The sequence below is a fragment of the Urtica dioica genome, chromosome 4, assembly GCF_054948205.1.
Source record: "Urtica dioica subsp. dioica isolate 48M chromosome 4, U.dioica_male_clone48M_v1_H2, whole genome shotgun sequence".
Taxonomy (NCBI): Eukaryota; Viridiplantae; Streptophyta; class Magnoliopsida; order Rosales; family Urticaceae; genus Urtica; species Urtica dioica.
The window spans coordinates 22,949,529-23,020,549 of NC_142759.1; the positions used below are offsets into that span (position 1 = coordinate 22,949,529).

A 71,021-nucleotide genomic window follows, 5' to 3' on the forward strand; every position below is an offset into this window, starting at 1 on the left:
ACATAGCATATCCTCGCTTGGGTTTGATCCCCAGCCATGACGCCGATCCCCTCCTCGGTGGGGAATTTCACCAGCAGGTGATATGTGGATGTGATGGCCCTTAGTCTGTTCAACGTGGGTCGCCCAATGATAACATTGTAGGGCGACTCCTGGTTGACCACAAGAAAGGGGACCATGTGAACGACTTCGATACCTCCGGTAGTTCCGAAGGTGACTGGCAAATCAATGATTCCTTCAGTCATGACCTTTTCTCCCGTGAACCCAAACAGAGGGGTTTGAGTCGGGACAGGGCGGAGCCCCCCGAGCTTCATGCGCTCTAGGGTGGTCTTAAAAATTATATCGGCTGCGCTCCCGTTATCAATAAGAACTCTTTTTACCAAGTTGTTGGCCACCTGGGCCTTAAGGACTATAGCGTCATTGTGCGGGTGCACAACTCGCTTGGCCTCTTCATTGGTGAATTGTATCATCTCGTGAGGTACGGACGGAGGTTCCTCATAGGTGAGGTTAACTTGCCCGGCAAGGCCTTCTTGAGAGGCAGCTCTGAGGAGCTTTTTCCTTTGCCGGGTCGAGTCCCCGTCTTGCAAGCCACCTAGGATGGTGGTTACGACGTGGAGTTGCGCATCGGCCGTAGCCGCGACCGCGGTGCGGTCGTTGTTGGTTGTGGCCCTTCCACCTTTCTCAGGCTGTGGCCTGTTGTCGGTGGGGTCTGCAGCTCCTCCCATGCGAAGGACAAACTCTTTGAGCTCTCCCTTCTGGATTAATGTCTCAAGGATTTGGGCAGTGAAGGGCGAGGAATGTTCTTCTACGACCCCGTATGCATCACCGGCCAAGCCGCCTTCACGCAAGTCACGTACTTCGTTACAAAGATTGTGAATCATGGTGACGACATCGAGGCCAGTGTTAGGGGTCACTCCTTGTTCAGGAGGAGTCACCTGGCGCCTTTCATTCGACCCCTGAGCCGTGCGAGGGTCCCCATTGATTGGGGCCGCAGGGTTGTGACCCTTGCGAGCACTTAGCCTCTCCCGTAGGTCTTCGCCACGGTCGTTCCGTTGGGCGGTAAGTCGATCTCTAAGATCCGGCCCGGCGGTATGGGGGCATGAGCTTCGAGCCACACGCCTCACTCGCTGAGTTGTTGGAACTTCCCTGACATTGCCTCTTTGACCGAGTCTGTCATGGGTTGAACGTCGGGAGGTCTCTTCTTGAGAGGAGATCGGTATTGCCTTTGATTTAGGCGACGGGATTGACGGACCGGCTTCGATCTCAACAGGGAGTTCCCCGTCCTTGGTGAGAGAAGTCTCGACGTCCGCTGAAATTTCCAAGCCTTCATAGTCGGGGTCATAGTCATGTCCCTCGTCCATGAGGTCCTCAGATTCCCCGTGGGGGGTGCCTTGCGCAGGTGCCTTGCCCGCCAGTTGGCGGTGGTACCTTGCGTTAGCTATCTTTAGTTGGCGGATTTTCTCCTCCATCTCGAGGATGTGGTCGTCCCGACTGTCCTAAGGTGGAGGGGGCGAAGGAGTGTGACTCTCGTCGTTGAGAGACTCCTCGTCGCCTTGTGCTCGGGAGCGTAGGAAGTATTTCTTCACCCCGATTGCGTTTTCGGGGTTATTCACGCCCTCAGAACGAGCGGGTGGTTGACCACTCATGTCTTTCTCGAGTCGAGAAGAAATGGGTCGAGCTGTAGTAGGGATTTCGGGCTGTGTAAGTCGGGAAGTCCCCTCCTTCTAACGCCAAAATGTTGTCGCACGAAAATGAACAACGATTAAATACCTCGGGCGGTTCGATCCAAGGCCGGACCAAGTGACCGCGCCCAGGCCTAAAATGGGAGCTCGTAGACCGAGATGCACCCTCGACCCTGAGGTGTGTTTTGGGAGGTGTGACAGTGCCAAAGGTTGGCTGCCTACGTACCCTTTAGTCGGGATCATGTCAGAACGTAGTTGAATTTGTATGTTGAGGGCTATCTTGGGCTCGGAGGCTTGAGAATCCAAGGCTTTAGAGTAGGACCCAGCTCGTAGCTTCTAGTGAAGACTTTAGAGGGGTCGCTTGCCTCGTAGCTCGGAGTTCTAGCTCAATTGCCCAGAAGCAGGAGAGCAGTGTGTACTGCAGAAGCTCGGGTCGCAGAAAAGGAGCGCCCTCCCTCTCGTGGAGGGGGATCCTTGTATTTTTGAGCCAAGGGAGGAGGAGCGCGTGCTCTTGGATTGTCACAAGAGCATTGGAGAAGAGAGGATTCTCGAGTGGGAGAGAAGAGTTTTGTGAATTTCCCAATGAGAAAGTGTGTGTCTTTCCCTCCCCTTAGGGGGGGGGTATTTATAGTGTTGGGAGGAGGCCTTGGGCCGGCCCCTTGAGGGCCACCGGGTGGCCGGGAGCGGGGTGCGCGAGGCACAACGCCCAGGAGGGCGCAGGGCGTGTCGTCTGGATCGGCGCGGGGCGCGAGACTTGGCAGGGCGCGACGTGCCCAGCAGCGGGTGTGCCCGGCCGAGGCAGTGGGATCGCTCCGCCGAGGCAGCAGGAGTGCTCGGCCGGGGCAGCAGGGATGCCCGACCGAGGCAGCAGAGGCGCTCGGCCGGGGCGGCAGGGGCTCCCGGCCGAGGCGGCAGGAGCACCCGGTCGAGGCAGCAGGGGCGCTCGGTCGGGGCAGCAGGGGCGCTCGGCCGGGGCAGCAGGGGCAACCGGCCGAGGCGGCAGGAGCACCCGGCCGAGGCAGCAGGGGCGCTCGGCCGGGGCAGCAGGAGCGCCCGGCCGAGGCAGCAGAGGCGCTCGGCCGGGGCGCTGGGGCGTGTGCAGGCCGGGACGCCCGGGGCGCGGGAGCGCGCGAGGGCCGGGGCGCCCGGGAGCGAGGGAGTGCGCGCGGGCCGGGACGGCCGGGGCGCGGGAGCGTGCGCGGGCCGGGACGCCCAGGGAGCGGGAGCGCGCGCGGGCCGGGACGGCCGGGAGGGCCGGGGCGCGCGAGGGCCGGGGCGCGCGAGGGCCGGGGCGCGCGAGCACGCGCGGGCCAGGCGCGCTAGGGCGCGCTAAGGCCCACTGGGCCGGGGGTGCAGGTGCGCGCGCGCCGGCCCTGTTGGGCCGTGGGTGCGTCAGGGCGCTCGGGCCTGGTGGGCCGGGGCCCGTTGGGCTTCCGGCCGGCGAAGCTCGGCCGGTCTTGAATTGTTTTTGAATTTCCGGTGTCCCGAAAACGACCGGTAACAGTAGTCTTTACTTATGTACATTCGATGTGATAAAGTCTCACGTAGAGTCTTGCTTGCAACTGCTGAATCATTAATAAAAGTTGAAACGTTCTTTCATTCTCCCATGTCTGTTTGAAGCTTTATGATAAAACCTTAGTCTTTTAGTCCATAAACAAAGTTAACAACTTACGAAAAGACAAATGTAGATTTTGCATGAACAAACTCTTCGTAGTTTGCTTAAAACGATATATTCGCAATCTAAGGGTCAAAGGGCTATTGACCTTCGTACGATTGTTAGGAGAATCTATGGTGTCTCGTTATGGGACATTGAGAGCTGGAGACTCTATAGCTCTTCTAGGTATCTTCTAAAGGTACTGAATTGACCAGTGCACTTCTAGAGACAAAATAAGAGCAAACCATTTAACCTCTTATGTCTCGAAGTCACTACATATGAATTGCATCATGCTTACCTAAATCCTGAAATGAGACATGCCATTTGAGAAACTCAGAGTTCGGACTCACTATGTGATTCCGAACAGGACCTATTGGTGAAGTACTAAGTTATGATGATGTCGTGAGTAACTTTGTGAAGTTCTCATAGATATGGAATTCATGTATAAGATTGCTCAAATGCAATGTATATCTCCTCATGCTTTGTCCCGGCCCGCGCGCGCCCCCGGGCATCCCAGCCAGCGCGCGCTCCCGCGCCCCCCTGCGTCCAGGCCCGCGCGCGCACTGCGCCCCCTCGGCCGAGCGCCTTACTGCCTCGGCCGAGAACTCCTTTTGCCCCGGACGAGCGCCCCTGCTGCCCCGGCCGAGTGCTTCTGCTGCCTCGGCCGGGTACGCCTGCAGCCCCGGCCGAGTGCGCCTGCTGCCTCGGCCGGGCGCCTCTGCTGCCCCGGCCGAGCACTCCAGCTACCTCGGCCGGGTGTCCCTGCTGCCCCGGCCGAGCGCCCCTGCTCCCTCGGCCGGGTGCTCCTGCTGCCTCGGCCGGGCACCCCGCGCCCGTCCAAGCATCTCGCCCTGCGTCCGTCCAGGCACCACGCTCTGTGCGCCCTGTGCCCGTTCGGGCACTGTGCCTCGCGCGCCCCGCGCCCGTCCATCCGGCGGGCCTTGAGCGGGCCGGCCCAAGGCCTCCTCCAAAACTATAAATACCCCCCCTTGGGGGAGGTAAAGACATCTCATTTTTGGCATAGCAAGAGCAATCCAAAAATCATCCTATTCTCTCTCTCTCGAACTCTCTCATCTCCCGCGCTCTTGTGACATTCCAAGAGCGCGCACTCCTCCTCCCTCGGCTCAGAACTTCAAGGACCCCCTGAACGAGAGGGAGCGTGCTCCACTTTTGTGATCCGTCTGCAGTGTACACACTGTTCTCTCGCTTCTCGGCCCTTGAGCTAGAACTCCGAGCTACGAGGTAAGCGACCCATCTAAAGTCTTCACTAGAAGCTACGAGCCGGTTCCTACTCTAAAGCCTTGGATTCTCAACCTTCGAGCCCAAGATAGCCCTCCACACTCAACTTGAACTACGTTCTGACCTGATCCCAATTAACGGGTACGTAGGCAGCCATCCTTTGGCACGGTCACACCCTCCAAAACACACCTCAGGGTCTGGAGGGTGCAACTCGGTCCACGAGTTCACATTTTTGGCCCGGGTGCGATCACTTTGTCCGGCCTTGGATCGAACCGCCCGAGGTAATTAATCGTTGTTCATTTTCGTGCGACAAAATTTTGGCGCTAGATGGAGGGTACTTCCCGACTTATACAGCCCGAAATCCCTTTTACAGCTCGACCCCTTCTTCCTCGACTTGAGAAAGACATGAGTGGTCAACCACCCGTTCGTTCTGAGGGCGTGAATAACCCCGAAAATGCAAGTGGAGTGAAGAAATACTTCTTGCGCTCCCGAGCGCAAGGCGATGAGGAGTCTCTCAACGACGAGAGCCACACTCCCTCGCCCCCTCCACCTCAGGACAGTCGGGACGACCGCATCCTCGAGATGGAGGAGAAAATCCGCCAACTAAAGATAGCCAATGTAAAGTACCATCGCCAACTGGCGGGCAAGACGCGTATGCAAGGCGTCCCCCACGGGGAATCCGAGGACCTCATAGACAAGGGACATGACTATGACCCCGAATATGAAGGCTTGGAGATTTCGGCGGATGTCAAGACTTCTCTCACCAAAGACGGGAAACTCCCCATTGAGATCGAAGTCGGTCCGTCAAACCCACCACCTAAGACAAAGGCAATACCAATCTCCTCTCAAGAGGAAACCTCCCGACGATCAGCCCATGACCGACTCGGTCAAAGAGGTAATGTCAGGAAAGGTCCAACGACTCGGTGAGTGAGGCGTGTGGCTCGAAGCTCACGCCCCTATACCATCGAGCCGGATCTTAGAGATCGGCTTACCGCCCAACGGAACGACCGTGGCGAGGACCTCCGAGAGAGGCTAAGTGCTCGCAAGGGTCACAACCCTGCGGCCCCAATCAATGGTGGAATGAAAGACGCCAGGTGACTCCTCCTGAATAGGGAGTGACCCCCAACACTGGCCTCAATGTCGTCACCATGATTCACAACCTTCGTAACAAAGTGCATGATCTACGTGATAAGGCGGTTTGGCCGGTGACACATACGGGGTCGTAGAAGAACATTCCTCGCCCTTCACTGCCCAAATCCTTGCTAAGGTGTGCACGGGAAACTTCAAACTCCCAAATCTCCCTCCCTACAATGGAAAAACCGATCCTACGTATCACATCCAACATTACGAAACTTGGATGACAATGCAGGGCGTCTCACCTGGGGCTTTGTGCCAGGCTTTTAGTCTTACCCTCACCGAACCCGATTTTGAGTGGTTTAAGAATTTAAGACCAGGGAGCATCCAATCGTTCAAAGACCTAAAGGACATGTTCCTAGCACGATTTGCTACAGCGATGGTCCAAAAGAAGACCAAGATGTACTTATGGTCAATCAGGCAAGAGAATAACGAGTCCTTGAGACAGTACCTCACCCGATTCACCGCGGAATCGAACAAGGTTGACTGCTTTGACGACAGTGACGCAATTACAGCCATCATTGAGGGCTTGCGCACTGGGGACTTCCTAAAGTCCGTCGTCGGCAGAGTCCCTTCCACGATGGCCGAGTTAATGAACCGAGCCAAAACCTTCATGGGAATAGAAGATTACCTCGACGGCCGCAGGAGCAACAACAAAAGCTCCCGCCGTCGGGATGAGTCCGGCAACGAGCCAGGCAACCCATGCAAAAGAGTGAATAAGGGAGGTCAAGCTTCCGAAAGCCGACCCCCTACGTCTCAAAAGCCGTGTCTTGCGAGCAACTTCAGAGACTACTCACATTACACCCCTTTGAACGCCCTGGTAGAGCAAATCTACGCTGTGGCGCGTGACAAGTTCACTGCTCCAACTCCAATGAAGGGCGGCCCCGCATCTCGCGACCGGTCCCGTTATTGCGAGTTCCACCAGGAATACGGTCACATGACCGCTCAATGCTTCCATCTTAAGAGGCAAATTGAGACATTAATCCAAAAGGGCAAACTCAAAGAGTTTGTCCTTCGCATGATAGGTGCTGCGGTCCTGGCCAACAACAGGCCACAGCTTGAGAAAGGTGGAGGAACCAACACTAACACCGACCGCACCGCAGTCGCGACTACGGCCGATGCGCAACTCCACGTCGTCACCACCATACTAGGTGGGTTGCAAGACGGGGATTCAGCCCGGCAAAGAAAAAAGCTTCTCAGGGCTGCCTCTCAAGAAGGCCTTGCCGGGCAGGTTAACCTCACCTATGAGGAACCTCCGTCCGTACGACACGATATGATATAGTTCACCAATGAAGAGGCCAAGCGAGTTGTGCACCTGCATAATGGCGCTATAGTCCTTAAAGCCCAGGTGGCCAACAACCTGGTGAAGAGAGTTCTTATCGATAACGGCAGCGCAACCGATATAATCTTTAAGACCACCCTAGAGTTCATGAAGCTCGGGGGGCTCTGCCCCATCCCAACCGAGACACCTCTGTTTGGGTTCATGGGAGAAAAGGTCATGACCGAAGGAATCATTGATTTACCGGTCACCTTCGGAACTACCGGAGGTATCGAAGTCGTTCACATGGTCCCATTTCTTGTGGTCGACCAGGAGTCGCCCTACAATGTAATCATTGGGCGACCCACATTGAACAGACTAAGGGCCATCACATCCACATATCACCTACTGGTGAAATTCCCTACCGAGGAGGGAATTGGCGTCATGGCTGGCGATCAAACCCAAGCAAGGATATGCTACGTCCAGGGCGTGGATGGCGAGCCCGCTGAAAAAAAGGTTAACACGATCTACCAGCTAGAAGACGACTACCTGTGTGATCAAAAGGACGCACGGCAGCTCGGGGAACTAGACCCCCGTGACGAAATCGAGAGGTTGAAAGTGGACACCCCCGAGGATCTCACTTCGATCGTTCTCGACGAAGCTAAGCCTGACCAGGTTGTGAAGATCGGTGCACAACTCCCTCTCGCCATCAAAACTCAACTCGCGTCCTTCCTTCGGGAGTTTAAGGGTGTCTTTGCGTGGACACATGCAGACATGCCTGGTATAGACGCCGATGTGATTGTGCACCGATTAAATGACGATAAAAACATCATTGAGAAGGTACAAGCTAGACGCGTTCAACCCTGAACGATACCTAGCGATAAATGAAGATGTCAAAAAGCTTCTCTCCGCTGGCTTCATCCGAGAAGCCAAGTACCCCAAGTGGGTGGCCAACGTGGTCATGGTTAAAAAGCCTAATGGGAAGTGGCGCATTTGTATACATATATTTGGTAATTAGCTGATCTTTAATGCAATAAGACAAAATTATCCTTATTTTTTTCTCCTCATTCTTTGTAAAAAATAAATTAATTGAAAAATAATTTATCTATACCTAAATACTCTCTCTCTCTCTATCTCTATCTCTTCATTACATTTTTAACTATGACGGAAGTAAAAAAAACAACAGCATCGTAGTTAATAGTCGGTAATAATTGATAATAGCTTTCTGGTAGAAAATTATTAACAGTTATTACCGACTATTAGTTAAAGCAAAAACCTATTAACGATTATTATTTGTGCTTTTAATGTTTTTGATCTTTATCCATAGCTAAAAAAATGTGACGATACTAGGACAAAAATCGTCATCCGGTGCGAAGTATGTCGTACCAGATACATAAAATGTCGCACCTAAAAGTTTATTAGGTGCGACTAAGTCGCACCTAAAGGCCCGTCGCTAAAGGCATTAGGTGCGACATGTCGCACCTATTAATCATACCTTTAGGTGCGACACTTTTAGGTGTGACATGTCGCACCAAATGTTCAAGCTATTTTTCTGCCAAATTTAATGAAATTGACGGGTAAACTCATATCGGGTGCGACATTGTCGCACCTAATAACGTTCCCGCCATTATATTGTCGCACCGAATATGTTTTTTTAATTAAAAAAAATTACAAAATTAGAAAATTAAATCAAAATTCATTTAGAATTAAATAAAAATTAATTAACAAAATTCTAAATTAATTAGAAATAATATTCTGAAAATAGAATTCTTAATTAAAAATACAAATTCATTCTAAAAAAGCGAAAAAATTAATTCCTAATTTTTTTTCCTATAAGACTTATCGATAGTAGAATTCCCTCTACCGAATAAGTTGCCATAACTTTGGGAACCGCTTCCGCGTCCTCGTCCACCCTGCCTGACGCGCTGCCGCTCGCTCCGCCGCTTCCGTAAGGACGGTCTCGCAAGAAATCCATAGAACTAGGCGTAGAACCCGGCGTGGAACCTGGCGTCTGCTGATCAGTCCCACCTGGTTGCGATGCAGACAGAGGTTGGGGAGTCGTGGGAGGCTGGTTGTGCATATGGCTGAGGAAGGCGATCTGTTGCGCATCTCCTGCAGCTCGGCTTATTGGGCATCCATTTGGGCAACACCCAGCGATGACCTTGGGATCGAAGGCCCTAAACCGACTTCCCAGTCTCTGCATACTCCCAAAACGTCGCGCATCGCGTACATCTCTACATCTTCTTGGGAGATCACGGTGTTTTGCTCCGCCGCTTGCGGCAAAATATCTAACGTTTGGGCGGTGATTTGATCCTTAAAAAAAACCACAAAAAACTTATCAGATAAGAATAATTTAAGTAATTGCGACTTCGCGAAGTCCGTCATCCATGATCCCTTAGCGTCATGGTGTTTTTCTGACCATATCACTAAAGCCGAGCCTATAGTCCCATCTTCCCTTCGCTGTAATTTTTCAACATTAAAATATGAATCACATATATATTGCATATTAATATTAAGCGACTTACGTTCCTCGAGCGATGACCAAAAAAACTAAGCGACCCTTATCTCGCCTCCGTCTTCTTCTTCTTCTTCTTCGAATTTTCCCGGTTGCGGACAGACTTTGCCTGCGAGACATAAATTTGTTAAGTTCAATATTAAGAAATTCAAATAACCATCGGAAGTTCAACTCATACCTTATGCTCCGGCGAGTCGAACGTCTCTATTGCTTTCAACCAGGCTTCCTAGTTATAGCCTTCGGGAGTTTCGTTTTTAGCGAGATCCTTACTCCCGCAAAATGTCTTGAAGAAGAGTTGCGACTGTTGGGAATATTGCCCGCTTGAAGATAATGAATAAATGATTACTAAATTCGATAATAAAATTACTTTATTAGCATTATATGATTAGTGGGTTGAGTTATAAACAATTAGAATCAATAAAAACTATTTTCCATAGCCTCCGTATTAAACTGAGTCACGTGCTGGGCACCTGAGTTCGGGCGGTGAGCTAAAACGAGGTCGATGACTGATATACGCCTGGAAAGCTATATCTAAAGTCATATATGTGGAACACATAGGTGAAGGCTGATCACTATGTGTGAGCATTCTACACTTGTGGTAAGTGTACGACTTGGACATGCCTTGGTTGTAGATGTGTCGTTTAAGGACCGTTACGACACACTAACGGAGGCCACTATGATGGTCACGGTGAGACTTGATCTAAATCATGAAGTGATGATGGACACTAGGTTATGTTACTGAGCTCTTTGACTCATTCGCTAAAAGGCTATTCATGCTAATCACAGCTTATGTCTTGGGAGTTTTCTCGGAGCATAATTCGAGTGGGAAATGATTTACAGATACGGAATCCAGCCTTCCTGAAAGAAGGTTAATGTTCTCTCACCTAAGGGTTGATTCCAGAACCGATAGATTGCTAGCACTTTCGAAGTAAGTAACGTCGAAAGAATCTTTCGTTGGGGAAGCAACAATGCTTAGGGCTGATATGTATCAAGAGAAGTATAACGGAAAAATTGACTTCTCTTGACACGGGTTGAACCTGGAGGATCTTGATCACGAACTGACTATATCAGTGGACACTCGTCACGATGAGTAAATATAATTCTAGTATAAAGGAGAGTTCAGTCTTGGCTTACAAGGTGGAGTATTTGACCAAGATTAGACGAATCGATGGAAAAATAGAAATGACTATTTCGTCTTTATCATCGGATTTGTTAAGCTTCTATTACTAGGTCCATAGTCCTCGATTCGGCTCTGATAAAGGCGGATAAGAACTTTCGTATAATAATGTTTATCATTATTAATCTCACTTGTTGTAATTGTGATTGACAGCATTAATTCTGGAAAACGGGTATTCGCATAATTAAATAAATATTTATGGTAGAATTGTTTATTTATTGTTTGATCAAGTAAATAAACAATTATTAATTATTTGTTTATTGTTGGACCAAGTAAATAAATGATTAATTGGGTTTTAAGCAATTGGGCCTTGCACAAAATATGAAAATCGGATTTGGGAATTTTGGCATGGGAGTTGCGCAAATTCCCATTGGTCGTGTGCCTAAAAACCGATTTTTATAATATTGGTATTTACCAATATTTTCTCCTTAGTTATTTAAAGGAAAGTATTTAGGAGAATATATGAGAATATATTTAAAAGGGAAATAATATATTCTCCTTTATTCTCTCACTAAATAAAATATTCTCTATTTAAATAGAGAATAATATCCCATAGATATTGATCTGATGGATGAGAGAAAAAATAGGATTCACTTGTTGAGATCCAAGGGCCTAGATTTAATCCACCAGTGTGAACACAATAAAAGGAAATAAAATATTCTGGAAGATTCCATGAATATCTCCTTTTACTACTATAAATAGGGGTTCATGAGAAGGCAAGAAAAAGCAATTTTTTTAGAAAAATTTCGTGCACTCTAGCCTACCTTGGCCGTGCACTTCTGCCTCTCCTTCCCCTCGGAAATTCGTTTCCATTCTTAGTAAAATAAGAGAGAGATCTCGAAACACCTAGTTTCGTGATCTAGTGAGATAAAGACTGTGCCCACTCATCTTTCTTATTCGTCTCGGAGATTACGTTTCGGAAGACTAAGGTGTCATCCTCGAGTCCTTCATCAAGACGACGCAAGGAGTACGCGATTGGTTTAGGAGCGTTCTGTAGCTGAACTGAAAATCAATGTAAGTATTCGTTTTTCGCTCAAATCGGTTGCTTGATAAATATGCTCTCGTGAATTAAATTAATTAAACATAACTAGATCTTGTTAATTATAACCATAATTTAATTAGCTTATGATCAGCGTAATTAATTATTTTTCCGCATTAATATGGTTATATGGTAGAATCATCTCCAACGTGTCGCATCAGAGCAATTGTTCGTGTCTGATGTGAGCTTGATTCACCAACAGCGACAACCTCGACTTCTGGCCACGGCGCATCCTCTTTGCATCGCGAATGATAGCCATATCAATCTCGTTGTAAATAGGATCTACAGGCACAAGCTCGCCAGTGTCGGGATGAGCGTAAACGAAGCGGTACTCGTTATGAATCGAGTTCATAAGAGCCGCCACACTTTGCGCAGGCACATGATTCCAGTCTGGGAGGTCGACTGGAATGGTACTCTTGATCAGGTTTCCTAATCGGTTTTGGAACGTCCCGATCAACGTATTTTGCTCCCTGACGTCTTGGTAGAACGCCTGATGTGTCTGATCGTAGCGAACTATGTTCGCCCCAGGGGTCCCAACACCAGCTCTCGCAGAATCGAGGCCAGTCGTTGGTCCCTGCTTCTTCCTCGGCATCTGCGGGGGATCACGCTCTCCTCCTGATGGGTCCTAAAGGTGAGAGAGAGAGAGAGAGAGAGAGACGTACCGGGGCGGCGGGGTTCGACGCGGGACAGCGGGGTGGCAGGGCGGTGGGGCAGCGGGGCGGCGAGGCGGCAGGGATTGACGAGGGGCGGGCAGGGCAGCGGCGCTGGTGGCGGGGCAGCGGGGCGGCGGGCTGGTCCCGGGCTGCGGCAAGTCGGTGTCGACAAGCGGGCTGTTCACGGGCGGCGAGCGGGGCTGGTCGTTGGGAGCGGGACGAACCTGCAGAGAGACAGAGTGAGATGGGGATAAAGGTGAGAGAGAGAGAGAGACGTACCGGGGCGGCGGGGCTGGACGCGGGGCATCAGGGTGGCGGGGCGGTGGGGCAGCGGGGCGGCAGGGATTGACGAGGGGCGGCCAGGGCAGCGGCGCTGGTGGCGGGGCGGTGGGGCAGCGGGGCGGCGGGCTGGTCACGGCGCCGGAGTGGGGGTCGCAGGCGGCGGGGCGGGACAAACTGGTCGGAGATGGAGAGAGAGCTGAGTGAGATTGAAAGAGAGATGGGGAGAGAGAGAGAGAGAGACGTACCTTGGAGGAGGACGGCGAGGTTGGACGCGGCGGGCAAAGGAAGGACGACGGGTGGTGGGGCAGCGAGGTGTCGGAGGACGCAACTTCGGCAAAGGAGGGTCGGCAAAACTTGAAGAAAATTTCGATCAAGGAAGAAGAAGAAGGCGTTTGGGGTTTTTAAACCCCTAAAACTATTAGATGCGACGATGTCGCACCTAATAATAATATCCGGTACGACATGTCGCACCAACTGTCGCATCGGATATGAAATCCCAAACCCGAAAAATTTAGGGGGAATATGCCTGGCAACTTTAAATTTTAAAACTATTAGGTGTGACATTAGTCGCACCTAATGGTATTTGGTGCGACTTTGTCGCACCTAAAAGTAATAGGAGCGACAAAAACACATCAGGTGCGACAATGTCGCACCGGATACCACTAAACATTAGCGAAATTTTTAGTCATCTGACGGAGTATCCGGTGCGACATGTCGCATCTAATATTGGCTTAGGTGCGAATATTAGATGCGATATGTCGCACCTAATACCCTTCCGCACTAGAAATGTGAATTTGTAGTAGTGCGAGAGAGAGAGAGAGAGAGAGAGAGAGAGAGTAAACGTGAAAGTAGAGAGAGAGAGAGATAACTGAGATCCTAATAATTAAGGATTTTGAATAATAAATTAGATTTTATTAATTACGAAAATAAATTATATTAACTAATCAATAAGGGTAAAAATGGTATAAATAATGTGCCACATAAGTAGATTGACTAAAAATAAAAATAAAAATCTGCAACGACAAAATAAAATTCTTAAACTTGAATAGGCTTAGCCAGTTGCAAATTCCAATAGAAAATCTATTGGACTTCACGTTAACATTATGCCGTAGTGTATCTTGATCAGTATGCTTAATTAACAAAACTTAATTCCATATACCAATGTAATTAACCCACACACTAGGCCACAAACAAAATTTTAAACTCTTCAAAACCATTTTGCGTATCGGCCAACAAGCGTAGGCTCGGCCAGTGGCTCGGGATTGGGCAGCTTGTCCGCGACAACAACGTAGAAAAGAGACATAACTCCGGTGTGTTCTCGGCTGCTATTATATCGAGCCTCGAGAAGTAGAGACTCCCCGTCGAGAATCTTCACCGACCCCAGTTCTGGATAACACACTGACATCCCCACGATGTAGCCCTCTTCGTCACCGGCTTCATTTCCCCGCCCGTAAATCGGGTTCGACTCGCACAACACCCTCCCATCCTGAAACCCCAATTACAATGTATAACCATCATGTCAAAAGAGCTTCATTATGAAATGCCATTTCGATTTTTCAAACAACTAAAATAAGATAAATGAATAAGAGCTTGCCTCTCCGTATAAGGTAGAGCCGATTCCGCCAGTGTGTTGGTGAGAAACGGCGTATACAACGTGTCCGCCTCTCGGGATCTTCACCGTGTTCCTCCTTGTGTCGACACAGTTGTTACTTGCGTCGCAAGATTCCGCAACTTCATACTCGACCTGATGCGACAAAATGAGAATATTAACCGTCGAAGAATAAATCACAAAACATGCCCCATAAAAATATATGTTCTGTTTTTATAAATAAAATACAAACATAAGCTAACAAGTTTACTAGAAGTGACTGGTTTGCTATAATAATATTTATCTAACAAAACTATCAGGAAGTTGTTCACATCGATTCGATAGGAGATGTATCATTTGTTTCTTTAAAGAGGTCATGACTAACTCTTCGAATTTGCCAATTTCGTGACATTTTTAACAAAAATTAATGCTTAAATAAATCAGACCAAAAGAGAACTCAAAACAAATTTGAAAACAAGATTTTGATGTTTTCGTTGGTTTCTGATCTGTTTACATCTTTGTTACACAATAATATTGAGAGTAATTTTTATACCAAAGGTAAATGTTTTCTAAGAACAGACAGAGTAGTCAATTTAGGGGTTTTTTTTTTTTTTTTTTTTTAAAAAAAACGAAACCATATTTTTCAAGAACAAGTAAAGCCAAACATCCCTATCGAATCAGAACTTACATGGCATTTATGATGGGCGTGAGCTCCATTCTTATGGTCATCATTGGTGTCAGTAACGTCCAAAATATAGATCTCGACAGGCAAAACAGAGTTTGACCAGTCAACCCAAGTGACGGTGTACCGGAGAAACAGGGTTCTCTTCCCGTCACGGCCATGACCGCCTTCTCTGAGCCTGCACCGAGACCGGTCTTTGCAACAAAACAAGCCTCCCTTATAACCCGCCTTCAAACCCACCGTCACGTTGTACAGGTCGCACCGACACTCCGTGCACCCAAGCTTGTCCTCGGCGCCGCGCGTGTCGATCGCGTGCACGTTCAGCATCCACCGCTCGTCCTCAAACTTCCCGGCCTCGGTCACGTACGGCCCGGGTAGGCGCGTGGGCGTCTTCCGCGTCTCGGAGCCGAGCCCGAAGTACTGCCGGAGGAAGTTGCCCTGGCACACGCCCGAGTTTTGAACGAACGAGAGTCCCGCCCCATTGACGACGCGCTTTGTTGGCGCGTGGTAGGGCTCGATGAGCCAGTGGTGGAGGTAGGTCTCGTGGAGAGGGACGGGGTTTCCAGACTCGTCGACCACCTCGGCGTCGAAGCTCTTCACGCCGATGTGGCCTCGAGGGAACTCGACGTCGATGAAGTATTTGTTGACCACCGAACCCGGTTCGAGCTCGAATTTCGGGGAAAGAAACACCGCCGATTTGGTGGATTCCGATGCGGACGCCGACAACGGTATTAACCCCGTTATGCTCAGCAGTGACGTCACTACTTGTATCACCAGCCAGTAATTCCTGCGTTCCATCTTTTGTTATTTGATTTTGGATATTGCTGAATTGAATCTCTTTTTCGCAATTTTATGAAATCTTTGTCTATAGGAAGGAAAGTGTTTTATAACGTTATGTACTTATTTATTATTTTATAGGACTAACTCAACTCAATGCATACCACAAAATTAATGCACGGATACATCTTTAGAATAGGACAGATGAGATGACCTCACTGCTTGTATCATTACCCTATTTCACAAATTTAATCCATAAAAATTAGTATGGTTTTTTTTTCGCTGAAAACAAAAATAGTATGGTAAGAGTGTATATCTTGACTAACTCAACTCATACACGTGTGGAAGAGCCAAGACGAGATCTACGGTGTGTATTCGTGTACGGGTGTGAAGTGTGAACGCGTGTTCGCATGAAAAGATATTAATTGTTCTGAGCAAAAAATAAATAAAAGATATTTATTGGCCGAGAAATTGGCTGAAAAGTTACTTAATACGGAAACGTGCGGTAGTAGCCTAGTAGGTAGGTAACCAAAAGCTTACGGTTTCTTCGTTTGTTTGAGAAAAATAATTATTATTCTTAAATGTATTTGTAATTTTAAATTATATTATCTTAATATTTTCTTATTACTTCGACTCCTTTTTTTTTTTCATATTTTTGTAACATAGAAAAACAATAGTCATTAAACATCCTTGCGCCTCTGTCAAAAAAAAAAAAAACATCCTTGCGCCGCTCTCCTCCTGGGTTGACCCTAAGCTTGCCCTCAGACGAGCTCATCGTTCGACCTGGGAGGGGGGTTTACAAATATTAGTTTCAAAGGAGTTGAGATTAAAGTTTAATTTTGCTTCGTCACCGTCGTTAATGGTGACCGAAAGCTTTTTTTTCTCTACCATTCCTTTTGGATTTTTTCTCGATGTCGGAAGTTCTCGGATTTGCCTTCTCCCCAAAAGAGTCGACGCCCCTTTAAATGCGGCTATGGGTGGTGGTTTGCGGCTTTAGGTGGTGCTCGTCGCCATGGGTGGAGCTCTACGGCTCCATATGGAGATTGTTGATACGTTCGAGTTGGCGTTATTTTTTAGTGCAAGTCGTTGAAGAAAGATGTCGGTCTTTATGCCTTAGCATTTGTCGAGACATCATTTTTCTTGTGCGCAGACTGTTTTTCTGATAAGTTTCCTGCTTTGCCAGATTGCTTCGCAGAAGTTTTCCTTGGTGATCTTCTCGCGTGTATGGGTAAGGAAACCGTAGATTTACTTCCAGAGATGTATGACTGCTATAATAGCCGTGCACTCCCCCCATTAGCAGTCTTGACACTTTAAACAAAAAAAAATTAGAGTTCCTAGACGTGCACGATTGGCGGATTGGGAAACTAATTGTTTTTTGTTTAAGAGCGGTGTTATTCTTCAAATACTATTCCAGAAAATTGAGTGTTTGTGAGATTTGGGTTTTTTCTTTACGTGATTGAAGTTTCACGTGCGTTGAAGACTGAAGTTCACCGAGCATAGGGGAGTGCTCGAAGAGTGGAATTGAGAGATGTCTCAAATTCAGGGGGAGTCTCTGGTCTTGGTAATCACTCGTGGTAATAGTTTCTAGGTCATTGATATTTGTTGTATTCATATAAGTCCTATTTGTACTATTGACTACATTATAGTGAAATCATTTCAACTGGCTGTGAGCCCCCAGACGTAGGTGACGTTGCACCGAACTGAGTAACCAATTTGTGTGTCTCTTACTCTTTCATACTCTTTGTTATCTATTCATTACTTGTGTTGAAACAAGTTGTCGGACACATTGTCTCAACATTGTGAACGACATCTTGCTTTCCTGAGCAACCAGAATTACAGAGATCAATGGCATGGTGGAGTTTGTTGGCTTGGTGGAACCGATGTCACTCGGTGGTGTCGGTCTTCAACGTTGTCGGCTCCATTTCGTCCAGATTTGAGGACAATAAGGGGGTCTCTGTTTTTTATTTTTTTGTGTTTGGATTTTTTTTTTCTCCATTTCAGTTGTGGGATTGTTTTATGTTGGTGTTGAACTTGTTTTATTTTGGATTGGAGATGGTTTTACCGGCTTCCACCATCCCGGTTGCGGTTTCCTGTTAGATTATTGTCTATACATGCTGAAAATTCATCTTGTTCATGGTTACCAGACCACGGTTTTTTGGATTTTTCCATCAACCATTGTGAGTTTTTCGAAAGAGCCAATTAAAAGCTTGATTTTAAATGTGCTCGATATTCTTCCTTATGTCGGAAGTATGCACAAGACGAGCGAACACCTGTACTTAGTGTTAGATTCATTCTGACCTAAGTCCGTGTCGTGTTTAAAATGTTATTTTCTTGTGTCAATAGGTATTTTCTATTAGAAGAATTTCTCAAATATTATTGAAAGGAAGTAATGTATTTATATACCAGTACATGGGAATATAAGTAAAATACAAAATACACAATCAGGTAACTAAACAATAATATGCCCCCCTCAAGATGGTGTACGTGAAGAGACACCAATCTTGTCACAAATGTCAAGGAGACGAGGGCGCGGAAGAGACTTCGTGAGAGCATCTGCTAATGTTCTTTTGCAGGGACGTGTACAACCTGAAGCGAGGAAGACTGAACTAGATCGCGAAAAAAGTGATAATCAATTGTTAAATGCTTCATGCAAGAGTGGAACACCGAATCGGCACAAAGATACGTAGCATCAAGGTTGTTCGAGTAAAGCGTCGGTGTCGAGGACATAGGAACACGCAAATCACCTAACAAATTGTTGATCCATTGTAGTTCAGCGAAAGTAGAGACGATCGCCCGATATTCGGCTTTGGTGGAGGATCGAGCAACTGTACGTTCCACCAAGATATCGGATATGCATCAAGAAACATGACATACGCACCCGTAGAAGTTCGTGTTAGGAATATTGCCCGCTAGAAGATGATGATTACTAAATAAGATAAGAAGTTACTTTATTAGCATCATATGATTAGTGGGTTGAGGTCTGATAACATTCAAAATCAATAACAACTATCATCCATAGTCTCCGTATCAAACTGAATCGCATGTTGGGCATCGAGATCGAGCGGTGAACTAAAACTTGGTCGATGATTGATATGTGCCTAGAAAGCCTTATCTAAAGTCATATATGTGGAACACAAGTGAAAATTGTTCACTTAGTGGGAGCATTCTGCACTTGTGGTAAGTGTACGACCCGGACAGACCTTGTCTGTAGATATATCATTTAAGAACCGTTACGACACACTAGCCAGAGTCACAAATGATGGTCACAGTGACGCATGATCTAATATCCTGAAGTGATCATGGACTTCTATGTCGTGTTACTGGGTTCTTTGATTCATCACGTTAAAGGTCAATGAAGGTTGAATAAATGGATGTTTTGGAAACTCGGGACATGATCATAGAAGGGAAGTGTTTTACAGATACGGAATCTAGCCTTCCTGAAAGAAGGTTAATGTTCTCTCACGTAACGGTTGATTCCAGAACCGATTGATTGTGCACACTTCCGAAGTTGGCTTACGTTCGGTTGAATCTTTCGCTGGGGAAGCAACGATGTTTAGGGCTTATATGTAACGAGAAAGATATAACGGAACAAATTGACCTATCTCGATACGGGCAGAACCCGGAGGGTCATGATCACGTACTGACTAAATCAATGGACACTCGTTACGATGAGTAAATATAATTCTAGTATCAAAGTTGGGTTCAGTCCTGGATTACATGGTGGAATATTGAAATGGACTAGACAATTCGATTAGAAAAGAAAAATGAATATTTTATCTTTTATTGAGATTGTTAAGCTTCTCCTACTAGGTCAATCATCCCCGATTTGGCTTCGATAAATGCGGATAAGAACGTTAATATAATAGTATGTATTATTATTATAATCTCACTTGCTGTAATAGTGATTGACAACATTAAATTCCAAAAAGGGTTTGGGAATTAAATAAATATTTTTAGTAAAGCTGTTTATTTATTGTTAGATCAAGTAAATAAACTTATTATTTAATGTTGGACAAGTAAATAAGTGTTTAATGGGCTTAAATCTATTGGGCCTTGAAAAAGCAAAAAATCGCCTACCCCTACGGTGTTGGACGTTTTTTGCACTGGTGTGGTAACCAGTATTTTTTCTGTTTTTCTGTTCCTAAAATATAGGAGAATAAATATGAGATATATTTTCCTATATTCTCTCCTAATATTTAGGCTAAATATTAGGAGGATATTTAGGAGAAAATATTTTATACTGTTGTATAAAATAAAATCCTAGATATTGATCTGATGGATGAGAGGAAAAATAGGATTCACTTGTTGAGATCGAAGGGCTGAGATTTAATCCACTAGTGTGAACACAATAAAAGGAAATAATATCTTTTAGAATATTCTGGAATATTCTATAAAGATACATTTTGAACTGCTATAAACAAGAGCTGATGTGAATCAAAATTTAACCTAATTTGCCAAGGAATTTTGTGGGCTCTCTCTCTCCTTGAGTTGGCCGACTCTTCCTCATCTTATTCCCCTAGGAATTACTTCAATTCCATTCTTAGAAATAAGAGAAAAAGATCGGAAACACTCCGTTTCCAGATCTAGTGAGATATAACGAAGCCCACTCTTTTGTCTTATCTTCCTCGGAGATTACGTTTCGGAAGACTTTGGTGTCATCACATCGAGTCCTTGAAGGAGGAGTTCCAGATCTGATCATGTGAACGCTTGTACGTTCAAGATGAAGAGGGATTGTGAAAGCTTTCAGTTCGTGAGCCTAAAACTGTAAGTTTTCTTAAACTCGTCTTTTATCTGATATGGTTGCTTGATGAAGTTTCTTATGATTAATTAATTAAGTAATCTAGATCTTGTTTAATAACCATGTTAATAATTAGCTATTGTTAGCGTAATTATTCTTTTCCGCATTTAATTGGTTATTTAAGGTGCATTAATCACCAACAAGTGGTATAAGAGCTAGTTGATTACTTAATTAATCGATTCGTTCTAGTAATTAATTTTAATATGGTTTTTATGAATTTATATTATGATATGTTATTCATTCAATTCAGTATGATATGATATGTGAATTGTGATTCGTTGTTGATCATAGATTTTTTATTCTCGCTTTTCTAGAATTATTGTTAAATCCAAAATTCAAATGATATAGGATTTTTGTAATTTTATTTTAAATACTTGCTTTAATCCGATCATCGTGAAATTTGGAGGGCTGACTACCCCACTGCGAGATGAGATGACTGTCAGAAGCACAACCCCATCGGAGTTCCAGAGATCCACCTTTGACGAAGAAGACGAATTTTGTGACATCCTTGTCACAAAATTCCGCCTACCTTTTAGATAGGAGTCTCGGATTTTTTTCTTGTTAAAAAGAAAATTTTTATTTTCCGCCGCTTGCTAGAAGCGTTAAATTTTTTCTTAACCCTAGATCAATTTCAACAGTTAGCAAAGGGTCAGATAGTGATGAAATGGATGGTGCGCTATCGAGATAGGGAAACTCGGTTTCCACGAAACAAACATGGTGAGAGACTATGATTTTGTTGGAAGAGAGATTGAAACAAAGGAACGCACTTTGAGTAAGCAAGTATCGAGTTTGTGTTTTGCATGTAGACGAAGCCACGGGAAACATAGACATCCAAATACACGTAATTTCACAGTGTTGGGTTTGATGTCGAAAAGACGCTTATAAATTTGTTTGAAGGTTCACTTTGGGCATGCGGTTTATGAAATACACCACGGTGGAAAAGGCATAGGACCAAAATTTTGTGGGAAGTGAGGCATGATGTAAAAGGCCAAGTCTTGTCTCGACAATGTGACGGTTCCAACGTTCAACACACCCTTTATGTTCGGGAATGTGGGTAGATGTGTGAAGGTGGGTGATGCCATGGGTAGAGAGGTAAGGTATTAGGACTAGGTACTCACTACTTATATAAAAAATTAATTAATTTACTAATTAAACTAACACATATATTAGCTAAATTATTAATTAAACTAATTTACCAAACTAACTAATTAATAATATTTACTAACCTGTTTGGCTTCGAGGAGGTGCACAATGACGACGAGGACGAGGCTATGAGGGACGGAGGCTGTAGCTTGGGGCTCAGTGACGACGAAAGACCAGGCTTGGGCTTAACGACGATGGGTTCGGAGGCTATGTACGTCTCGGACCCTCTGTGGCTCGGGGATCTAGTCTTCAGCTCACCACAATCAACGACGGTCTTTGGCTCAGACTCAGACGGTCTTCGGCTTGGCGCTGGTAAGGAAAAAGAGCACCACATGATGCGATGAGGAAGAAGAGCACCACGCCGCTGCTCTGGGCGGCGGTCTGATCGACACTGTGATGTTGTGACGCGCTCTGTGAGAGGTTGAGACAGAGAGAGACAATACTGATACAGAGATCGGCCGGCTAGAGACTGTGGTAGTGGTGGTCGGAGTGTCTGAGAAGAGAGATATTGAGTAGAGAAGAGAGAGGCTGATAGTGGTGCGTAGTGGATCTCTGGGTATTGGCCGGCAATCGAGGAGAGGCGAAGAACTGATCGTCGGAGAGGTGAGAGACGAAGAACCGATCGTCGGAGTGGTGTGCTAGGTTGGAGAAGAGAGAGGATGTGGTGGCGGTGGATCTGTGGGTTATGGCCAAGACAAAATGAAGAAGACGAAGAAGAGAAGCTGGGTTTTATTAAAAAAAAACCTAATATTTGGATGCGACAAAGTCGCATCCGAAAGTCTGTCGAATGCTATTAGTCGCTTCCAAAAGTCAAATGGAAGCAACAAGTCTCATTCGAAAGTGTAAAAACAATAAAATTTAAACACAATAGCACGTCATTAAATGAACAAAAAAATTTTGGGGGGGGGGGGCGTAATTCCGCTTCAAATTTTGACTTTAGGATGCGACAAGTCGCACATGATACTCAATATGCCCACTAAAATGAGCGAGATTTTTTTGGCCTTCTGGTGACTCTATCGGATGCGACTAGTCGCATCCAAAAGTTAATTTGATGCGACTTTTGGATGCTATTAGTCGCATCCGAAAGTCATCTACAACTAAAAGGTATATTTGTCTTAGTGAATGTTTTTAAAGGTGACAAAAGTGGTGTAAACGTCAGTTTTCTAAACAATGGATAAAACCATATATATTTAGGGAAATTATCTACAAATATAATATATTATTTGAAACCGTCTAAAGAGTAAACTGGGGAGATCCATACGTCTGAATAAATTATTTCAAAGGGGAAACAATACAGGAATTTGAAAAAGGCAACTTATGATTTTTATTGATATGGCATGAAGTACAAGAAAAAACTACTTAATTGAGAATGCGTAAATGGAACTTTAAGCAAGGATAATTGTTGACTAATGATTTTTTTTTGAAGGGTGACCTAGACGACTATGCCACATGGAAAGCGAGCTAGCAAGAGATTTGGAAGTGGCGAGGACGGAGAATTGAGTGGGAATTGTAGTTGTGGTTTGTTTCGGCCAATGGTAAATCCCGTCCTTAAGATGCCCCGTGACCATAATTCCCCTTGTGCGACAATTCTGCACCTGAAAACAATCATCAAAAAACACGAACGAGATGGCATTAGTCGTACAAAGCGTCGAGACCGATATTAGAATCAATGATATCATGAGAATATGAAGAACATTGGTAAGTTGCATATTGCTACGCGTCGGGAGGCGTACAGAGCTCGTATTTACAATGTAAGACGCGTACCATTGCCGGTGATAACACTATCACTCTCAGTGTACGGTTGATGCATAAAAAAAATTAATCAAATCAGAAGTGACGTGATGGGATGCACTAGAATCCATTACCCAATAGGCGTTAGAGAATGGGGCATGGTAGTGTGTGGCGCTGTTGACTCTAGGAGATGGACGAGGACAGCACGGCGGGCCTGGAATAGAGTCCCAAGCATGAGATGGTTCAGCATTGCCGAGCAGTGTGCCTGGTAACACCACGTACTTGGAAACGGCCTTGGTAACCTCGGGCGCTAGAAGGTGATGGCGAAAAATTCGATGGCCAAGAGCTTCATGATGATTTTGGCTGATGTGGGGATGGACTGTTGTGGTAACTGATTCGTGTGTCAAGTGCGGTTTGATCGATTGTTGTTGTTGGATTTGATATACCCACAAGATGTTGGGGCAACAAAAGCACATGCCGGTTGGTTTAAAGGGAGCTTTGGTGGAAGTTTGAGGTGCGCTTCAACATGAAGAAGTTTCTCAAAGAGCTCATCAAATTCAATCGGTGTTTCTCGAAGCACTCTGTGCATGAGAAAAGAGCGAAAACCTGACTTGGTGGTATTTTATGTAACTCTGGGTGTGATTAGCTATGCATATAGTGCTCCTCTTTCCCGATTTTTCTCTCATTTGATGACAGAAGCGATGTCGGTCTTCCGAAGATTGAATGAAGCTTTCACTGATGATCTCACCAAGGTCATATTCCCACCGGATTGTGAAGTGATCGCTAATCTCATTAAGGAAGGCAATTCCTATAAATAGCATCGGCATTATTTTACCGGATTTTTTATTTTTTTTTTTGCTATCTCTTTGGATGTTGATTTAAGTTGGAACAATTTTCTCCCTCTTTATTTATATAAGCGGGCTTTAGCCGATATGCCTAATAAAATTTAGAGCTGGGTATGATTTTTGTTTTAAAAAAAAATCAATCTACGTTTTTATTTATTTATTTTTCTCTTTATTTATTTTTTGTTTCTTTTATTCATGGTATACTTGATTTTTGAATAAATATATATAATAGATAACCTATTTGCCATTGGAAACTTGCTAGTGTACGATACATGTCACTGAGAGTATGTATCAACTTTTTTAGTGTATGATACATTAAATATTAATAATATTTAGTTTATCTTAATATTAATATATATATATATATATATATATATATATATTTAGATAGTTTCTTACTGAAAACACTGAATTTATCTATTTAATAACGGTAAACTCATCTGTGTATGAGTCATGTAATTTGATATTTTATAGCTTTGATAAGAATGACACATATTTAGGATTGAATATTTTTAGTATTTAGGATTGATTAGACTCGCAAGTTATCTATACGTGTCAGCAGTTGTGTGCCAGTTATTCACCAAGCCACACTTTTATTAAGCTGGTATTTGTGTCACAAGCTAAGAAAAGAGTCAAAAGACACGTTGCTAGCCAAAAAAAAAAAAAAAAAAAAAAAACACGTAATCTACACATATTTTGTTAGAGAAAATGACGGCAAAACCCAATGTTTACGGGTTATAATACTTAAGTATCAATTGTTTAAATGTAGTGGGAAAAGTACCCAAAGTAAAAAATTTGTCCCTCCGTTACAACCTCTGCTGTTAAATTGGATGTTAAGACAGGTGTCAACATCTGATGATTTTTCTAAAATTAAATAAATAAATAATTTTAAGAATAAATTGTATATTTGCCCCCTGATTTATGGCTTCACCGACAGAAGATGACTTATGATATAAAATTGAGGTTATTGGACCTCAATATCACGATCGACAAAATGTATGGGTCTTCCGTGTATTATAAGCCCACTCCGTCAGTTAAATGACCACGTGGTAGTCACATGGTACCAGAGTTAAACGAGTTTACGAGAATGCCCTTGGACGATGTATGAAGTAAAATAAAAATACAAGAATCAAATAATATCTCCCCTCTCTCTCTCTCTCTCTCTCTCTCTCTCTCTCTCTCCTTCATCTTTGCTAGAAGCAAACATGGTACAGACCGAGCTCTCTGGAAGCAAATATAAGCGTACGAATCTCAACCACGAAGATGAACCAGAACCCCGTTTGGATGGATTGTTTCACCTCCAGACCAATTTTAATTTATAAACTTCAGAGCTGGTCTCTGGCTAAAAAAAAGCCCCAAACGAGCTTCAATGGCGAATCCCCTTTGCCAATATATATATATATATATCCAACATTGGTTTCAACATTGGTTCGACAGATCTCCTCCTGGAATTGGCACCGCACCTCGGGAGCGGAGAACTCGACGGCGACGATCCACAACTCAATGACGCTGCACGCCACGTACATCCGCGGATCCGTCGTCGACGCGCTCTCGGTCCTCCATGATCTCCTCTTCTGTCCGCCGCAGTGTCCTTCCCCGCCTCCATCCACCGCGTCATCTACACCATCGTCATGGTTTGGCAATGTGGATGTCGTTGAGCACAGCTGGAACCAGCACGGCCTCGACAAATTTAGACGGTGCGATCGATTTCTTATTCGCACTTGCTTTCCCTATCGACTTCGACCGAGAAGATGCCACAAACCTTCGCCACTGTCATTGCTTCCCTCTCGCCACTGTCACCGCCCACGACGTGCCGTTCCTTAGCCGCAACTCGTTCCTGTCCGCGTGAGCGACCCAACCGTGATCGTCGCCGTGTGCATGCCATGAATGTTGATGTTGAGATAGGTGGAGATGTTCTCGATGCACGTTCAAAGAAAATGATGTTAATCAAAGCCATTGTTGACCTGTAATCGCATAAGAAAGCCTTAGATTTTGGATTCTTGCTCTTCTTCATCGATTTCGGATTCGCCGTTGTCGCCATTGCTCTTGTGTTAGTCGTACGGTCTCAGTGAGCTTTTCTCAAACTCACGTTTTTTTGTTCTTTTCTTCAGGTTTTTTTTGTCAACGTATGGAGTGGAGAGAGAGAGAGAGAGAGAGAGAGAGAGAGAGAGAGAGAGAGAGTTTATTTTTAATATTTAAATACAATAAAATTAATAAAATTTTTTCAAAATTATAAGATGTTAGACACCTTTTTAACATCCAATTTAACAGCGGAGGTTGTAATGGAGGGACAATTTTTTCCACAACTTTTAAAGAATGGTGATGTTGCTAAATAGTCAATTTAAAATTATGAATTTGCAAATTAGTTAAGGTTTGTCATAATTTAGTGGAATAGCCAAAATGTGCAGTTATCTGGTTTCAAAATTTTTTTGACCCCAAAATTAATTTTTTCGAAAGTGATAAATTGTTTATAATAATCGACAAAAATTTTAATTTTAGCCGTCAAAAAAATTTTGAATACGTAAAAGTTGAAACTTTAGATATTTTGCTAATCAATCAATTTTAAATGGTTATTTTGTACAATTTTTTCTTTAAAAAATAGGTACTTAATTGGTACAACTCGTAAAAATTGATTTTTTTTTTCATTAATTTGTTTTTTAAATAAAGAGTACAAAACAAATACTTCGCGACTAAAAAATATGAGCAATGCTATTTGTCCCGAATCGTAAACCGTGACGATCCACTCACGTTCTGACACGTGGCAGGTCGTTGCCACGTGTCAGCACGTGAGTGGATCGTCACGGTTTACGATTCGGGACAAAAATCATTTTCCAAAAAATATACTTTGCGGACAACGAAAACTCGTTTCTTCTAACAATTTCATAAATAAATCAAATATATAAGACAAAATTCTCGTTCCATAGTCAAACACTGACATAAGAAAGAGCACATCGCTTAAAAGTTACAACAACCTATCGCTATCACACAAAGAAAGAAATAGAGAAAGAAATCGTATTATAATTATTAAGAGTGTTCGTCAAGTAAATCTAGGTGGGAAATTTTGCAAGGGTGTGGAATGACTTTCCGATTTCGACGACGAATCAGTGAAATAATTTCCCGACGAATATTGTTGACTCTGTTGATCTGTCGACGACGAGTAAAACGAAGACCCGAAATCCAACGAAGGCGCGAAATACATCGGCCTGGGCAACTTAGGAGGAAGATTCGGCAATGGAGCTTCGAAATTCAGAACGCTCACAACCTGTTTGATAGAAGGTCTGAAAGAAGGATCGGGATGGCAACACCAAAGCCCAACCACCATCAAGCTCTCCATCTCTCTCTCCTCGAATTCCATGCCCAGCCTCGCATCGGCACCTTCTAGAACTTTCCCTTTTCCGTACAGATCCCAAACCCACTCAACCAGACTCACCTTTCTCGGCTCAACGTTTTGCTCGACTGGTCTTCTTCCGCAGCAGATTTCCAGCGCCACCACGCCGAAGCTGTACACGTCAGACTCTTTGCTGGCTTTCCCGGTCGTGACGCTCTCCGGCGCCATATAACCCATCGTTCCGGCCAAGACCGTCGTTTGTAGACCCGACTCGTGGTCGGCGAACCGCGCGAGCCCGAAATCGCCGAGCTTGGCGGTGAAATTCGAGTCCAACATGACGTTGCTGGACTTGATATCTCTGTGCACGACGCACTGTTCCCATTCCTCATGGAGGTAGAGGAGAGAGGAGGCTATTCCGTGGGCTATCTTGTTCCTTACGTCCCAAGTCAAGCTCTTTTTCTTGCCGAAGAGATGTGTATCGAGGCTTCCGTTTGGGAGGTATTCATAGACGAGGAGAAACTCGCCTTTGGTGTGGCACCACCCAATGAGCTGGACCAGATTCCGGTGCCTGAGCCGGCTTATGATCTTCACCTCCGACACGTATTCCTTCTTCCCCTGGCTTGACCCTTTTGAGATTCTCTTCACCGCCACTTCGGTTTCGGAATTGCTCAGTAAGCCTTTGTAGACACCTCCGAACCCGCCTTGCCCAAGCTTCCCTAGCTCGGAAAAATCGTCCGTGGCACGGTTCAGCTCGCGGTAGGTGAACCTCTTCGGCCCCGTCTCTCCGAACTCCCCGTCGATCGACTCGTCGTAACCCTCGTCGTCGTCGTCTTCTGATCTGGTGACTGCTCTTCTTTTCCAGACCATGAACCCTCCAAACCCGAGCAAGCAAGCTAAGACGGCGAACCCGACTCCTAATCCGATCCCGAGCCCCGAGTCACCCTTGTTGGCGCTCCTGATCTCGTCCAAGCTCGAAGTGAAGACCCACGAGAGAATGTCGTGGGTCTCGAACGAATCTCCCGTGGCTGCGGAAAATCCAATCTGGACAATCCGCGGAAGGTGATCCTTCCAGTTGATCGGGAATGAGAGGACAGATTGGCCGTTGAACTCGGGATCCACAGCGTAAGTCAGATATACAGTGAGTAAATTACTGGCGGAGATATAGCTCACCCAAGCGTTCGCGACCCGTCCGTCTTTGATACTGCTGTTCCACGACACGTTCCGGACTGAGACGATCGAGTTCACGTTGATCCCGACGTGGTCCGAGCTCGGGTCCCACGGGTCTTTGTTGCTGTCGAACTCGACCGCCACGATGGAGTTGTTTCCGGTGGAGTTTGTGGCTGATTCAGGGCTGAACAGAGCGAGATATCCGGCGGTGGAGTTGGCGGGAATTTCGGACTCCACTGAGGCAATGAAGAAAGAGATTCCGTCGCCGTAGGCTCGCTCGGTGTCGTTGGCTTTGATCCGGAATGAGAATTGGGCGGTGAAATCTGCCGGATCTCCAGTGGTGGCGTCCCAGAGCTGGACCGGCTGAGAGAATGAGGCTCGGCCTGCGCTGTTCTTGAGAGGAAACCCGGTTTGAGGGTCGACTTTTGTGAGCCGGAGAGTCCCATTGGACTCTGTAGCGTCTCCTCGGAAGGTTAACTTCTCGGCTACGGTGTCGGCGGAGAAGCTGGTGAAGTTGAAGAGAACGGAATCGCAGTTTGTAAGCACAGACAAAAAGAAGGTTATAATAATTGTTATTAATATGGGATTGGATTGGAGAGCCATTCTTGTTGGGAGTGAAATGAGACAAGTTTTGGAGAAGAGAGGGTAAGAATGGACTAATTAAAAATAGATGAGGAAAAGTTATGATTTTGGTTCACCGAATACAATTAACTTTGATTGTCTGATTGATAAGTTTGCTTAATCAAATGTATTTTTAATGCTGAATTGTTCTTAGTCAATTGTTGAAAAGCGCGCGCAATCAACTTATTGTCGGAGACAAATTGGATACATGAATATGAAAACTATTTAAGATTTGAAATGTTCAAACATCCACAAAACGTATCCTATTTCACTCCGAAGTGTAGCCTCGGAGGGTTATCTTCTCGGCCACGGTACAAGCCGAGAAACCGGTGAAGTTGAAGAGAACTGAATCTCCATTTGTATGGAGAGACAAAAAGAACTAAAGAAGGTTATATAAATTGTTATGATGATGAGATTGGATTGGAGAGCCATTGTTGTTGGGAGTGAAATAACATAAATTTGAAGAAGAGGGTTAAGAACGGGCTAAATGAAAGTAGACCAAGAAAACTTGTGCTTTTGGCTCAACTAATACAATTAATTTGGTTTGTTTAATTGATAAGTCTACTTAATCAAATTAATTATTTCTGCTGAATCGTTCTTAGTCAATTGTTGAAAAGTGCGCACAAACAAATTGACAAATTCTATAAAAAAAAAAATTAAACAAAAAAATAAAATAAGAAATTATTTGAGACTCGAAATGCTCAAAACGCTCTCTTTCTCACAAAGGTGGTGGTTGTTGTTTTTTTTTTTTTTTTTTTTTCCCTCCAAAGGTGTTATAAATCCATCAAAGGGGCGCGAAGGGGCACAGGGAGTTAGAGATAGACCACAAAAGAGTAGCTTCGAACAGTGTCAGAATAACCGACCCTTCGAGGGGTCGGGGTGCCTTTCCCATAGAATTATCTCCTTGAGGACTCGAAAACCGAAGATTGTGTCATCGAATAGATCAGACCGGCTCACGGGACACTTTCCAACTGAAGATTGTCTCATCGAGGCCACAAGAAATTTTCTTGATCACGTGACATCGAGTCGGACAACAGGGAATCCCCTACATATTGGCAGGTGATAAACTCCTCCCTTGGCTAGTCCGGCAAAAGGCTTTTAAGCATGTCTTCCGACTTGAGTTGTTTAAAGTTCAAACTCTCGTGGAGAGAATCTTAAGAGTTGCCACCCGCTTTACTCTTTCAACTTTTAAGTTCATTTTTCTTGAGGTGAAAATTATACCTTGATTACATATGAGAAGCTTTGCCTTGATTTCAAGTCTAACTATAGAGAAAATCAATAAGCATGTTCTTCGTTTGAAGAAATATAAAAACCGACATACCTGACAATACACTAGACTTGCATCATTCAGTAATAAGTAATTACAAATTGATAAACATAACAGTGATTCATTATATGATTCAACGACTAGATAACAGAGATTTAAGATTTTTCATCAACTAAGTATCGGAATACACGAAAAGAATCAACTATCAGCTTTCAACAAAGGTTTAGAAGCGTGTTTCACGGCAGAGTTGGACGAGGCAGCAGAACTCCCCGTATACGCCGATGAAGTATAAGAGTCGAGACTTACGTTGAAGGAAGACATACAGTACGTTGCCCTTGGAAGCTCTCTTGGCAGATTATTTGGCAGTGGGGCTTCAAATTTCAGAACACTCATCACTTGCTTCATCACCGGTCGAGAACCCGGATCTGGATGGCAACACCACAGCCCCAAAGTCATCAAGCACTCGATCTCACGTGCCTCAAATTCTGCGCCAAGCCTCTCATCGACAGCCTCAAGAAGCTGACCTCTTCCGTAGAGCTCCCACACCCAATTCACCAGCCTCACTCTGCTCTCCTCGATCGGGTTTGCGAGAATCGATCTCCTTCCGCAGCAGATCTCCAATGCCACCACGCCAAAGCTGTACACGTCGGACTCTTTGCTGGACTTTCCGGTCTCGTGGCACTCGGGAGCGATATAGCCCATCGTTCCGGCGAACGCCATTGTGTACAAGCTGTACTCATGGTCGACCAGCCTGGCGAGCCCGAAATCCCCGAGCTTGGCGTTGAAATTTGCGTCCAACATGATGTTGCTCGACTTGATGTCTCTGTGGATCACACTGTTCCCACTCCTCATGGAGGTACAGCACCAACGAGGCTAACCTTAGTGCGATCCTGTGCCTTATGGAGTCGGGAATTTCCCGCCAGGAAGATATGAGAATCAAGGCTTCCGTTGGGCAAATACTCATAGACCAAAATAAACTCGCCTTGCTTGTGGCACCACCCGATGAGCTGCACCAAATTTCGGTGCCCTAATCGGCTTATGATCTTCACCTCCGAGATGTACTCCTTTTGCCCTTGCCTAGATGCTTTGGATATTCTCTTCACAGCTACGTGTTGTCCATCACCGAATGAGCCTCTGTAGACGCCTCCGAATCCGCCTTCCCCGAGCTTCCTCTCCTCGGAAAAATCATTGGTCGCGGCCCTCAGCTCGGCGTAAGTGAACCTCTTTGGCCCGACGCCGCTTTTGAACTCTCCATCGATTGCTAGGTCGAACTCGTCCTCTGCTTCCTCATTGCTGTTCCTCTTTCTCAAGCGAGCAAACCAAAGATATATTCCGATACCAGAGACCGTCGCGGCGCCCAGACCCACCCCCAATCCAATAGCTAAGTTGGTATTTCCATTCCCTTTGGTATTCCCACTTGGGGGATCTAAATCCATACTTGGACTCGGGGTTCCAGAACTTGTGTTGGTTTGGATCAAATCCATTGACGAGTTAAAAGACCAAGAGTGAAGTGTATTTGTCTGAAAAAATCTCCCAGTAGATGCAGTGAAACCAACCCTGACCTTATCAGGCAAATGCTTTCTCAAATCCAGTTGATACCAAAGCAAGCAATACCTCTCGCTAAAAACAGGATTCAGATCGTAAGTCAAATACACAGTTAGGTTATGAGTGGCAGAGTCATATCTCACCCACGAAGTCGTGATCCGGCCGTCCGTCAAGTTACGGTCGACCCACGTGACGTTTGCAACCGAGACAATGGTGTTGATATCGACCCCCACGTGCGGGCCGGGAGGGTCTGATGGGGTTGAGTAGGTGTCGAACTCGACAGCCACGAACGAGGTGTTCTTATCGGTGCCGGGTGAAGTGACGAGGCCCAGGAACTCGCCGCCGGAGCGCTGGGCCATGTTCGGCTCAAACGGCGCGAGGAAGAACGCCATGCCGTCCGCCGGAGGATCCGTGAGGTTCTTCATGGAGAACGTGAACCGGGTCGCAAAGTCCGCGAGCTGTCGAGTTTGCGGGTCCCACAGCCGTACGGGATCTTCGTAGGATGCGCGGCCGCGGATGAAAAGCTGGTAGTCCTGGACGTACGTGGTGCGCGACTTTGTCGTCAGCTCGATCGCGCCTTTACTCGTGTATGCATAGTTTTCGAGCTTCACCTTCTCGCCATTCTCGAACCTAGGAAAGTCGAAGCTCAAAGAGGCCGTGCTTTGTTGAGCAAGAATCAGCAACAACAGCAATATCAGAGGGATCATGACCACTATCCTCATGTAATAAGATTATTATTATTCTTAAATTTATCAGTAAGTGTAACTTGTGAAAATTGAGCCTAGCGTTCTGACGAAGAAAGATATATATTGTGTGACGCTGACAAGTCTGGAGCGTTGATCACTCTTTTCTCCAACTGGTCTCTAAATTTACTTAGTCTATGAAATTTCTGGGAAACATGTCTGGCTCCAAATATGAATGATCTTTAGTCTTTCGATTGCTTTTTTCTACACTGGTAGCGGCAATATTAATGTGCGTTGAAGTGGTCTTGATCATTATCTTTGGTGCTCAATAAATATGCAAGGAAAAATTATACCAAATAGCTCTTTAAAACTAATTAATTAGCAAAATAGTCAAAATTTAAAATTTTCAAACTACAATTATATTGTCAAATATTTTCAATTAATTAAGTAACGAAGTCACCAAAATTAGAAGATTTGCTAAAATAGCAAACTTTTTGTAAATTTTAAGTAAATAATCATTATAGTGAAGTGATATTGTTTGAACGTTTTTAGCGTTTTATTTATGTTTAAAATCTGATGAATATTTACAATTATTAATGTCTTTTATTTTGTTAATAAAATTTCGTGGCTATTTATTTAAAATTTATCAAACATCGGCTATATGACAAATTTTGAGTTTTCATATGATTATATATGTAAAGAGCGATTTTTTTTTACATCAATATTAAATTTTTTCACAATTATTTTAAGTAATTTATCACTTTAAAAAAATTAATTCAAAATAATTGTCCAGAGCATTAATCGAGTCTTTTCTCCAACTCTGTCTTTAATTCACGCAGCTCATTTATCCATGAAATTTCGGCGAAACTTTTGTGTCCGTACGTTGAAATGGTCTTCATCACTCGTATTTTCCACGCTCAATCAATACGCTAATTAAGACTTCATCACTCATAAATAATACAAAGTCGAGAGTCTCCTCACATTTTTGGGTAAGGCCCATTATTGATAGCCAGAAGAGAAAACACATAGCTAAATCTTTAATACCATGTCCAAAATCTCACTGAGGATAACATGATTATTATTAGAGGTGTTAAATAATAATATTAAAAAAATACGACGTAAACATATTACTTTACGCCATCAATATGATGGATTGAGTGCATTATAGTTCTTTTATCTACAGCCTTTCCCCACTTGAAGTCTAGCTACCATGCAAAAGACCTCCATAACTTGGAAGCCAACCAAAGCTCATATTTCAGAAATCAGACAAAGATAAGAAGCAGAAAATTACATCAAATTAATGAAGAGTGCTCTCGGGGCTGAATGGGCTACAGAGAGCACATGCCACTCTCTAAAACTCGGAATAATAATTCATTTACGTTTTCTTGTATTTTATTAATATTTTTTTTCTACATCAATATTAATGTTCTACTTCTTCAGAAGTAGGACATACCTAAGCTTGGTGGTTTATTTTATTTCATTTTATTTTATTTTTTTGTACTTTAAGAGTCCCAGAGGTTCAATCTTCTGCAGTAGCTTAAGTAATTTATCACTTTTAAAAAAATTAATTAAAAGTTAGAAAAAAATTTGAAACTTGATTATTATATTTTAAACTATTTCAGTAACTAGTTATTTTGCAAATTCAATAATTTTGAATGGTCTATTGCGCGTTAATACATATTAGAAAAACTCGGGTCTTTTCCCACACTTTATAAGAAAATTACTAAATAGCCAAGACAGAATCGTCCGTAGGCCCAGAAAACAAAAAGCAAGTTCTTCATCCGAAGAAGTATACAACTGTCATACCTTACAATACTGGCAATATACACATCATTCAATATCAAGTAATTGCAAATTGATAAATTTAAAAAAGAAATCCACTACATGATTCATCGACTTCATAACAGAAGGAAAAAAAAAGTTGAAGATTTGACAAGAAAGGATGATCGGAATACACAAAAAGAGTCAACACTCAGTTTTCAACAAAGGTTTGAAAGTGCGTTTCACTGCGGAGTTGGCTGAGATAGTAGAACTTCCCGTATAAGCCGATGAAGTATAAGAGTCGAAACTTACATTAAAAGATGACATACAGTACGTCGGCCTCGGAAGCTCTCTCGGCAGATTATTTGGCAGTGGGGCTTCAAAGCTCAGCACATTCATGACTTGCTTCATTGCCGGTCGGAAACCCGGATCCGGATGGCAACACCACAGCCCCACAACCATCAAGCACTCTATCTCCCGAGCTTCAAATTCTACACCGAGCCTCTCATCGACGGCCTCAAGAAGCTGGCCCTTGCCATATAGCTCCCACACCCAATTCACCAGCCTTACTCTATTCTCCTCGATCGGGTTCGAGAGAATCGATCTCCGTCCACAGCAGATCTCCAAAGCCACCACGCCAAAGCTGTACACGTCTGACGCTTTGCTGGACTTTCCGGTGTCGTGGCACTCCGGAGCGATATAGCCCATTGTACCGGCAAACGCCACCGTGTACAAGCTGTACTCGTGGTCGACTAGCCTGGCAAGCCCAAAATCCCCCAGCTTAGCGTTGAAATTGGCATCCAACATAATATTGCTGGACTTGATGTCTCTGTGGACCACGCATTGTTCCCAATCCTCGTGGAGGTACAGCAACGCCGAGGCTAATCCCAGAGCAATCCTCTGCCTTGTTTCCCAAGGCAAAGGGGTCAGGAATTTCCCACCGGGGAAGAGATGCGAATCGAGGCTTCCATTGGGCAAGTACTCATAGACCAACACAAACTCACCTTGCTTGTGGCACCACCCAATGAGCTGCACCAAATTGCGGTGCCTCAACCGCCTTATGACTTTGATCTCCGAGACATACTCCTTTTGGCCTTGCCTAGATGCCTTAGAGATCCTCTTCACTGCTACGATCTGGTCTCCGCTTAAAGAGCCCTTGTAAACGACTCCAAACCCGCCCTCCCCGAGTTTTCTTTCCTCCGAGAAATTACTGGTAGCAGCTTTCAGCTCCGCATACGTGAACCTCTTAGGCCCAGCGCCGTTTTCTAACTCCACGTCAATTTCTGGGTCAAATTCATCCTCTGCTTCCTCATGGCCTCCCTTTTTCCTCAGGTAAATCAGCCACAGATATATTCCGATTCCGCAGATAGTCGCACCTCCCAAACCCACGCCCAGTCCAATTGCTAAACCGGAGTTTCCATTACCCGGAGGAGGTAATTCCGTGCTTGGACTAGGACTTGCTGAAGCTGTGTAGTTAATTTGGATCAAGTCCAAGGACGAGTTGAAGGACCAGGAGTGAAGTGTATTTGTTTGAAAAGCCAGCCCAGTGGACCCAGTGAAACCAACCCTAATATGGTCAGGCAAACGGTCTCTCAAATCCACTTCATACCAAAGCACGCAATAACTCTCTTTCAAAACGGGACTAGGATCATAAGTAAAAAATATAGATAGGTTCCGAGTAGCGGAGTCATATCTCACCCACGAAGTCGCGACCCGGCCGTTGGTCAAGCTATTACTCGTGTCCAAAGTTTTGTTTGCCACCGAGACGACGCTGTTGATGTCGACCCCAACGTGCGGGGCGGGAGGGTCGAAGCCGTTCGTGCAGGTGTCGAACTCGACGGCCACGAAGGAGTTGGAGCTGTCGGTGCTACGGCCGGGCCAGCTTATGAGGCCCAAGAACTCCCCGCCGGAGTTTCGGGCCATGTCAGCACCGAACGGCGCAAGGAAGAAGGCCATTCCGTCTGCAGGGTAGTCCCCGAGGCTCCTCATGGAGAACGTGAAACGGGTGGTGAAGTTCGCGAGCCGACGAGTCTGCGGGTCCCACAGCTGGACAGGGTCCTCGTACGATGCCCGGCCGTAGCTGAAATCCTCGTTGCTGGTGGGTCTCTCGAGTGTCGTCAGCTCGATGATGTCTCCATTTTGTATCGATGCATCGCGTTCGAATCGAATCTTCTTGGCGTTCTCGAAGCTCTCAAATTCGAAGCTGAACGAGGCGGTGCCTTGCTGAGCAAGCATAAGCAGCAACAGCGAGAATAGGGCGATCATGACTATTACTATTCTTAATAGGTATTATTGAGTGATTTTTATTAGTAGTAGCTATGTATAGTTAGGAAATCAATCAAATATTTCTTACGAACAAAAACACACACACACACATACATACACACACACACACACACACATATATATATATTGTCTAGAGCATTGATCGAGTCTTTTCTCCAACTCTGTCTTTGATTCACGCAGCTCATTTACCCATGAAATTTCAGCGAAACTTCTGTGTCCATACGTTGAAATGGTCTTCATCATTCATATTTTCCACGCCCGATCAATACGCAAATTAAGACTTTTACTCACCCATCATAAATAATACAAAGTTGAGAGTCTCCTCACATTATGGATTAGGCCCATTATTGATAGCCAGAAGAGAAAACACATAGCTAAATCTTTATTACCATGTCTGTAGAATTCCGTCAGCGAGCTGGAGCAAGCTGGAGCGAGCTTAGGAGTTGAGCGAGCTGGAGCTCGCTGAGGAGTTGAGCTCGCTGGAGCAAAGCTCGCTGAGGAGTTGAGCGATCTGCGAGCTGCGAGTTGAGCGAGCTTCGAACTGCGAGCTGCGAGCCTTGTTTCATTTTTTATTATCCTTTATTATCTGCTATTAGTTAGCCTGTTGTTACGTTACCTATTCTTTAGGCATGATTAGCTCCGAGTATCTTGGCTATTAAGCTATCGGAATAATAGGCTATTATTATGGTATTTTAGTTATTACGTTTACCTTTTTCCCTGTATAAAAGACTCATTCGAGTATCTGAAATAATATCGAGTATTCTCGCATAAAACACTAGCCTAAATTCTATATGGTATCAGAGCAGTGTTAACCTCGATCCAGAAAATGACTAAATATGGTCAATCACACGCCCTAGCTTCCTCATCCGAAACCCCTTCCCTAAACACCTCCATGGCCGATCAAAACCCTCACACCATCACCTGTCACAAGCTCAATGGCCAAAACTACCTTCAATGGTCTCAGTCTGTCCAAATGTTCATTTGTGGTCGCAGCAAAGACGATCACCTCACCGGAGAAGCCAAAGCCCCGAAGAAAGATGATCCAAAATTCAAAGTTTGGAAGGCTGAGAATAGCATGGTCATGTCATGGCTTGTTAATTCTATGATGCCTGAGATAGGTGAAAATTTATTGCTTTACTCTACTGCATCTGAAATTTGGGAAGCTGCTCGTATCACTTTTTCAGATTCAGAAAACACATCGGAGCTATTTGAGAAAGAAAATCTTCTTCATGACTCAAAACAGGGAGATGCTTCTGTTACTCAATATTATAGCACTCTGACAAGATTATGGCAAAGAATCGATGTATATGATCAACACAGGTGGAACTGCCCTGAAGACTCGCTGCTCTATGCAAAGATCTTGGAAACCAAACGTGTATTCAAGCTCTTATCAGGTCTCACCAAGGAGCTAGACGAGGTCAGAGGGAGAATCTTGAGCATCAAGCCACTGCCAACACTTCGTGAAGCTTTTTCAATGGTCAGACATGAAGAAAGCCGGAGAAAGCTCATGATGACTACGCTCCAATCCTCTCCAAGTCCTCATGATGCCTCTGCCTTGATAGCTCACGAAGAGTCTCATGCCCTGGCTGCTAAGGCACCCTACAACAAGACCAAGAAAGGAAGACCCTACTGTGAGCACTGCAAGAAGCCAGGACATACACGTGAGACATGCTGGGAGATTCATGGAAAACCTGCAAACTGGAAGCCTTCAAGGTACTCAAGAGACCAGGAGACACAAGCCAATTCAGCATCCTCAAGCCCCTTCAGTCCTTAGCAGCTTGAGATGCTCACATGCCTCATCAGAAAAGCCAGCCAACAAGGTGACTCGCCTACAACTGGACTGATGGCTCAAAGAGGTACAATACATGAGGCTATTCAAGCCTTAACAGCATACCATGTGATTACTAATCTCTCAATTGTGTGGATCATGGATTCTGGGGCATCAGATCACATGTCAAGCAGTTTCCATCTATTCACCAATTATACACCATGTAATGAGGATTTGTATGTCACAATAGCCGATGGATCAAAGGCCTTGGTAGCTGGGATTGGTTCAGTAAAAATCACCAATCAACTCACACTGAGTTCTGTATTACATGTACCTAAGTTACACTGCAATTTACTATCTGTTTATAAGGTAAATAAGGACTCATGTTGCCTAACTATCTTTGATGATGTGTCTTGTGAAATTCAGGAAAAGAAATCAGGGATGACGATTGGCAGTGCTGAAATGTGTGGTGGACTCTACCTCATCAAGACAAGCTCCGAGACCAGCAAAATTGCCTCAGCTTCAATCCTCAAAAATAAGTCAACCTTCTCTCAAGCAGATAGAGATATCATGTTGCATCACTATCGCTTAGGCCACCCTAATTTCGTGTACCTCAAGAAAATGTTTCCCAAATTATTCATCAATAAAGATACAAATTTGTTTCAGTGTGATGTGTGTCAACTATCAAAGCATACTCGTAGCTCGTATAACCCTAAGCAATATGTCCCATCAAAACCATTTTCTGTTTTACATAGTGACATTTGGGGTCCCTCAAGAGTGAAAAATCTAAATGGTGCTAGATGGTTCCTAACCCTCATTGATGACCACACTAGAATAAGTTGGGTATACCTTATGAAAGACAAATCTGAGGCTAGCTCAATCATCATCCAGTTTCACAAAATGATAACAAACCAGTTCACCACAGACATACAGATTATACATTCAGATAATGCCAAAGATTATTTCAATGCACAACCCAACACTTACTTTCAATCTCAGGGCATCATTCACCTTAGCTCGTGTGTCCAAACACCTCAACAAAATGGCATTGCAGAAAGGAAAAACAGACACCTATTAGAAGTAGCTAGATCCCTTATGTTTACCTCACATGTACCAAAATACCTATGGGGAGAAGCCATTCTAACTACCACATACCTCATCAATAGGATGCCCTCAAGAGTCCTAGGATTCAAATCCCCATGTGAGAAACTGAGAGAATCCTTTCCAACAACTAGGCTCATATCCACCATCTCACCTAAAGTCTTTGGATGCTCTGTCTTTGTACACACATATGATCACAGCAAATTGGATCCGAGGTCCATCAAATGTATCTTCATTGGTTATTCTTCCACTCAAAAGGGATACAAGTGCTACTCACCTCAAAATAAGAAAACCTATATTTCCTATGATGTTACCTTCCATGAGACCACACCATACTACGACTCCTCTGAAGGACTCATAGAAACCTCAAGCACACCAATCCACCACACTCAGTCCACGCCTACTACCATAAACATCATAGACACCATACCAGATCCACAACAAGAGCCTCACCTCACAGATGAATCTCACCAAGATCAGATACCACAAGAGACATACACACTTCAGCATTCCTATGAGCATCACCTGATCGATCCTCAATCAACATCACAGATGAATCAAATCAAGGTAACATTAGTCCTGAAATACCTGCAAATAGTACAATTGACAGTGAAACAAGTCTTGATCTTCCCATTGCCTTGAGAAAGCCATCACGAGCATGTGGTCCGTACCGGATCGAAGAATTCATCTACTATGGAAATCTCTCCAGCAAGTATCAAGCCTTCCTGACTCACCTGGATCAAGTCACCACACCAGATACAATTCAGGAAGCAATGTCAATCCCAGAATGGAGAAAAGCTGCAATGGAGGAGATAGAAGCCCTAGAGAAAAACAAGACCTGGAGCATTGAGGAACTGCCAAGAGGAAAGAGAACAGTGGGGTGCCGATGGCTGTTCACGGTCAAATACAAGTCAGATGGCTCAATTGAAAGGTACAAAGCTCGACTTGTAGCCAAGGGATATACTCAGTCCTATGGAATTGACTACCAAGAGACATTTGCACCTGCGGCTAAACTGAATACAATCAGGGTCATTATGTCCATTGCATCAAACTTGGATTGGCCATTGTACCAGTTAGATGTCAAAAATGCCTTCCTTAATGGCACACTTGAGGAAGAAGTGTTCATGGACTTGCCCCCGGGATTTGAAGGTGATCATGGAAGCAAGGTCTGTCACCTCCACAAGTCCATCCATGGACTCAACCAGAGTCCACGAGCCTGGTTTGGGCGCTTCACAAGAGTCCTCAAGAGCTGTCAGTTCATCCAAAGCCATGCAGATCACACCTTGTTCACCAAGCATTCAGCTCAGGGGAAATGTACCATCCTCAGTGTTTATGTGGATGATATAATCCTCACAGGTGATGATGAAGAAGAGATCATGAAGGTCAAACGTGTTCTGGCTACTGAGTTTGAAGTCAAAGATCTTGGAGAGTTGAGGTATTTCCTTGGCATGGAAGTTGCAAGGTCCAAGATTGGAATCTCAGTGTCTCAGAGGAAATACACACTGGATCTGCTCAAAGACACAGGTATGCTGGGGTGCTAACCTGCGGAGACTCCAATGGATTCGACTGTGAAGCTACTAAAGAGCAGCACTGAGAAGATAGTGGATAAGGGTCAATACCAAAGACTTGTTGGGAAGCTTATCTATCTGGCTCACACAAGACCAGATATAAGTTTCTCAGTAAGCATGGTAAGCCGCTTCATGAATGACCCCTCAGAGATTCACCTGGAAGCTGTAACGAGAATCCTCAGATACCTCAAGTCCACACCAGGAATGGGATTGATGTTCAAGAAACAATCAAGCCGTGAGATCCAAGTCTTCAGCGATGCAGACTGGGCAGGCTCAAAGACTGACTCCAGATCAACCTCAGGCATGTGCTCATTTGTCTGGGGAAACCTGGTCACTTGGAGGAGCAAGAAGCAGTCAGTTGTAGCCAGAAGTAGTGCTGAGTCAGAGCTGAGATCCTTAGCTCATGGAGTGAGTGAAGGAATGTGGCTAAGGAAGCTACTCGAGGACTTGAAGATCAAGATAGATGGCCCGGTGAAGATATTGTGCGACAACAAGTCAGCAATAAGTATGGCTAAAGACCCTGTTCAGCATGACAAAACAAAACATGTCGAAATTGATCGCCATTTCCTGAGTGAGAAGATTGAAGAAAAGGTGATCTCCCTGCTGTATGTGAGTTCTTCAGATCAAGCTGCTGACATATTTACCATGCCATTGCCACGACAACTCTTCACCAACAATTGTTCCAATCTCGCCTTGTTTGACATCCACCGGCGAGCTTGAGGGGGAGTGTAGAATTCCGTCAGCGAGCTGGAACGAGCTGGAGCAAGCTTAGGAGTTGAGCGAGCTGGAGCGAGCTGAGGAGTTGAGCGAGCTGGAGCAAAGCTCGCTGAGGAGTTGAGCGATCTGCGAGCTGCGAGCTGCGAGCTGCGAGTTGAGCGAGCTTTGAACTGCGAGCTGCGAGCCTTGTTTCATTTTTTATTATCCTTTATTATCTGCTATTAGTTAGCCTGTTGTTACGTTACCTATTCTTTAGGCATGATTAGCTCCGAGTATCTTGGCTATTAAGCTATCGGAATAATAGGCTATTATTATGGTATTTTAGTTATTATGTTTACCTTTTTCCCTGTATAAAAGACTCATTCGAGTATCTGAAATAATATCAAGTATTCTCGCATAAAACACTAGCCTAAATTCTATAATGTCCAAAATCTCACTGAGGATAACATGATGATTATTGGAGGCCTTAAATAATAATAAAAAAATTGGCTACGTGATGCCGACCAAATCGGGATAATGCATGGATGATATTTATCTCATTTATTTTGCTGATACGTAATATTTATGTTTCCTTATTCTGTTAGAGATATTATAGGAAGCTCGGTTAAGAATTTTATGGCTTTGTTATTTTCTTGGTTATATATACCAAGAGAACAATACGTGTATGGCAGTTTTATTTATTCTGAAGAAAATCAAAACCGATCAGTTCTTGGTCATTGAGCGTTCTTTTCTTGTTCTATATCCCGCATACATAAGTTGGTATCAGAGCCACTCCGATCACCCCCACCATCGCTATGGCGCACCGAGGCCGACGTGGAGGATTTCCCGATCATGATGCTGATTTGGAGGACGTGTATAGACGTTAAGAATTCGCTGGATTCTGTCAACAGTTGGAGGTCTTGACCCGCTCCGTCAAAGCGCTTGAACGTTGATGAGACTTCGGAAGGTTGAAAACGTTCGTCTCCCTCGCAGCACGTCTCTCTTTCTTTTCTCTGCAACTCGAGCAACCACGAAAGTTTCTATCACTAAATCACTCGAAATAAAAGGAATTAGTGTGTGGGCACTTTTAAACACTACGACTTAAGAACGAGTCTTGAAGTCGCAGAGCTAAACTCTAGGTCAAATGAGGACCTAGGTGCCAAAACAATAAAACGAAATTGACTAGAGAGAGAGAGAGGATAGGGGCGGCCAAGTCTAGAGAGAGAAGCTCTCAATCTCTAAAACTTTGTGTTGTCGCACGAAAATGAACAACTATTTAACACCTCGGGCGGTTTGATCCAAGGCCGGACCAAGTGATCGCACCCGGGCCAAGAGTGGGAACTCGATAGTCTCGAGCTAGGGTTTTCTCCGATCAACCCGCCTCTCGGGAGAGGTAGGGGGTGAGGAGGACAAGTGACCGTGCCTTGGTTGTCGGCTGCCTACGTACCCGTGCGTGGGATCAGGTCAGAACGTAGTTCAAGCGTGTGAGACGCAGTATGAGGCGCGGAGCCTTGGCGGAGAGGCGTGCTCGATGAAGGAGACGGGGCGCGAGGAGTCCTCGGCAGCGTCTCAGAACTTCGAAGATCGCGTACGCGTCTAGCGTGTTAGACGCGCGAGGGTAACTCTAGGCGAGAACCCTAGGGGCGTGCTTGAGCACCGGAGAACGTTCAGTCAAAGGGAGCGACGTCTGGGAAGTCCCCGTGAGTGCTTCGGAACCTTTGAGAACGGGAGGGAGAAGAGAGTCTGCTTCAGGCCAAATATGGCATACAGAGAAGCAGAGAAGAGTAAGAAATCGAGCGTGTCGATCAGAGATGAATAGAATTATTGGATATTATGGGATGGCTTTCCCCTCAATGGGAGGGGGTTTATATAGGTGTTTGGGAGCCTTAGAAGGTCTCTTTTTCGTCCATGTGGGACTAGGAACGCGCATGCCATCAAGTGGAGGCGCACGGCGCGTGCGGCGCATAACGCGCGGCGCGCGGCGCAGGGGGCGCGGCGTGCGGGTCACCGGGCGCGGCGCAGGTCGCGCGGCGCATAGAGCGCGCGGCGCGCGCCTGCCTGGCGCGGCGCGCCGTCTGCTGCACGGCTGGCCGGCGTAGCGCGTTGTGTGCGTGACGAACGGCTCGTCTTGCCGGGCTCTTGCGGGCCTTCAAATATCATTCTTCCCACGTGAAATATGAAGATTTCCACTTGACGAGAGTGACTCGATTCGAGGAGCAAGGCTCAACTTGACGAGAACGACCAGCGACTTAACTCGAGGAGCGACTCGAGAATGACTCGAGGCTCGACTCGAGGAACAATTCGAGGCTCGACTCGAGAAGCGAAGCTCGACTCGAGGAGATTGACTCGAGGCTCGACTCGAGGAGCGAAGCTCGACTCGAGGAGATTGACTCAAGGCTCGACTCGAGGAGCGAAGCTCGACTCGAGGAGTCAAGAGTTTAGGCGAGGGCTTGAAGACCTGCCGCTCTTCAGGACCTCCGGCCTGACCATCGGCCCTTTGAGCGACGTGCCTTCTTGGCGTCTCGGGTTTTCCGAAAACGACCGACAACATTAGCCCCCCAAGTTCGTCGCTCGGGAGGCGTCCCAGCGATGAACTTTTTGTTCTTCTAGTTTGGTGTTTGAGGAAAATATTTCCCGTGTCTTGTGACCCCGAGGAAAAATCTTTTCCTCTTCTTTTTTCTTCTTTTTCCTTTTTCCTTTTTTTTTCAGGGGGCCGCGCGACTCGCGCGGCGCGCGGGCTTGGCGCGCGGCGCGCCCCATGCGCGGGGCTGGTTTGCCTTGCGCGGGAGAACTCCGACTTTTTGGAGTTTTTTCTCCGATTTTGCTCCTTGTGGGAGTAGGATTTCGACTCCTACCCCCCAGAAGTCTATAAATAGGCCTCCCCCCTTCCCTTTATTCCTCACTTTATTTTTTCTCTTTTCTCTACGCTTGTTTTCTTTTTTTACGCTTGCATTATGGATGTCCCTCCCCTTTTCTCAGCTGAGAGTCCCGAGATTGATTTCTCTCTCTTGTTTCAGGGTTCTGAACACGCAGAGGATGATCTCTTCGCGGGATTAAGGGAAGTTCCTCTGCACGTGGAAGAAAATCCAAGCGGAGTAGAGCAGTGGCTGGAGGAAGGCGAGCCAGGTGCGACCGTGCCCACTGCTCAGCCTCACGAAGAGTGCGCGCCAACTGGGCGCGATGCAGGTGGGGAGTTTGATCATCCCACGCCCGGGGAACCTGCCCCTCGCCTCGTGATCAACTTAGTCGGCGAAGGGGTTCGTGACAAAGCCCGCCTCGATGTGCCGCAGTCCGACTTGGGCTCTCAAGGCGTGCCGGGAGATGTTACGGACGCGGATGCGGTGACTCCGCTGGAGTCGGTTCTCGACGAGATAGACTGCGTGGACGACTTTGGTCCCGAGTCTGAAGATCCCGGAGGTGAGTCAGAGACATGTTCGGGGGCCGAAGGCCTCGCATCGGAGTGTCCCGAGGTACCGTCGGCAGGGACCCTTCCGTGGAGCCAGGGGGTTCTCAGCCCGAGACTCCTGACGCAGAGGCGTTAGTATCGGCGAGGTCGCTTGCTAGGACGGAGTGGTATCCCGAGGAAGGCCTTGCTGCTCCCGAGGAATTCGATTGTTCGGGGGTCGATGCTTCGAGCTCGCTCACCTACCGGACATTCGTCGGTCTCCGGGAGGCATTCGCCATTCCGTCGTCCGTGGCGCTTCTCCGTCCCTTACAGGGCGACCGTCCTTTCCGGCCTCGTCGTGGATTTGCCGCAGTTCCAGTTGCAAGTCTCAACTGCGGGTTGCGGTTGCCGTTTCAACCCATCATTCAGCAGCTTCTCGCCCGTCTGGGGGTGCACGCATGTCAGATGAGCCCGGTATTCTACCGCATAGTGGCGATGTGTCACATGGAGTGGCATTGCCAGACTGAGCGGGTAATGACCGTGAGTGATTTTCGCAATCTCATCGCGGTCTTCCCTGCGCCCGGGCAACCCAGTTTCTTTGTGGCCCGCGATCGCCGGAATACTAAGCTGATCGTTGACTCAGAGAAGTATAACCGACGACCATGGGTGTGGGTCTCGGCGGAGGCTTTTGGTGACGCGCCGCTCCGGTTCGGCCTTTTGGCCGAGTTTTCTACTAACGTGGGGGCCGATGACCTCGACTTTGTGAAGGAGATCCGGGGAATGTCGGAGGCTCGGAAAGCCGTCGAACGATTTCGTTCCCCTGAGCTGATGGCTTCTACCGGGTGGTTCCCGCCATTTCCACCTAGCCAGCGGACCGAGAGTGCCCCCAGTGCCGCTTCATCTCTCTCGAGTGGCGATCCGCAAGGTATGTCGATGTTTCACACTTCTTGCTTCTTGTTTTTAGCTTAGGTTTTTGACTTTTGTTGCTTTTGTAGTCTCTTCGGCTAGGGCAAGGGCTCGAGCGCGCCTAGCGAAGGCTTCTCGGGACCCGAAGTCGTTGGCGGCGGTCCGTTGTCGGATTGCCGCTCGGAACGGTCGGGAGAAACCCGATACCGATCATCGGACGGGGAGTGGTCCTCGCGCTTCTTTGAAGCGACCCTCCTCTTCGGCTTTACCCGACACGTCTTCGGACTCCAAGCGCGTAAACTCGATGGTTGACGTGGAGGCTGCGGAGGTTAGGGGGGAATGTTCCCTGGGCCTCGCTCAATCTTCGATGAAAATGTGGAAGAGCATCGTGGCCAGCAGCGACGTGGAGTTCTTTCGTCACGGCGTTTCCGATGCACAGAGAGTAAGTTTCCCTTGCCTCGTTTGTGATGAACCTTTCTTTTGCTAAGTTATCTTTTTGCCTTCTCAGGTGCTTGCTCTAGCGACCCGGGGCGAGAAGATCCTTCACGACCTCATCAGGCGGATGAGCCGTGCCCAGGAAGAGCTTGCTCAAGCGAAGTCTCAGCTGGCCCACGCCGAGCGAGGTTCTCGCTCAGAGGCGGAGTTTGCGAGTCTCCGCGAGCAGCTTCAGGAGGCTCGCGTGGAATTGGGAGTTACCCGTGGCAAGTGCGACCGTGCTCAGGCGGCAGTGGCGAAGATGGCTGAGGAGCTAACGACGGAACGTCAAGCCCTCGAAGTGGCGACTCGATCGACGGAGGTCTTCCGGAGCGTAGCGCGGGACCTTTGACGTCAGTTGGAGTCGCGCATGGAAGAAGTTGGCATTCTTCAGGGCCAGCTTACGTCGAGTGAGGCTGCCCGTGTTCGTGCGGAGCGTAAGCGCGACTCCTTGGCGGAGGAGGTGGTTCGGGTCACCGAGGAGAAAGTCGCGGCGGAACAGCTTGCGTCCGACCTTCAAGACGACTTTGATGTCGGAGTCGAGGACGCAAGACATGCGGCGGCGGTGGAGTGTCGGGACGCCACAGCTACCGAGAATGTTTCTCGGGGGGTCACCTTCCACTTCTTCGACTCGCTGTTCCCATCACTCGACGGGGCCGATCCTGTAGGCGACGCTCTCGCCGAGTGACCTTTTCCTTTCTTTACTTTTCTCGCGCAAGTGTTTAGCGCATGCTTTTTAGGTTTTTCCATTCAGCGCACCTGTCTTAGCGCTTGCTTACTAGGATTTTTCCCTTTAGCGCACTTGTCTTAGCGCATGCTTTCTAGGATTTGAGGCGGTTGCCCCTTTCTTTTATGAGACGTTATTCATTTATTCTTATGAATGTTTTCGCACATCCATCTTTTACGGCGTGCTTAGATGGTCAATTGTTTGTGTCAATGGTTTTGCCCATCCTTTTACTTCAGCAGGATACCTTTTCAAACACGCCAGTCACTTGGATGGTTTGCGTTCTTAAGTATTTTTCAACTGCAAATCAGCCATGCTACGTAAACACCTTACGTGTGCCGGATTGTGCCAAGTGGACGTATCAGGCCGCGCTAGGTAGGTGTTTTAAGCGCGCCATGCAGGCGTCTTGGATTGCGCCATGTAGGCGTCTTAGGTTGCGCCATGTAGGCGTCTTGAGTGCGCCATGTAGGCGTCTTAAGCGCGCCATGTAGGCGTCTTAGGCTGCGCCATGTAGGCGTCTTACAGGTTACGCCTTTACGCGTCTTACTTGCGCCATGTAGGTGTCTTAGGTTGCGCCATGTAGGCGTCTTACGGGTTGCGCCTTTACGCGTCTTACGTGCGCCATGTAGGCGTCTTAGGTTGCGCCATGTAGGCGTCTTACGGGCTGCGCCTTTACGCGTCTTACGTGCGCCATGTAGGCGTCTTCGGTTGCGCCATGTAGGCGTCTTACGGGCTGCGCCTTTACGCGTCTTACGTGCGCCATGTAGGCGTCTTAAGTTGTGCCATGTAGGCGTCTTACGGGTTGCGCCTTTACGCGTCTTACGTGCGCCATGTAGGCGTCTTAGGTTGCGCCATCTAGGCGTCTTACGGGCTGCGCCTTTACGCGTCTTACGTGCGCCATGTAGGCGTCTTAAGTTGCGCCATGTAGGCGTCTTACGAGTTGCACCTTTACGCGTCTTACGTGCGCCATGTAGGCGTCTTAAGTTACGCCATGTAGGCGTCTTACGGGTTGCGCCTTTAAGCGTCTTACGTGCGCCATGTAGGCGTCTTAGGTTGCGCCATGTAGGCGTCTTACGGGTTGCGCCATGTAGGCGTCTTAAGTGCGCCATGTAGGCGTCTTAGGTGCGCCATGTAGGCGTCTTAGGTTGCGCCATGTAGGCGTCTTACGTGCTGCGCATTTACGCGTCTTACGTGCGCCATGTAGGCGTCTTAGGTTGCGCCATGTAGGCGTCTTACGGGTTGCGCCTTTAAGCGTCTTACATGCGCCATGTAGGCGTCTTAGGTTGCGCCATGTAGGCGTCTTACGGGTTGCGCCATGTAGGCGTCTTAAGTGCGCCATGTAGGCGTCTTAGGTGCGCCATGTAGGCGTCTTAGGTTGCGCCATGTAGGCGTCTTACGTGCTGCGCATTTACGCGTCTTACGTGCGCCATGTAGGCGTCTTAGGTTGCGCCATGTAGGCGTCTTATGGGTTGCGCCTTTAAGCGTCTTACGTGCGCCATGTAGGCGTCTTAGGTTGCGCCATGTAGGCGTCTTATGGGTTGCGCCTTTACGCGTCTTACGTGCGCCATGTAGGCGTCTTAAGTTGCGCCATGTAGGCGTCTTACGGGTTGCGCCTTTACGCGTCTTACGTGCGCCATGTAGGCGTCTTAGGTTGCGCCATGTAGGCGTCTTACGGGTTGCGCCTTTACGCGTCTTACGGATTGCGCCATGTAGGCGTCTTAAGTGCGCCATGTAGGCGTCTTAGGTTGCGCCATGTAGGCGTCTTACATGCGCCATGTAGGCGTCTTAAGATTTTTTTTTTTTTGGTGGATCGTGTTCTTTTGAGAGTTTCCTTACCATAGCTAGCCCCCCCAAGTTTTTTGGGTTATAAGTTAACTGTTGATAACCAGAAAACTTGCATATAGCCGAATTTGAAACGGAGAACTCGAGTTTTATTACTTTTGCGAAAAACTTGCGAGAAAATTTAAATCCTAAAACATTGGCTCGTATGCCTTATTGAAAATGGGAAATAAAAGCGATAAAAAAGCGGGGGACGCTAGCTACTGATAGTACTGCCTCAAGTGCTCCGCGTTCGACGCGTGGCGAATCGGAGTTCCGTCCGTGTGCTCGATGTAGTATGTCCCGTCATGAATGACTTTGCAGACTCTGTAAGGGTCTTCCCAATTCGGGCCTAGGACGCCGGCGCCTTGGACTTGTGTGTTTTGGAACACTCGTCTGAGGACGAGGCTTCCGACGGCAAAGGTTCGCCTTTTGATCTTGGAGTTGTAGTATCTTTCGACCTTGCGCTTCTGTGCGGCGAGGCGTCTGAATGCTTCCGCTCTCTTTTCCTCGATCAGGTCCAACTCAAGGTGCATGGCCTCGTCATTGTCCGCTTCGTCGAATGTATCGACTCGGAACGTGGGTACCTCGGTTTCAATTGGAACCACGGCCTCGACCCCATATGCAAGGGAGAATGGCGTCTCGCCGGTGGCGTTCCGCGCGGTTGTCCTATATGCCCATAGGACGAATGGCAATTCCTCGGCCCAGGCGCCTTTCTTGCCTTCGAGCTTCTTTTTCAGGTTGCTTTTGATAGTCTTGTTGACTGCCTCGACTTGGCCGTTGGCCTGAGGATGACGCGGCGAGGAGAAGGTCTTGCTGATCTTTAGTTGATCGCAGATATCTCTTACTCGCGCGTTGTCAAATTGTGCTCCGTTGTCGGTCACAATCGAGGCGGGGATACCGTGCCTGCATATGATGTTCTTCCAGATGAAGTTTGTCGTGTTTGCTTCAGTTATTCTGGCAAGCGGCTCGGCCTCTACCCACTTAGTGAAGTAGTCGATGGCGATAATGGCGTACTCGTATTGCCTTGGCGCTCTAGGGAGCTTGCCAATGATGTCCACGCCCCACTTAGCAAAGGGGCGTGGGACAACGATGCTGCTTAACGGAGTCGAGGGGTGTCGCGGAATTTCCGCGAAGCGCTGGCATTTATCGCAACGCCTTGCCCATTCGCAAGCATCTCGCTTCATGGTAGGCCAGAAATAGCCTTGCTTAAGCGCTTTGAGCGCAAGGGAAGTTCCAGCGGCGTGGTTTCCGCAGATGCCCTCATGGATTTCGCGGAGGACCTTGGTCGACTCAACGCTATCGAGGCATCGGAGCAGCGGTGTCGAGTAACTGAGCTTATAGAGTATGCCCTCACGGAGCGTGTATTTGGATGCTAAGGCCCTCATTTTATCGGCTTCCTTGCGGTCTTCGGGGAGTTCCCCTCTTCGCAAAAAGTCAACAATTGAGTCCATCCAAGTGGGCTGAGATGCCATCTCTATGGTCCCGACTTCGTCTCGGGAGACGGATGGTCGTGGGAGAGATTCAATGGGTACGGTCCCCAATCCGTCTTCGTCGATGCCAGATCCGAGGCGAGCAAGCGCGTCAGCCTCCGAATTTTGTTCACTCGGGATTTGGTGAATCTCAAACCAAGAGAAGGCATCGAGTTTGGAGTTTGTCTTAGCCAGGTACGCGATCATGTTGGGTTCCTTGGCGGTGTAATCTCCTCTAACCTGGTTTACGATCAACTGCGAGTCGCAGTGTATTCGCAGGTTATGGGAGCCGAGTTTCTGTGCCAGCTCTATCCCTACAATGAGCGCCTCGTATTCAGCTTCATTGTTGGAGGCTTGGAAGCCGTAGTGAAGGGCGTATCGCAGCTTTTCCCCGTCGGGATTAATCAGGATTATTCCGGCGCCAGCCCCCCGAGCATTAGATGCTCCGTCTACGTATAACTCCCAGATGGGACCCGTTGGGTCTACCTTCCTTTTCCGAGTTAGCGTATCGTCGCTAAGGTCGGCTTCCGCTCTTCCCATATCGGGAGCGTAGGAGAATTCTGCCACGAAGTCGGCTAAGGCCTGCCCCTTTATAGCCGTTCTTGGGTGGAACTCAATCCCATACTCGCTCAACTCTTGGGACCAGATCGCCATGCGAGTCGATGTTCCCTTTTGAAGAGCTTTACCGATTGGATGCTCAGTTCGCACCGCAATTGGGTGAGCTTGGAAGTACGGTCGTAGCTTCTTAGCTGCCGTTACGAGAGCCAGAGAAAGTTTCTCAATCTCGGTGTAGCGCGTTTCCGCGTCGAGTAAGGCTTTGCTCACGTAGTAGATCGGCCACTGGACCTTGTTTTCTTCGCGGACAAGGACAGCACTTACAGCTCTTTCAGAGACGGCGAGATACACGTATAGCGTTTCGCCCTCTCTCGGTTTAGAGAGGAATGGTGGGGACCCAAAGTAAGCCTTCATTTCTTGGAAGGCACTTTCGCATTCGTCCGTCCACTCAAAGCCGTCCGTCTTCTTCAGAGCTTTGAAGAACGGTTGACACTTGTCGGTGGCTTTAGACACGAAGCGTGTCAGAGCGGCAATCCGACCGGTCAGGCTTTGTACCTCTTTAACTCGTCTTGGCGACTTTATTTCAAGGAGTGCCTTGATTTTTTTCAGGTTCGCCTCTATGCCTCGTCGGCTGACGATATAACCGAGGAACTTTCCAGATTCAACCCCGAATACGCATTTATTGGGGTTGAGCTTCATTTTATATCGGCGGAGGATTGTGACCATCTCCCTTAGGTCGCGTACGTGATTGGTTGCCAGTAGGCTTTTAACGAGCATGTCGTCCACGTACACTTCCATCGTCTTGCCGATTTGATCGGCGAAGATCCGATTTACCAAGCGTTGGTACGTTGCTCCCGCGTTCTTAAGGCCGAAAGGCATGACCTTGTAACAGTAAAGACCTCGATCGGTGACAAAGGTTGTCTTAATTTGATCGGGCTCGTGCATTCGAATTTGGTTGTAACCTGAATAGGCGTCCATGAAGCTTAGAAGTTCATGGCCGGCCGCGGCGTCCACCAATTGTTCGATGCGCGGGAGTGGAAAGCAATCCTTAGGGCAGGCTTTGTTAAGATCTTTGTAGTCTATACAAATTCGCCACTTCCCGTTGGGCTTTTTTACCATTACCACGTTGGCGACCCACTTGGGGTACTTAGCCTCTCGAATGAAGTTTGCGGTGAGGAGTTTCTCGACCTCTTCATTTATGGCCAGGTATCGTTCTGGGTTGAACGTTCGTCTAGCCTGCACTTTTTCGGCGACCTTTGGGTCGTCGTTCAGTCGGTGCACTATTACCTCGGGATCGATTCCGGGCATGTCCGCATGAGTCCATGCAAAAACATCCTTGAACTCCCTAAGGAAGGCGGTAAGCTGAGTTTTGATGGCGAGTGGAAGTCGGGTGCCGATTTTTACAACCTGATCAGGCTTAGATTCGTCCAGGACGATTGGCACAAGATCATCGGAGGTTTCCACCTTGAGTCTTTCGATTTCATCATGGGGGTCAAGTTCTCCAAACTTCCTTGCATCCCTTGGGTTGCATGGGTAATCGTCTTCCAGTTGGAAGATTGTGTTGACCGCTTTTCCCGCGGACTTGCCATCAACTCCTTGCACGTAGCATATTCTGGCTTGGGATTGGTCTCCAGCCATAATGCCAATTCCTCCTTCGGTGGGGAACTTCACCAGTAGGTGATACGTGGAAGTGATTGCCCTTAGCCGGTTCAACGTGGGTCGCCCGATGATTAAGTTGTAAGGCGACTCCTGATCGACCACTAGGAATGGGACCATGTGAACGGCCTCGATCCCTCCAGGGGTCCCAAAGGTGACCGGCAGGTCGATAATGCCCTCGGTCATAACCTTCTCCCCAGTGAACCCAAACAATGTTGTTTGGGTCGGAGTCGGGCGCAGCCCCCCGAGCTTCATGCGCTCTAGGGTGGACTTGAAAATTATGTCGGCAGCGCTGCCATTATCGATGAGAACCCTTTTCACCAAGTTATTGGCCACTTGGGCTTTGAGCACGATCGCGTCATTGTGCGGATGCACAACTCGCTTGGCCTCTTCATTGGTGAAATACATCGTCTCATGAGGCACGGACGGAGGTTCTTCATATGTGAAGTTGACGTGCATAGCAACGTCTTCCTGAGACACGGCCCTAAGGAATTTCTTCCGTTGTCGGGCTGAATCTCCATCTTGTGGACCTCCCAGTATGGTGGTTACCACGTGGAGTTGTGGGTTGGCATTGGCAGTAGCCGTGGTTCGGTCGGCAGAAGCGGCTGTTCCGCCTCCTCGACCAGACTGTTGTCTGTTCGTGGTGTGGCCCGCAGCGCCAATCATGCGCAACACGAACTCCTTCAGCTCACCCCGTTGGATCAAAGCCTCGATTTGCCTTTTGAGGTTGTAGCATTCCGAGGTCAAATGACCATATTCCCGATGGAACTCACAATACCTGGATCGATCGCGAGTTGCGGGATCCTTCTTCATTGGAGCCGGGGGCGTGAACTTGTCACGTGCCAGAGCCAAGATCCTTTCCGGCGCTGTGTTCAGCGGCGTGAATGACGAGTACCCTTTGAAGTTTTCCGCAAGTCGCGGTTTCTGAGGTACAGGGGGTTGGTTGCTACGAACCTGGTTCCCCTTGTTTCGCCTTTTACGAGGTTCGTTCTGCTCGCGGCTAGGTTCTTCTCGGCGGCGAGAGCTTTGATTAGTGCTCTTGCGGCCGTCGAGGTAGTCTTCGACTCCCATGAAGGTCTTAGCTCGAGTCATTAACTCGGCCATGGTGGAAGGGACACGGCCGACGACAGACTTGAGGAAGTCAATCGTGCGCAAGCCTTCTATGATAGCAGCAATTGCGTCACTGTCGTCAAAGCGGTCGACCTTGTTTGACTCTTCTGTGAATCGGGCGAGGTATCGTCTAAGAGACTCGCCACTCTCTTGCCTGATTGACCACAGGTACATCTTGGTCTTCTTTTGGACCATAGACGTAGCGAACCGTGCTAGGAACATGTCCTTCAGGTCTTTGAACGAGTGGATGCTTCCTGGCCTTAAGTTTTTGAACCACTCAAAGCCGGGTCCGGCGAGGGTCAAACTAAAAGCTTGGCACATGGCACCTGGAGAAACACCCTGCATCGTCATCCAGGTTTCATAGTGCTGGATGTGGTAAGCAGGATCTGCTTTCCCATCATAGGGAGCGAGGTTCGGGAGCTTGAAATTCCCCGTACAAACCTCAGCCAGTATCTGAGTAGTGAAAGGCGATGAGTTCTCCTCAACGACTCCGTAGGCACTTCCACCTATTCCGTATTCTCGGAGATCTCGTACCTCATTTCGAAGGTTGTGGATCATAGTGACCACATCGAGACCGGTCGTTGGAGTAACCCCTTGATCGGGAGGAGTCACCTGCAGCCTCTCGTTAGACCCCTGTCCTGCGCGGCGGTTCCCGTTAGTTGGGGCTGCCAGCGGGATATTGGGTCTAGAGCTTAGCCGCTCTCTCAGATCATTGCCACGCCCAATGCGTTGAGCAGTGAGGTGGTCCCTAAGATCAGGGCTGGCCGTACGGAGGCGCCGGCTTTGCTTGCGGCGGTGCGCTCTCCGCGCGCCCTGACTTTCCGCAACATTCTCCCTCGGACCTAGTCGGTTGAGAGCCGAACGTCGGGAATTCCCCTCTTGAGAAGCTGCCGGCGCATCGCCTGTTCGGGGTAAGGGATTCGACGGACCGGCTTCAAACACGGCGGGGAGTCCCCCGTCCTTCGTGAGAGAAGTCTCGATATCCTCCGACTCGCCAGTACCCTCGTAATCAGGGTCGCGGCTTTCCTCGTTGAGGTTCTCAGGATCCCCATTGGGGATCGTCGTGTCACGCATAGGTTGCTTCGCAGCCAGTCGGCTGTGGTACCTTGCGTTCCTCGCCTTCAGTCGACGGATACTCTCCTCTAACTCCACGATGCGGTCGTCCCTGCTCTCAGGAGATGGAGATGGTGAGCGGGTCGAGCTTTCTTCGTGGAGCGATTCTTCGTCACCATGCGCTCGGGAGCGCAAGAAGTATTTGTTGGTCCTAGCGATGTTTTCGGGGTTGTTCACGCCCTCAGAACGTACGGGTGGTTGGCTACTCATCGTTTCTCAAGTTCGAGAAGGTTGAGTTCGCAGAAGAAAAGAAGAAGACGAATAGAAGGGATTTCGGGCTGAATAGGTCGGGAAGTCCCCTCCTTCTAGCACCAAAATGTTGTCGCACGAAAATGAACAACTATTTAAAACCTCGGGCGGTTCGATCCAAGGCCGGACCAAGTGATCGCACCCGGGCCAAGAGTGGGAACTCGATAGTCTCGAGCTAGGGTTTTCTCCGATCAACCCGCCTCTCGAGAGAGGTAGGGGGTGAGGAGGAGGAGTGACCGTGCCTTGGTTGTCGGCTGCCTACGTACCCGTGCGTGGGATCAGGTCAGAACGTAGTTCAAGTGTGTGAGACGCAGTATGAGGCGCGGAGCCTTGGCGGAGAGGCGTGCTCGACAAAGGAGACGGGGCGCGAGGAGTCCTCGGCGGCGTCTCAGAACTTCGGAGATCGCGTACGCGTCTAGCGTGTTAGACGCGCGAGGGTAACTCTAGGCGAGAACCCTAGGGGCGTGCTTGAGCACCTGAGAACGTTCAGTCAAAGGGAGCAACGTCCGGGAAGTCCCCGTGAGTGTTTCGGAACTTTTGAGAACGGGAGGGAGAAGAGAGTCTGCTTCAGGCCAAATATGGCATCCAGAGAAGCAGAGAAGAGTAAGAAATCGAGCGTGTCGATCAGAGATGAATAGAATTATTGGATATTATGGGATGGCTTTCCCCTCAATGGGAGGGGGTTTATATAGGTGTTTGGGAGCCTTAGAAGGTCTCTTTTTCGTCCATGTGGGACTAGAAATGCGCATGCCATCAAGTGGAGGCGCACGGCGCGTGCGGCGCACAAAGCGCGGCGCACAAAGCGCGGAGCACAACGCGCGGCGCGCGGCGCAGGGGGCGCGGCGCGCGGGTCACCGGGCGCGGCGCAGGTCGCGCGGTGCATAGAGCGCGCGGCGCGCGCCTGCCTGGCGCGGCGCGCCGTCTGCTGCATGGCTGGCCGGCGTAGCGCGTTGTGTGCGTGACGAACGGCTCGTCTTGCCGGGCTCTTGCGGGCCTTCGAATATCATTCTTCCCACGTGAAATATGAAGATTTCCACTTGACGAGAGTGACTCGATTCGAGGAGTAAGGCTCAACTTGACGAGAGCGACCAGCGACTTAACTCGAGGAGCGACTCGAGAATGACTCGAGGCTCGACTCGAGGAACAATTCGAGGCTCGACTCGAGGAGCGAAGTTCGACTCGAGGAGATTGACTCGAGGCTCGACTCGAGGAGCGAAGCTCGACTCGAGGAGATTGACTCAAGGCTCGACTCGAGGAGTCAAGAGTTTAGGCGAGGGCTTGAAGACCTGCCGCTCTTCAGGACCTCCGGCCTGACCATCGGCCCTTTGAGCGACGTGCCTTCTTGGCGTCTCGGGTTTTCCGAAAACGACCGACAACACTTTGGATGAATAAAATGTGAAGAATGAGGCTCCTATTTATAGGAGAGGTCTCACCTTCAATAAGGTAGTTTCATCTTCTATAGAATATCACATATTCATGAGCAAAATAACCCTCCTTTTCTACTTGAGATACTCGGCCAAACAAGGCTTATAGAAGCCTTGATGTGTTTCCTATTTTGTTCCTTTCTCTGGCTTGGCCGATTCCCTTGTGCATCCATATGCAAATTTGTTTCCTCTTTTTCTTTTGGCAAGTATATTGATACATTTATGCACAAAATATTCTCTCTTCCTATGGGTATGTTGGGCGACTATTTCTCATCTAGAAGGAGCTTCTAGAAGCTTCTTCATTTGTTCATGACAACATGAGAAAGACCCATTAAGAATTTTCAATAAAATTCTTATGAAATGAAATTAATCCATAAGGCCCAATGAGACTAATATTGGCCGAGTGACATTAAGTCGTCAAATGACCTTGTCAAAAAATTTATTAACATTTATTTCATCCTACGTCTCAAAAGACAAAAATACCCTTTTGATAATTTTCGTTCTTGTTTTGACTTAGCTTCCAGTTTAACTATTCCTACTTGATGTGATTCGTGAAAGTGACCTCATGGACCCAACTGAACAAAGCTTGAGCTAAACACTTGGACTCAAAAGTTCACAAACCTTTTCGAAGTTTAGCTTAATGCCAACTGACTCCACTAAAGAGTTGACACTGAAAATCTCTCGGTTCAAATAAATTTATTTTCTACTCAAGAATTCAACCTAATTGTAATGAGTGGATCCACATAATATTATCAGTGTTTACCCTTCATGAATATCATCAGCTAGTCGGGATTTACAAAATTACCATTTTACCCTTCTAGCTGTTATTTCCACAACTCCTTTGTCGCTTGTGAATAAGTTATAAACAATGTATTGACGAGGAGCTAACAAGTCACATTGTTTCATCCAAAAGAGTCAAGACTCAATTTGGACACTGGCCAGTTCATTTATTCACACTCCAAGGAACAAAGCATGAGGTGATATACAATGCATTTCAGCAATCTTGTACATGAATTCCATATCTATGAGAACTTCACAAAGTTACTCATGACATTCTCACAACTTAGTACTTCACCAATAAGCCTTGTTCGGAATCACATAGTGAGTCCGAACTCTGACTTTCTCAAATGAGAATACGTAAGGTGTGAAATGGCATGTCTCATTTCAGGATTAAGGTAAGCACGATGCAATTCATACGTAGTGACTTCGAGACATAAGAGGTTAAATGGTTTGTTCTTATCTTGTCTCTAGAAGTGCACTGGTCAATTTAGAACCTTCGGAAGATACCTAGAAGAACTATAGAGTCTCCAACTCTCAATGCCTCATAACCAGACATCATAGATTCTTCTAACAATTATACTGAGGTCAATAGTCCTTTGACCCATAGATTGCGAATATATCGTTTTAAGCAAACTACGAAGAGTTTGTTCATGCAAATCTACATTTGTCTCTTCGTAAGTTGTTTAGTTTGTTTAAGGACTAAAAGACTAAGGTTTTATCATAAAGCTTCAGACAAGGAAGATTGAATGAACGTTTCAACTTTTATTAATAAATAAGCAGTTACAAGCAAGAGTCTTCGTAAGACTATATGACATCAAATGTACATAAATACACACTACAACTCTTCTTGTGGGCACCATTGACAACACAATGCCCCATAACCAGACATCATAGATTCTCCGAACAATCGTACTGAGGTCAATAGTCATTTGACCCTTAGATTGCGAATATATCGTTTTAAGCAAACTACGAAGAGTTTGTTCATGCAAATCTACATTTGTCTCTTCGTAAGTTGTATAGTTTGTTTACGGACTAAAGACTAATGTTTTATCATAAAGCTTCAATCAGACAAAGAAGTATAAATGAACGTTTCAACTTTTCTTGTGGGCACCATTGACAACAAAATCCCACTTGACTCAAAGAAGATGTGTGTAGTCCTTCATGCCTAATCCCTCTCGATGTTGGTCAAAGACCTTGTTCGCTAGGGCCTTTATGAATGGATCTACTAGGTTGTCCACCGTTGAGATCTTCTTCACTTCCACGTCTCCGCGCTACACGATCTCTCGAATCAAATGGTATTTCCTCTCAATATGTTTAGAGCGCTTATGGCTTCAATGTTCCTTTGAGTTAGCGACAGCCCCACTATTATCACAATAAAGGGTCATGGGCTCGTCGACGTTTGGAACAACTTCCAAATACTTAATTCTCTAAGCCATACAGCCTCTTTGGATGCTTCACAAGCAGCCACATATTCTGCTTCCATTGTGGAGTCAGCAATGCAAGATTGCTTAATACTGCTCCACACTACAACTCCACCATTAAGGATGAACACAGATCCCGAAGTGGATTTCCTGGAATCCTTATCCGCTTGAAAATTGGAGTCGGTATATCTCGTCATAGTTAGGTCAGTACCTGAGTATGTAAGCATCAAGTTCCTAGTTCTTCGAAGATACTTAAGAACATGCTTAGCAACAATCCAGTGCTCGGGTCCAGGGTTGGATTGGAAACGGCTAACTACGCCAACGGCAAAACATATATCAGGTCTAGTGCAAAGCATAGCATACATGAGGCTTCCTACGACAGAGGCGTAAGGAATTTTCCTCATGTCTTCAATCTCTTGTGCAATATTGGGAGACTGGTCCTTAGGGAGTGAGACTCCATGCCTAAAGGGTGTTTGGCCCTTCTTGGAGTCTTGCATCGAGAAGCGATCCATCACCTTATCAATATAAGATGCTTGAGAGAGCGAGAGGGTCCGGTTTTTCCTATCTCGAAAGATTTGGATCCCCAGAATGTACGCGGCTTCTCCTAGATCCTTCATGTCGAATTGCTTTGCTAGCCAAACCTTAACCTTAGATAACTTACCCACATCGTTATCTATGATTAATATATCATCGACATATAGTACCAGAAACACAACTTTGCCTTCGTGTATTAATTTGTAAACACAAGGCTCATCTATTGACTGTTCAAAGCAAAAGCTCTTTACAGTTTCGTCGAATCTAATATTCCATGACCTAGATGCTTGCTTTAATCCATAAATGGACTTAAGCAACTCACAAACCTTGGTCTCTTGACCTTCTTCCACGAACCCGTCTTGTTGAGCCATGTAAATGCGCTCGTCAAGATTGCCATTCAGAAAGGCTGTCTTGACATCCATTTTCCAGATCTCATAGTCGAGAGCTTCAGCTATGGATATGAGTATGCGGATGGATTTAAGGATTGCGACTGGCGAGAAGGTTTCTTCATAGTCAATCCCTTATTGTTGGGTATAACCCTTCGCCACAAGTCGTGCTTTCTCGACGTTCCCATCGGGACCCTTTTTCTTCTTGTATATCCACTTACACCCTACGAGTTTAATCCTTTCAGGAATGTCTACAAGTTTCCAGACTCTGTTGACATACATCGAGTGCATCTCAACTTTCATGGCGTCAAGCCAAAGGTTTGATTCAGAACAAGCCATCACTTGGCTATAGGAAACAGGATCATCCATGTCAGAGACGGCTACGAGAGAGTCTCCATAGGACATGTACCTGTCTGGCTTTTGAGTAGCCCTCCCACTACGTCGAAGTACTACTTGACGAGATTCTGATGAGTTAGGTTGTGTTTCAGTTGGGGTAAGAACAGTTCTTACAGATGAGGTAGAAGCTTCATCACCCAACTTTTCTTCAAGCACAATTTTGCTTCTAGGTTTTGCATCCTTCATAAAGTCCTCCTCAAGGAAACGAGCATTTGTGCTAACGAAAGTCTTATCGTCCTAGGGACTATAGAAAGTAAAACCCTTAGTTTCGTTTGGATATCCAACGAACAGACACAATTCTGACCTACTAGCCAACTTGCTAGTCTTTTGCCTTAGCACGTGTGCGGGGCAACCCCAAATTTTGATGCGGCCAAGATTCACTTTACGGCCAGTCCAACGTTCATAAGGAGTACCAGGAACCGTCTTGGACGGAACTTGGTTCAGAATATAAGCAGCTGTTTTGAGGGCATATCCCCAAAAGGAAAGAGGGAGTGATGAGTAACTCATCATTGATCTAACCATCTCCATAAGAGTTCGGTTTTTTCTCTCTGACACTCCGTTTTGTTGAGGCGTGCCAGGTGCGGTAAGCTAAGAAGCGATATCTTCTTCTTTAAGAAAGTCATCGAACTCTCCAGACATATACTCACCACCTCGATCAGATCGAAGGGTTTTGATCACTTTGCCAGTTTGGTTTTCCACTAAAGCCCTAAAGACCTTAAATACGTTAAAGGTCTCGGATTTGTGTTTGAGCAAATAGACAAAACCATATCGCGAGTAATCATCAGTGAAGGTAACGAAGTATTCGTATCCTCCACGTGCCTGTTGGCTGAGCGGACCACATACATCAAAATGTACTAGTTCCAGCAACTCAGTGGCTCTTCGACCCTTATCGGAAAAAGGTCGCTTAGTCATTTTTCCTTCTATGCAGGATTCACAAGTAGGTAGTGAACCTATTGCAGAGGCTTGGAGTGGAGCGTCCCTCACAAGTCTTTTAATCCTATCTAGACTGATATGACCAAGTCTCAAGTGCCATAGGTATGTTGATTTTGTTAGATCGGAGGTTTCAGAAAGTTTGATCCTCTTTGGCTCCCTAATAAGATCATTATCTATTTCGGTGTCTAAAAGTGAAGGTTGAGTAGGATAAATGTAAAAAAGACCATTCTTCATACATGCATCAGTGACAAAAGAATTTGAAAAAGAAATACGAATTCCATTCTTCATAAACTTTAAATAATAATCTTGCTCTAAAAGTTGAGCAACAGATATTAGGTTTTTCCCAAAGGAAGGAAAATAATAAACATTATTCAAATTTAAAGTGCGATCTTCAAAAGATAGCGTCACGGATCCCACAGCCTTCGCAGACACCACGCTCCCATCACCCCACTTGAAGCAGAAGTCGCCATCCTCTAAGCTATTGCTTTCCTAAAACCAGTTAAGGAGCAGCAAATATGGTTAGTAGCAGCGGAGTCAATAATCCACGATGATACATTATCAGCTACTAAACAAGCTTTAGTAATAAGTACAATACCTTTTACTTTGGTTTTGAGGTAGGCAGGACAGTTCCTACACCACTGACCAGGCTCATTGATGTGGTGGCATTTGTCGTTAGACTTATCCACCTTCGGAGCCTTTGGCACCTTCTTCTTCGTTTGAACCTTAGGCTGGTTCTTCTTCTCGGCCTTGCGAGGTCTCTTCTTAGATCCAGAGGTGGAGGCAGTAGCATGTACCTCTCCTAGAGCCCTCTTTTTCTTGGTGAGTGCCTCAGCGGTTTGAAGTTCCTTCATGAGCTCGGTAATAGTGTACTCTAGCTTGTTCATGGAGTAATTCAGTTTGAAGGTATCAAAAGTTTCGGGGAGAGTTTCCAAGATCATATCTATTTTAGTCTCCCCATCAATCTCAGATCCAAGGATCTCTATTTCGTTTAGATAGCTAATGATCAGCATCATATGATCTCTAACGGGAGTCCCAGCCTTCATGCGACAGTTCATAAACTGTCGGATCACTTGTTGCCTAGCTTGACGTCCTTGCCCTCCAAACATCTCATGGAGATTGTAGAGCATATCGGTGGCAGTTTCGTAATCACGATGTTGTTGTTGCAACAAATTGTTCATTGATGCCAGAATATAGCACCTCGCAATCTCATCAGATCAAGCCAGGCCGCCAGGGCGTCTTTTTCCTCTTGGGTTGAATTTTTATTCGTTTGAGGACAGGGGGTGGTGAGAACCCATTTTTGCTTGTCAACAGTAAGGACTATGTCGAGGTTACGTTTTCAGTCGACGTAATTGTCGCATTCGAGTTTATTCGAGGAAAGAATGGTTGAGAGAGGGTTGAGAGACATTTTTCTTAATAAAGTTGAAACAAGTTTATGATTTAGTCTTTGGTTTAGGATTTAAGTTTTTAAACATTTAATAAAATCCAAAGGTGTTATAAACTAAACGATAATTTACTCCTTCGAGAGAAGGCCGTAAAAAATCTCCATTTATAAGTAAATGACACATCATTAATGCTTAGCCAAGATGTCAATACACCAATTTTGACCAGCCACCTTTTAAATTAGTTTGATCACTCACATCCTTTCGCAGGGCCTCGAGGGAGGATTACTAGGGATTGAGTCTAAGTGTGTAACCAACCACTTAGTCCAAAATTTTGACTTTGAAAAACAATCCGCCGAGGGGAGGTCTTGTCTCATTGTCTCACTTTCGGATTTAGCTCATTGAGCAATGATCAGTGCAAAGCGCCCTTGAGTGCTCTCATTTAAGAGAGGGCCACGAGGGTGACTATTAGTCTAGCGACAATTGCACTTCTCATTAGTGTTGGGGATCGTGGGTTACAAACAACATATATAACCCTCCCACTTAGTTTTTGGAGTTGGTACATCGACTCTTATAAGTTCGGAAACGGTTTTCCTAGTTATAGAGCGATAGAGCGGACAACTAGAAAATAATCCTAGATTTTCATGTTCAGAGAAGTGTTAGTGCATAAAGGCACAAGAGACATACTCGGATCTTTTCCTACTTTCTATTTCGGGAAAGTGCGTGAGGGAAGTGTGAACTTCAACTCACTCGAACACTTGAAAGTTTGAGATTACACATCTTTTTATTTTTCGGCTTGTCTACAAGGAGACCTCCCACTCAAATTTTCAAGAGCATATAGATTTTGAACATATGTGATATAGATATAGTTTTGAAAACATTTTGAAAACTTATTTGATTTGGATGACAAAAATTTTCAAGTTTGAAAACGAAAACGGTATTTCAAAATTCAAACTAGTTTTGTAAAAATTCAATTTCAAATAAACTTAAAAAAAAACATTTTAATCTTACACATCATGTTTATAATCTTATGAAAACCATTTTTCATCAAGAAAATTTTCTCGTTAGAGTTCTATAACTCATGGTAGTGGGGCTGAAAATCCGGATTTCTAAAAAACTAGACTTTCGGAACAGCCGCGCACCTCGGAGTAAAATCGCCATAACTAGTGGCTCCGAGTCCTTTTGACCCAAAACTGGTGGCATTGGAAAGAGGACAGACAGACCTTTAATTTAATTCAAGAATCATTAAATTTCAATTTCTGAGCAGAGAGTTATGCCACTTTTACTGCGTGTTTTACTCCAACTCAAAGAAAAAGAAATAGTTAAAGTTCGGTCTTTTAAGGTGCGAAAAAGAATCGAGCGGAACGTTTTATGAAGGTTGTTAAAGCTTTTATTTGTGTTTTATTAGCAAGGTAATAACATGATATAAAAGAAATAACAACAAGCATAAAACGATTCAAGCAAATAAAAGAAACTAGTAAGACAAGAAAACTAGTCACAAAATTTACTCGAAATTTTCTCAAACTTTTAAAACACGTTTTTCAATATAAAAAATAAAAAACTTTTAGAACCGATTCTAATGTGTTTTAATATCATCCCAAACTCATAGAAAAACAACATGATTTTTAATTTAAAGGTAAGAGCAATAAATTAAAAAAAAATCTAAGAAAACAATTCGAACTTGTCACAAAATTAGTAAACTTTCGAAAACGATTTTCAAGCTCATAATTTTAAATACATGTACAGGCGTATCTTTGACCATAGCTCTGGTACCATTTGTTGGAATTGATCTAGGTTCTTAAGAAAAAGTTTAACGCTTCGGTAAGCGGCGGAATTTTAAAAATTTTCTTTTACAAGTAAAACAGTTTTTACTAACCTAGACAAAGAGCAAGCACATGTAAATAAAAACTAATATGAGCATAAAATATTACTAACCTTTTTAGAAGCTTGAACGTTGAGAAGCTTTTGAAAAAGGTTGCAACGTTCTTCTCCCCTCGCAGCACGTCTCTCTTCCATTGTCGGCAACTCGAGCAAGCACGAAAGTTTCTATGACTAAATCACTCAAGAGAAAAGGAATTAGTGTGTGGGCACTTTTAAACACTACGACTTAAGAACGAGTCTTGAAGTCGCAGAGCTAAACACTAAGTCAAATGAGGACCTAGGTGCCAAAACAAAAACCAAAAATTAACTAGAGAGAGAGAGAGAGGATCGGCCAAGTTCTAGAGAGAGAGTCTCTCAAATCTCTTAAACTTGGATGAATGAAATGTGTGGAATGAGGCTTCTATTTATAGGAGAGGTCTCACCTTCAATAAGGTATTTTCCTCTTCTATAGAATATCACATATTCATGAGCCAATTTCCTCTTTTCCTCTATGACGCACACGGCCAACAAGCCTTCTAGAAGGCTTGGATTTGTTTCCTCTTTCGCTTCCCCTTAGCCTTGGCCGAAATTCCCTTCAAGCATGTGTGCGAAATTTGTTTCCTCTTTTTCTTTTGGCAAGTATCATGATACATTTATGCACAAAATATTCTCTCTTTCTTTGGGTATGTTGGGCGCCCATATTGTCTAGAAAAGGCTTCTAGAAGCTTTTCCATTACTTCATGACAACATGAAAAAGGCCCATTAAGAATTTTCAATAAAATTCTTATGAAATGAAATTAATCCACAAGGCCCAATAAATCTAATTTTGGCCGAGTATTACTTGTCATCAAATGACTATGTCAAAAAATTTATTGACATTCATTTCATCCTATGTCTCAAAAGACAAAAATACCCTTTTGATAATTTTCGTTCTTGTTTTGAATTAGCTTCCAGTTTAACTATTCCTACTCGATGTGATTCGTGACAGTGAGCTCATGGATCCAAATGAACAAAGCTTGAGCTAAACACTTGGACTCAAAAGTTCACAAACCTTTTCCAAGTTTAGCTTAATGTCAACTAACTCCACTAAAGAGTTGACACTGAAAATCTCTCGGTTCAAATGAATTTATTTTCTACTCAAGCATTCAACCTAATTGTAATGAGCGGATCCACATAATATTATCAGTGTTTACCCTTCATTAATATCATCAGCTAGTCGGGATTTACAAAATTACCATTTTACCCTTCTAGCTGTTATTTCCTCAACTCCTTTGTCGCTTGTGAATAAGTTAGAAACAATGTATTGACGAGGAGCTAACAAGTCACATTGTTTCATCCAAAAGAGTCAAGACTCAATTTGGACACTCGCCAGTTCATTTATTCACACTCCAAGGAACAAAGCATGAGTTGTTATACATTGCATTTCAGCAATCTTGTCCATGAATTCCATATCTATGAGAACTTCACAAAGTTACTCATGACATTCTCACAACTTAGTACTTCACCAATAGGCCCTGTTCGGAATCACATAGTGAGTCCGAACTCTGACTTTCTCAAATGAGAATACGTAAGCTGTGAAATGGCATGTCTCATTTCAGGATTAAGGTAAGCACGATGCAATTCATACGTAGTGACTTCGAGACATAAGAGGTTAAATGGTTTATTCTTATCTTGTCTCTAGAAGTGCACTGGTCAATTCAGTACCTTCGGAAGATACCTAGAAGAATTATAGAGTCTCCAACTCTCAATGCCCCATAACCAGACATCATAGATTCTCCTAACAATCATATTGAGGTCAATAGTCCTTTGACCCTTAGATTGCGAATATATCGTTTTAAGCAAACTACGAAGAGTTTATTCATGAAAATCTACATTTGTCTCTTCGTAAGTTGTATAGTTTGTTTATGGACTACAGACTAATGTTTTATCATAAAGCTTCAAACAGACAAGGAAGTATGAATGAACGTTTCAACTTTTTATTAATGAATAAGCAATTACAAGCAAGAGTCTTCATGAGACTTTATTACATCAAATGTACAATATAAAGATTACAACTCTTCTTGTGGGCACCATTGACAACACCTTACTACTGGCTACGGCTCAAGATGGTGACAATCATTTGTTTCCGTTAGCTTTTAGTATTTTGGATTTTGAAAATGACAAATCTTGGTCTTGGTTTTTGAATCATATTAGAGTTGTGTATGGTGTTAGAAAAGAGTTGGTGTTTGTTTCGGATAAGCACAAGTCAATTCAGAAGACGGTCAACATTGTGTTTCTGGAAGCCAATTTTGATATATGCATGCAACATCATTGGGGTAATGTTAAGGAAAATTTTGGAAAACCTATATCCAGCCTCTTTTTTTTATGAATTAATGACATTTTTGGCCCCTCGTCTTTGACCTCTTTAACACCTTGGTCCCTGATTAAAAAAACTGGCAGTCTTGGTCCATTATGATAGTCATTTTTTCACTTTCAGTCCTTCTATTAAAAAAACCGTCAAAATGGATGAAAAATGGATCATGTGCGTATCACGTGCCTTTTAAATGAGGACAAAATCGTAATTAAAATAAAAAATAATAGTTAAAAAAAATAAAAATATCTTCTTCTTCTCTCTCTCGCGTTGCTTCTCGCTGCCAGGGTACTCTGTCAGTTGGGTGTGCTAGGTAATCAGATCTGGAACGCCAGTGTTGGGATTCGACTGAGAGGATGAGGTTGAGCCGAAGGAAGAGGTGTTCTCAAGCATCGGAGAGTCTGGCACCGACTGAACTTCCTGAAGCTTCCTCTGCTTTTCCGGCGCGGCGTCGTCGAGGCCAAAGAGGCAGTTCACGGAGGCGGCGTGAGCGGCGACGGTACCAGAGCAAAAAAAAAACATTACCTGCAATTACTGGCGAGACTGAACACATCATTGTCGAAACCCCAACAATCCTTGAACACGACCTCCCTCACGTTCCCATAGTACCTACCTAAGAAGCAAAAGAAGCAAAAGACAAGTGAATACAGAAGGCTTTTGAATAATATCGTGAAAACGCTTTCGTTCAGGCATTTTAACAAACAGTTGATAGACCGGTGTGGAATTCGCTCTCTTTTGTGTTTTCCTTCAGCTTTTAACCCAATATCAATGCTTTCGAAAAACCAATGCGTCCCAATTAGACTGTAACGAAAACCCATTTGAGTTATAGTTGAAAGCAAAGGATCAGACCGTTAGAAGATGGTGTTGGTGAGGTTGAAGTCGAACGCCCTAGCGAGAGAGAAAAAAAAAATGGACTCCGAATTGTTAAAAATGAAATAGGACAGAGTTGCTGGTCCTCGGAGGTTAACGGTGGTCGACGGAGGAAGTGGCGTTCAGTAGAAAGGGAAAAACAATTTTGGAGAGTTCCTGAAGAGTCCGACACTCCTCGGCGACTCTCAGAAGTCCGAGCTCGCTGGCGTTGACTACCGCGAGCTTGCGAAGGTTAGGGCAATCAGAGGCGAGAGCGTCGAGGCCACGATCGATGACTTCCGAGGGAAGGAACTCCAGTTCTGGGGCGAACCGAGCGCCGATTCGAGCCGTGAGAAGCTTTTGGCTCAGGAGAACCTCCGAGCTTCGCACTCTTCTTCTTCATCTCCGTCTCTCCGGCATCTTCGCTTCTCCGTTCGTCGATGGTCTTGCTGGCCGGAGCCTGAGATGGTGGTTGCGAGCTCCGCTTCTTCTTTGTGTTCTTCTTCGTGTGCTTCATCTTCGGAAAATAGGATTGTCAGCAAAATTAGGGTTTGGTGAATTGGGGGAAGACAGAGGTCTCCATGTTATCGGGGTCGTGGTCGGGGTCGGGATCGTGGAGAGGGTTTCGCGGGCGGGCCCTCGAGGGCGGGAAGTGGGTCCGGGCCGCGGAGGAGTCGCTCGGGAGAACCAGGTCCGTCCTGAAGATTCTTATTTTAATGGTGGTGGTGGTGTTGTAGTGAGAGGATTGAGAAGATTTATTTATTTATTTATCTATTAACAATATTAATTAGGAAGTAGAATAGGTAAGGGTATTATGATAATTTCCTTTTTTTTGTTTTACACGTGAGAATTTTCAGTCAATTTTAACAACAATGCTAACGGAAGGACTGAAAGTGAAAAAATGACTATCATAATGGGCCAAGATTGTAAGTTTTTTTAATCAGGGACCAAGGTGTTAAAGAGGTCAAAGACGATGGGCCAAAAATATCATTAATTCTTTTTTTATAGATGTCCTAAAGCTTATTCTGTAAGAGAGTTTGAATATTGGCTCAATATACTCTCCAACAACAAAATAAAAATAAAAAAGTATCTTCTCAAAGCTAATCCAGAGCTGTGGGCTCGGAGTAAATTCCCTGGAAAAAGGTTTAATGTCATGACCACAAACATTTCTGAGTGTTTGAATGATGTTTTACGAGAAGCTAGAGGTTGGCCGGTAGCATGTCTTGTTTTGAGTTACAGAAGTCTAATTCAGAATTGGATTAACAAGAAGAGAGAGTTAATTCCAAAGATGCAATCATGTCTGACTGAAACTGGTTTTAAGATGCTTTTTGAATCGCAGGAAGCTGCAAGATCTATGAATGTAAGTTTAGTTATATTTATGTGCTATGTTAATAAAAAGTTTATTAACTACCAATTTACATCAAATGTTGTCAGGTTAATGCAATTAATGACAATGAGTTTGAAATTGTTGATGGTGCTATTTGTCGAGTAGTTGATGTTCATCTGAGGACTTGCACATGTTCTCATGCGTGTGCGGCATTATATCGTAAAAATTTACGGCCTATTGATTTCGTCCCATCTTATTATACCAAAGAATATTTTTCATCCACGTACGAGAAAGATGTTTTCCCCATTTCTCATGATGGTGACTGGGAGCTCCCTGTTGATGCTCAAGTTATTAAGCCTCCTATTCATAAACGTCAAGATGAGCGACCGAAAGAGAAGAGGTATCGATCGAAGCATGGAAGATTTCACCAGTATAATAATCACTGTGGTAAATGTGGTCAGATTGGTCATAACAAAAGAGGTTGCCAAATTTAGCTGGATTTTGTTTTCTTTTATTGTTTTTTGGGCTTCTGTTCCTATGTTACTATAGTTTTAAGTTTTCAAGACTTGTCTAATTATGTTCATAAATGGTTGAATTTAACTCTATGCATATTCAATTCAGTTATAGTGAATGTTTTTAGATTTGGAAACATTGTTAATTAACAACCAATTTACTGTTTTATTAAGTTTCTGAGTACATGTTAATTGTCAACAATTTCAATCATACTGATGTAAATTGGTTATCAATTAATGTATACGCTTGTAAATAGACAAAAAAAGTTATAAGTTGTAGATATAACATTTCTTACTGTATTGACGTGAGCATTGCAGTAACTTGGCATCAACAATTAACAGAGTCATTTTCCATTAACCACTTAGCATTTATCATCAAGTCTTCCAAAAAGTGCTACGTAAGCCATAGAAAAAGTTATAAGTTGTAGATATAACATTTCTTACTGTATTGACGTGAGCATTACAGTAACTTGGCATCAACAATAAACAGAGTCATTTTCCATTAACCACTTAGCATTTATCATCAAGTTTTCCAAAAAGTGCCAAGGGACCCAAAATACATTCCCAAAAAACAGTAAATACTAGAGTTTAGGACAGTAAAACAGTAAATAAGTTTAATTCCTAAGTCAAAAGATGGTTGACTTATTGGTTTGTCATCGATGTTATCTGCATTGTGGCCTTCATTGTCTTTAAGAGGATTCTCGTTGTCGTTCCTTCTGTTTTTGGTTTCAATGACGTACGGAGATGTTGTAAAGACGAATTTCCTACATGTACGTTTCGGTCTTGGATGTACGGGCTGTGGCATTGGGATCTTTGGTGATGGCTTTTTTTTGTTGTGGTTGAGCAATTTCCACCTGTGCAATGTACTGCTATTAACAATGATATAGATATTCAATTCACAAAATGACATATTTATCATCTCATCATGACCATTCAACAACACTGTTTATATTAATACCTGGGGGTTGCCGACGCCTATATCACTGGTTTGGGGAATGTCTGGCAATTTAGTTGGCTGCTTGAGAATTGTTTGGTTGGGCAGTTCAGTCTTCATTGTCGGCCTTGGCACTGGTTTGCCGTTCTTCCTCAAGCGTTTGTATACGCGACCAAGTACAACTTTAGGCTGGCCACCTCATCTTGAACAACATGTGGACGTTGTTCAAGTTCGTAGTTGTCAGGTAAGCTATTCAACACATTATCTACGGTAAAAACCCAATCATCTTGTAGCTTCTGCATATCGTCATGTGACAAGTTACGGTCAGGTTACAAGACTATCACTGCTTAGGTTTTCAACTACATTTACTTACTGGACTATAATGAGCAGCCTTTTCTCCTAGCAGTGGTGAAATATCCTGAGATGTAAATTTTTGTACTGTATCATGAAAATAGACTCTGAGGCTGTTGTCTCCACATTCATTGTCCT

General features: G+C 45.6%; 4 protein-coding genes and 3 pseudogenes across 4 annotated transcripts; 3 read left to right on the forward strand and 4 right to left on the reverse strand.

Moving 5' to 3' along the window:
* Nucleotides 1–13,624: 13,624 nt before the first annotated feature.
* Nucleotides 13,625–15,805, reverse strand: LOC149401269 (stress up-regulated Nod 19 protein). Its single transcript, XM_089612614.1, has 3 exons — nt 14,907–15,805; nt 14,225–14,374; nt 13,625–14,116 (listed from the first exon to the last, which is right to left on the reverse strand). Exons 1-3 carry the CDS (start codon nt 15,696–15,698, stop codon nt 13,838–13,840), a joined length of 1,221 nt encoding a protein of 406 aa, XP_089468740.1. The 5' UTR covers nt 15,699–15,805; the 3' UTR covers nt 13,625–13,837.
* Nucleotides 15,806–27,046: 11,241 nt separating this feature from the next.
* LOC149401270 (L-type lectin-domain containing receptor kinase IX.1-like) lies at nt 27,047–29,407 on the reverse strand. The gene has a single exon (XM_089612703.1). It carries the CDS (start codon nt 29,290–29,292, stop codon nt 27,232–27,234), a length of 2,061 nt encoding a protein of 686 aa, XP_089468829.1. The 5' UTR covers nt 29,293–29,407; the 3' UTR covers nt 27,047–27,231.
* A 1,368-nt stretch (nt 29,408–30,775) lies between these two features.
* LOC149401271 (L-type lectin-domain containing receptor kinase IX.1 pseudogene) lies at nt 30,776–32,902 on the reverse strand (annotated as a pseudogene).
* Nucleotides 32,903–34,554: 1,652 nt separating this feature from the next.
* Nucleotides 34,555–36,831, reverse strand: LOC149401272 (L-type lectin-domain containing receptor kinase IX.1 pseudogene; annotated as a pseudogene).
* A 994-nt stretch (nt 36,832–37,825) lies between these two features.
* Nucleotides 37,826–38,678, forward strand: LOC149401273 (uncharacterized). Its single transcript, XM_089613605.1, has one exon. The coding sequence runs from the start codon at nt 37,826–37,828 to the stop codon at nt 38,624–38,626; it is 801 nt and encodes a 266-aa protein (XP_089469731.1). The 3' UTR covers nt 38,627–38,678.
* A 2,599-nt stretch (nt 38,679–41,277) lies between these two features.
* Nucleotides 41,278–42,009, forward strand: LOC149401274 (secreted RxLR effector protein 161 pseudogene; annotated as a pseudogene).
* Nucleotides 42,010–68,340: 26,331 nt separating this feature from the next.
* Nucleotides 68,341–69,580, forward strand: LOC149401275 (uncharacterized). The gene is made up of 4 exons (XM_089610645.1): nt 68,341–68,450; nt 68,768–68,972; nt 69,099–69,119; nt 69,194–69,580. Exons 1-4 carry the CDS (start codon nt 68,341–68,343, stop codon nt 69,578–69,580), a joined length of 723 nt encoding a protein of 240 aa, XP_089466771.1.
* The last annotated feature ends 1,441 nt before the right edge of the window (nt 69,581–71,021 follow it).

Coding starts and splice junctions, on each gene's coding strand:
- LOC149401269 (XM_089612614.1), bottom strand. CDS start 15,698: ATGGAACGCAGGAATTACTGGCTGGTGATACAAGTAGTGACGTCACTG. Junction 14,375..14,906: donor ACGCCCATCATAAATGCCAT/GTAAGTTCTGAT, acceptor TTGTCGCATCAG/GTCGAGTATGAAGTTGCGGA. Junction 14,117..14,224: donor GCTCTACCTTATACGGAGAG/GCAAGCTCTTAT, acceptor TTGGGGTTTCAG/GATGGGAGGGTGTTGTGCGA.
- LOC149401270 (XM_089612703.1), bottom strand. CDS start 29,292: ATGGCTCTCCAATCCAATCCCATATTAATAACAATTATTATAACCTTC.
- LOC149401273 (XM_089613605.1), top strand. CDS start 37,826: ATGTTCATTTGTGGTCGCAGCAAAGACGATCACCTCACCGGAGAAGCC.
- LOC149401275 (XM_089610645.1), top strand. CDS start 68,341: ATGTTATCGGGGTCGTGGTCGGGGTCGGGATCGTGGAGAGGGTTTCGC. Junction 68,451..68,767: donor GAGTCGCTCGGGAGAACCAG/GTCCGTCCTGAA, acceptor CTTTTTTTATAG/ATGTCCTAAAGCTTATTCTG. Junction 68,973..69,098: donor GAGAAGCTAGAGGTTGGCCG/GTAGCATGTCTT, acceptor TTTGAATCGCAG/GAAGCTGCAAGATCTATGAA.